Source organism: Gopherus flavomarginatus, chromosome 3 (assembly GCF_025201925.1).
Source record: "Gopherus flavomarginatus isolate rGopFla2 chromosome 3, rGopFla2.mat.asm, whole genome shotgun sequence".
NCBI lineage: Eukaryota > Metazoa > Chordata > Testudines > Testudinidae > Gopherus > Gopherus flavomarginatus.
In genome coordinates, this window is record NC_066619.1 from 181665903 (window position 1) to 181726850 (window position 60948).

The 60948-nt window shown below is 42.1% G+C and overlaps 1 protein-coding gene across 2 annotated transcripts; it reads left to right on the forward strand.

The window, feature by feature from the left end:
* Positions 1-30067: 30067 nt before the first annotated feature.
* MYOZ2 (myozenin 2) lies at positions 30068-58758 on the forward strand. Of its 2 annotated transcripts, XM_050946658.1 has the most exons (6): positions 30068-30221; positions 30780-30882; positions 42600-42769; positions 46915-47044; positions 49241-49424; positions 58315-58758. In XM_050946658.1, exons 2-6 carry the CDS (start codon positions 30807-30809, stop codon positions 58544-58546), a joined length of 792 nt encoding a protein of 263 aa, XP_050802615.1. In that variant the 5' UTR covers positions 30068-30221; positions 30780-30806; the 3' UTR covers positions 58547-58758. The 2 variants fall into 2 exon arrangements, with proteins under 2 accessions (XP_050802615.1, XP_050802616.1); XM_050946659.1 differs by lacking the exon at positions 30068-30221 and having other exon boundaries at positions 30809-30904.
* Positions 58759-60948: the final 2190 nt, after the last annotated feature.

Below are 60948 nucleotides of genomic sequence, written 5' to 3' on the forward strand. Positions count from 1 at the left end.
TCAATAGGGCTACTCAAGATTTACTCCAATGTACCAAAAAGGGAGATTTTAGCTCACTGAGGCTAAAGATTAAAAATCTGAATCTAGAAAGCTGTCCAAGAAACACCAATGACAGAATTGAAGCCATATTCAAGTCTGACCTGACTCAGGTTCAGAGGATAGCAGCTCCCTCTTGTAAAGAGCACATTGTGTGGAGGGATGAGACAATAAATTTTCTTAAGAAAAAATACTTTATGACCAACCTGAAGATGAAGAACTTCTTCCTTAATGAAAAGTCCAAATGAAAAGCTAGTTCAACCAAAACCTTACTCAGACAATACACCCTACATATCATTTTTGAATATTTAGAATAAGATACTTGCTTCTGCTCTAGATGCTTCACCAGTTCTAATTACAAAAAGATCTAGAGATAGCTTTTCTAAATATCATAGGTAGAATGTTGTGGAGTAAGCATGTGACTTTGATGATGTCACCACCTGCAATAGAGGTCCTTTCTGTTACTGTGTTACAGAAATAATCTCTCGACAGTTTTTTAAATACATCCAGATGTGCCTACTTCAGGAGTCTCAATGTTACTTGACACTAAATATCATCATCAATGTCACTAGGTATAAAATGGTTTTTAAATGGGATATCAAGTGTTGTTGCTTTGGTCATGTGAGCATCAGCTGATGGTGACCAGAGTTTACTTAGATGAGCTTTTAACTTCTGCCATGTCCATCAGGCAAGTCCCCCCACTACAAACAGCAGGAGGCCAGCAGAGAGTTTTAATCTGCAACTGCAGTATCCTTACTGTCTGAATGAAGTGTATGTTCTGCACCACTTTCCCTATGACTTTGCAGAGTATGTATTTATTTTTAAGACATATAAAATGCCCCATATAAACTTAGAAATATACAAATCTACTTCTTTTCAGATGCAGAATAAAAGGCTTGTCTCCTCTAAACAAGTCACCTTCCCTGTGCACCTGAATGTATGTCTACACTACAACCATGAACTGCGATTGCAGTTTATGTTAACAAACTCACCCTAGCTTTAATCTACCTAGCTCGGGTGCCAAAGCAATGAAGCTACAGCAGTACAGGCTTCAGTGCAGACTAGCCACATGAGCTACAACCCAGGGTTCTGGGCAGGTTTATGCAGTTTGTTCTGCCCTGGCTGTATAAACCTGCTCTGGTACCAAAGCTAGCCAGGTAAAAGCTAGCCCACATAGACATACCTAAGGTAGTTCTCAATGGATGGGTCCCCCCTCTTGAGTTCACATCCCCAGCCCAGCCAACATCTCCTGGGGAAAGCTGCACTATGCCCTGAAAGCTAACAAACATGGGATCTGCTGGAAGGACTGGGGAAGTGAATTCCAGGGACCTACCTCCTGAAAGCCACCTGTCTCTAGCCCTTTCATCCTTAAATCTAGAGGCTTTTATCTCAGTCTCTGTGTTACAGAGACAACTCACTGCCAAAGCATCCCCTCATGCCAGCACATGGCATTGCCGGGGTTCTTCTGCTCTGTGTTGCCTGTCAGCTATGCTGTGGCAGTCTGCAGCTTCCATGGCCTGCCCTTCAGTCAAGTCAGCTTTCAGTTCAGTCCCCTACTGGACTAACAGAAAAGTCCAAACAGGAAAAAAAAAAGTCTAATGGCTTTCATGCCAGGACTTTAGCCCCCATCTGGGGCTCAGTCTTTGCTTCTAAGGCTTGTATTTCCCCTCTTACTGGGAGAGGGGAACCCAGGTCCACCCTCTCCTCTGGGTTCCAGCTCAGGGCCCCTGTGTTAGGTAGTCAAGTATGACTCCTTACAATCCCTCCCTGCTTGCCTGGGCTGCTCCTACCTTTTCCCTGTTTGTTCACATCTTGTGCAGGACTCCACTCCTCCTGCCTTGGAATTCTGTCTCTTCATATGGCTTCTTTCCAGTCAGCTACTGTGGTGTTTCCTCAAGGCTGCTCTCTGCAGCATTCTATGACAGCTGTTGCTAATTGGCTCCTTAGTCACAACTGGAGGGGTACTGGGTCCATATATTAACCCTTTCCTGGATGTCCCATTGGGGAGTCAATGCACCCTATCACATTCCCCCAAGTGGTCTCACTTGCTGTGATGTATCCCAGGGAGACAGGCAGTCACTCAGATAATTCAGGCCTAATCCTATGGTTTCATAATTAGAAACTGCTGCTCCAAAAGTCCATTTGCCCAGCATCAAATTATAAAGTACAGGAGCCACATTACCCCAAATTTTCAAACTAGAGTTAGGTAAATCCATATTTAGGCATCTAAATAAAAATGACCTACTCTTCAGAAGTGCTGAATCCCTGAAATTAAAAGATACTGCAGGTGCACATCTTAAAATCAGGCCACTTCTATTTAGGTGCCTACAAATGGCATTAGATGCCTAATAGTAAAACTTGCAAGTTTGAAAATTTTGGCCCCAGTGCTTTCTAAAAACAGTCCAAAATAAAACAAGTGGCACGAGTAACAAGCATAGGGATCGAGTCTCTTTGCTAGTCATGTCCTTGCCTTCTAGAAACTACCACTTATCCAGTCAAACTTTTTTCAGAAGTAAAAATAAAAGGATAAGCCTGCAGGACTTCACATTACCTTTTCTCAGTTGTGGATCTCAGTGTACACATGCAGTTCCCATTGACATTAAGGGGAGTTGAGCACATGTGTCAAAGGGGGAATGGGTCACCTAAAATGTTCTTTGGCAGTTGACAGTACCACACAGCATTGCAAGCTAGTGAGTGCAGAGATACATCACGACTTCATTCTTCTGCAGCAGCACAGACCCCATTCCCCTTTGCTGACTGTCCTCTCCCTGACCCAGTCATAGCATTTATTTGTTTTCTTTAAAATGTTTTCACACCTGGGAAGGGCTGCACAGGGCAAGCTAATTACATAGAAAATGGGGAGCAGCTATTATGATTAATGGGAACGTAATTTAGAAAAACATAATTCTAAAAGGAGAAAGAAATGTGCTGCATGCTGGTATGAAGTGTGTTTAATAGAACATCCTGTATGTTTCTGAAAGTGGACCTGATCTCACTCCCATTGAAGTGAACAGGAACTCTGCCAATAAGTTTCAAAGGAGCAGAACTCTGCTGTATAGGTGCTTCCAATGACAGATCTATCTCCATTTTTGTTACAATGTACTTCAGAATATATATATATGTTCCAATTTATGGTAAAGTAGGTCTATCAATATATACCCAGGAAAAACAATTAAAAGACCACACAGGACCGCATTTAACTTGATGTAATGTCCAGAGCACTAGAAGAACTCCCTCCCACAACCCTAACCATATAGGGAATAGCACAGTCAGCATGCTGTACCTCGGCTTAAAACTAGATTGAAAGGGATCAAGGAAATCTAAGGACCTTTGAGCCTCTCCAGAGCTGCTTTGCCCAAACCTTCTCAGTAACCTTGCTCTGGAAAGGTTAGGTGAAGAGCAATTATTACTGAGATTGCTTGCAGAGACAGTGTTCTGACTATGGGCCTAATAATCACTTTGTGCACATTTACAACCTGTGTTACATGCCCTTGCATGGACTCAGGTTATGTCTGCATTGCAATCTGAGGTGTGATTGCAGCGCATGTACATATACCCATATTATCGTTAATCTACTCAGCATGGCTACAGATAGCAGTGTAGATATACAAGCCTGCCTGGGACTCTGTAAGTACTTGTGTTGTTAGCCTGTGCTGCCAGTCTTCACTGCTTTTTTTACCTGTAATAGCTAGATTAAAGCTAGCATGGCTCCACCTACCTGTGCTGCAGCCACACCTTCTATTACAATGTAGACCTACCCCTACTACCCTGCTACATGGGCTACTTATATTGGAATTGTAACATAGGAGGGACAGCAGTCTCTACTGGACTGCTACTCCCTCTCCTTTGCTGAGTGAGTGAGTGGTCAGGAAGTAGGTGAAACAATGACTCCACACCCCAGTGCATGTGAGCTGGCCAGTGCAGATGAGCTGGTGCAGAGAGGAAAGTGATCTGTGCCATCCAGTAGCAGGTTACTTCCCTACTGGAACAAGGGGGGTGAGGGGAGGACAGAGTTTTGATCTCTTCCTGGAGTAGAGTAACTACACTCTGCCCCTTACTCAGGGCTTTTGGAAAAATGACAAACTCATCCTGATTTAGGAGATGCTTGCACTTTGCCCTCCTGGAGAGATGTATTGAAAAGCTCCATCAATAGATCACCAATAGATCAGTTACCCAGGCAGAATTTACCAACCAAGGAAAAGTGGGTCCAAGTTGTAAGTCACAGACTTAAATAGCTCTAGAAACTCTTAATAAATAATTTTCCTTAAGTTATATACTCTCATCAAAACAAATGATAAGCTCATAGTGATTAGAGATGGAAGAGATCTTTTAGATCACAGAGTATAACAACCAGAAAAGGCAGGATATGATCTCTGACAGTAGATGTAACTGATGTTAAACTGATACACTTTGATCCTAAACTTGAAACACTAAAGAAGGTATGAAATATGAAATTGATACAGTACTTCACTTACTCACGTGGTCCTACTGCAGCTGATCATAGCCTTACAGTGAATACTAACCAAAATTTGATGAAAAAATAGATAAACATATGAATAATTTTAAATTAGCTGCTACATAAAACATTTTATGTTCTCCTAAAAAAAAATTCACGACATAAGTCACACTGGGGACATGATTATATTTAAACAAATTATTAGCAATGTGGAGTATCTCGAGCCATGAAGTTGGGAGACTGTACTCTTTGTTCATGTCTCAGTATTCCTACCACTGGAAGGAACTCTGTTGGAGGTTCATCATAAAGCAGAGAAAAAAGATGTTTTTCTTTGTTGCAGAAAAGAATTCGTTGCTTCCCTTAAGGGAAAACCAGCCAAATGTCTTTCAGTTAATGGTAACAATGAAGTGGGTGTTGGCACATTGTGGGACGCTGTAAAAGCAGTAATTAGAAGTCATGTTAGATCATATTTCTCATACAGATAAAGGAATCCATCTAGAAAATGAAAAAACTAGAAAAGGAAAATCTAGGTAGAAAATGGATCTCTGGAGAAGAGACTATAACTACGAAATCAGAATTAAATGTTCTGCTTCCACGAAGGATTAAACTGACCTTAAAATTCTGTGAGAAAATGAGATACATCCAATAAGCTTACTAGTTAGGGGAAAGAATCAAAGGGCAAATGTTAACTGAAAGTGAGATCCTAGTGGTAAGTTTACTATAAAAAACAAACAAACTGGAATTAAAATGATTTACGAATTATATTGAGGTCCCAGTCAACAACAGGGCCTTATTAGACTAGGCACTGAACAAGTACAAATGGAAGATATTGTAACAAGACCCAACACATTTGGTTGCTGTAAAACAGTAAATAATAATTAATAAAGGAGTATAGGATTAAAGATGTTTGGCAACTGCTCTCTGCTATTAATTCAATTCTGCTCAAATAATAAAATAATATTTGAGCTTCCTCTTCAAGTGCTTGCTCATATCCATTCCAGTAGGTGTGCGCATGCCGCGTGCACGTTCGTCAGAGATTTTTACCATAGCAACACTCGGAGGGCCGGCAGGAGCCCCCTGGAGTGGCGCCGCCATGGCGCTCAATATATACCCCTGCCGGCCCATCCGCTCCTCAGTTCCTTCTTACCACCCGTGTCAGTTGTTGGAACAGTGGAGCGCGGCTTAGCTGATCTCCACCTCCCTAGCTTTTCGCTCGTTTATATAGTTAGTGTGTACATAGTTAGTTTCTCCTTAGTTCTAGTTAACTTTTGTAGTATTAGTAGTTTTATAGTAGTTGTATAAATAGTTAGAGGATTGGGGGCTAGCCCCTTCTCCTCCCCCGGTACCAGGGCCCATGCCCGGTTCACCGGGCTTCAAACCTTGCGCGGCCTGTCATCGGCCGATGCCCACAGGAGATCCGCACGACTCCTGTTTAAAGTGCCTGGGAGAGTCCCACCTTGCGGACAAGTGCCGAATCTGCAAGGAGTTCAAGCCCCGAACGAAGGAAGAGCGGGACATTCGCCTCAAGCAACTCTTGATGGAGGCAGCTCTAACTCCTCCATCATCGGCACCGACTCTGGCACCGGGGAAGAGTACTTCCGCCGCACTGGAACGTGTGGTTCCAGTGAAGACTCCTCGGCACCAGCCTTCACCGGCTCAACCCTCCGGCAGACACTGATCCCTCTCCCCGAGGAGCAAGAGGTATAAGGCTCCTGCGGCACCTGTATCTATGCCGCAGTCGGAGCGTACATCTAAAGCGGACAACCCGGCACCATCAACTGCTGCGGCACCGCTTGCCTCCGCACCGTTGATTCCGGTCTCTCAGGAACCATTGAGTCCGGTGCCTACCAGCTCCCCAGCGCACGCTGTGGTCGAGCTCGTCATGCCTTCGACACCGGAGACTTTCTCCACGGCTCGGGAGCTAATTGCTCTGACGGAGCCTGACCTGCCCCAACCCCTGGCACCGCCGGTGCGGGTTGTTCAGTCTCTGGGCAAGTCCGCCATGATAAGGCCATCTTCGTCGGACATCGTGCAATGCCGCCGGTCCCGATCCAGGTGCTGCGGATGCTCTCGGTCCTGCCATCGCTCTAGCTCTCGGTGCCGCTGGCAGTCCCAGTACCGCTCTCCATCCCAGTACCGGTCGTACTCGCGGCACGGCTCGAGATCCCGGTCTCCATCACGGTACTCTCGGCACCGGTCCAGATCCCGGCACCGCCATACCTCTCACAGCCGATCTCGGCATGGCGATGCGAGGCACCGGTTGACCTCCCGGCACCACGCTGGTCACAGGTCCTGGTCCCGCTCCCGGCACCGCTACGACTCTCAGTACCGTTTGCCGGTACCAAGCAGACAGGAGTCCAATGGACGCAGAGACCTGGTCCAAGGGTCTTCGGCTCCTCCGTGGCCCTCGCGTCACCCATCCGTCTCCTCTCATGTGGACAGTGCCTTCTATGGGGACTCGGATGCGCATGCCCATGGCCAGGACCATGGACTATCAGTGGTCCTTTTGGACACTTTGGGCGTATCATCAAGCCCAAGGTGAACCGACTGGCCCATCACGCTCAGGTCACTCAGAGCACCATGTGCCCGAGGCCACCGTCAGCCAGCCTCTCCCCGCTGACACAGAGGAAACCAGTGCACATGCACCAGAACCGCATGACCTTCCGGAGACGGAGGTCCCCCCAGACCAGGCGTCTGTGCAGGACCCACTTGTCCCGGGGCTGTCATCCTCCTCTTCCCCGGATGAGGCAGTAGCGGGGACATCATCATCGTGACCACCTCCGATCGACCTCCGGTCACACCAGGACCTTCTGCGGCGTGTCGCCCAGAATATCAACCTGCCGGTAGAGGAGGTTCCAGAGGTGGAGGACCTGGTGATTAGCATCTTGTCCGCAGAGGCACATACCAGAGTGGCTCTCCCATTCATTCATTCGATCCAGGCTAGAGCAGACACCATCTGGCAGTCCCCGCTTCCATCGCACCCACAGCCAAGGGGGTCGAACGGAAGTACATGGTGCCTTCCAAGGGGTATGAGTACCTCTACGTGCATCCCGCTCCTTGTTCCTTGGTGGTACAGTCCGTCAACGAACGGGAGCGTCACGGCCAACAAGCCCCCGCGCCTAAATCTAGGGAGGCCCGGCGCATGGATTTGTTGGGGCGAAAGATCTATTCTGCGGGAGGTCTCCAGCTCCGCATAGCAAACCAACAGGCCCTCCTCGGCAGATACAGTTACAATACCTGGGAGGCTCTCAGGAAGTTTGCCGAGTTGGTTCCTCAGGATTCCCGCCAGGAATTTGTAGCACTCCTGGAAGAGGGAAAGAGGGTTGCGAGGACCTCCTTACAAGCCTCGTTAGATACTGCCGATTCGGCAGCCAGAACGGTCGCTTCTGGCATAGCCATGCGCCATATATCATGGTTGCAAGTGTCTGGCCTGCCACCTGAATTGCAACATACGGTGCGAGACTTGCCTTTTGATGGTCAAGGGTTGTTTTCACAAAAGACAGACCCTAGACTGCAGAGCCTCAAGGACAATAGAGTGATTATGCGTTCGTTGGGAATGCATACCCCCCAGACTCAAAGACGGTCCTTCCGCTCCCAACCGCAGCGCCCTTACCCGCCGCCTCGGCCACGGCAAGACTTTGCCAGAAGACAAGGTTGCACTAATCGCAGATGTCAGTCTGGACCACAAGGGGGCAACAATTCTGGTCCCACCAAACCAACGCCAGGACCCAAACCAAACTTTTGAGGGTGCGCTCGAGAGCAGTGTACTAATTGCCTCCCCGGATCCCTTTCAGTTCTACAACCACCTTTCCCCGTTCCTTCTGGCGTGGTCCCAGTTGACGTCAGATCGTTGGGTCCTACGCACGGTGGAGCTTGGATACTGTCTTCAGTTTGTTTCACCCCCTCCCTTCCACCCCCCCTCCTCGTCCCTCTTCAGGGACCCCTCTCACGAGCAACTCCTCATCCAGGAGGTCCACAAGCTCCTCTCAATCGGTGCTATAGAGGAGGTTCCAGCGGAGTTAAGGGGCAAGGGGGTTTATTCCCGTTATTTCCTCATTCCCAAGGTGAAAGGGGGCCTCCGGCCTATCCTAGACCTGCAAGGACTGAACAGATTCATCAAAAAGTTCAAGCTCCGCATGGTATCCCTGGGAACCATTATTCCTTCCCTGGATCCCGGAGATTGGTACGCCACTCTCGATATGCAGGATGCATATTTCCACATAGCAATTTATCCCCCTCACAGGAGGTATCTGCGCTTTGTGGTAAACCACCGACACTACCAGTTTACTGTCCTCCCCTTTGGCCTCTCCTCAGCCCCTTGAGTCTTTACGAAGTGTATAGCGGTTGTTGCTGCTTCTCTACGCCGCCGTTGGACACATGTCTTCCCCTACCTCGACAACTGGCTTATCCGAGGGGTCTCCGAGGCACAAGTCATCAGCCATGTGGCCATTATCAAGGACCTCTTTCTGTGTCTAGGCCTGATCATCAATTTAGACAAGTCCACTCTGGTGCCTACGCAGAGGATAGAGTTTATCGGGGCAATGCTGGACTCCAACCTTGCAACAGCCAGTTTACCCCTCCATCGGTTTCATGCCATAGTCTCATTTGTCCAAAGTCTTCAGCGTTTTCCAACAACCTCTGCCCGCACTTGCCTTGGTTTCCTCGGTCACATGGCTGCGTGCACATTCGTCACAAAGCAGCCAGACTGCGAATGCGCCCTCTCCAAATCTGGCTTGCCTCCGTCTATCGGCCGCAGAGAGACGCCATTGTCATAAACAGATAGCTAAGGGTTAATGTCCTTTCACCTGAAGCACCTGACCAGAGGACCAATCAGGAAACAGGATTTTTTCAACTCTGGGTGGAGGGCTTTTGTGTGTGTGAGTCTTTTGTTCTGGGTCTTCTGCCTGAATCTCTCTCAGCTAGAGAAGGATTTTTCTATTTCCTGCTTTCTAATCTTCTGTTTACAAGTTGTGAGTACAAATATAGTAAGACAGTAAGGTTTCTATTGTTTTCTTTGTATTTACATGGATATAGTTGCCGGAGTGCTTTGAATTGTATTCTTTTTGAATAAGGCTGTTTATTCATATTTCTTTTAAGCAATTGACCCTGTATTTGTCACCTTAATACAGAGAGACCATTTGTATGTATTTTTCTTTCTTTTTTATATAAAGCTTTCTTATAAGACCTGTTGGAGTTTTTTTTTTTAGTGAGGAACTCCAGGGAATTGAGTCTGCAGCTCACCAGGGAATTGGTGGGAGAAAGAAGTCAGAGGGAAATCTGTGTGTGTTAGATTTACTAGCCTGACTTTGCATTCCCTCTGGGTGAAGAGGGAAGTGCTTTTGTTTCCAGGACTAGAATTAGAGAGGGTGGACTCCCTCTGTTTAGATTCACGGAGGTTGCTTCTGTGTATCTCTCCAGGAGCACCTGGAGGGGGGAAGGGAAAAGAGTTGTGAGACTCAAGGGATTTGGGTCTTGGGGTCCCCAGGGACGGTTTTTGGGGGGACCAGAGTGCCCCAAAACACTCTAATTTTTTGGGTGGTGGCAGCAGTACCAGGTCCAAGCTGGTAACTAAGCTTGGAGGTTTTCATGCTAACCCCCATATTTTGGACGCTAAGGCTCAAATCTGGGACTAGGTTATTGACACACACACAAAAAACCCTCCACCCAGAGTTGAAAAAATCCTGTTTCCTGATTGGTCCTCTGGTCAGGTGCTTCAGGTGAAAGAGACATTAACCCTTAGCTATCTGTTTCCAAAATATGGGGGTTAGCATGAAAACCTCCAAGCTTAGTTACCAGCTTGGACCTGGTACTGCTGCCACCACCCAAAAAATTAGAATGTTTTGGGGCACTCTGGTCCCCCCAAAAACCGTCCCTGGGGACCCCAAGACCCAAATCCCTTGAGTCTCACAGCAAAGGGAAATAAACCTTTTCCCTTCCCCCCCCCCTCCAGGTGCTCCTGGAGAGAGACACAGAAGCAACCTCCGTGAATCTAAGCAGAGGGAGTCCACCCTCTCTAATTCCAGTCCTGGAAACAAAAGCACTTCCCTCTTCACCCAGAGGGAATGCAAAGTCAGGCTAGTAAATCTAACACACATAGATTTCCCTCTGACTTCTTTCTCCCACCAATTCCCTGGTGAGCTGCAGACTCAATTCCCTGGAGTTCCTCACTAAAGAAAAACTCCAACAGGTCTTAAAAGAAAGCTTTATATAAAAAAGAAAGAAAAATACATACAAATGGTCTCTCTGTATTAAGGTGCCAAATACAGGGTCAATTGCTTAAAAGAAATATGAATAAACAGCCTTATTCAAAAAGAATACAATTCAAAGCACTCCAGCAACTATATCCATGTAAATACAAAGAAAACAATAGAAACCTTACTGTCTTACTATATTTGTACTCACAACTTGTAAACAGAAGATTAGAAAGCAGGAAATAGAAAAATCCTTCTCTAGCTGAGAGAGATTCAGGCAGAAAACCCAGAACAAAAGACTCACACACAAAAAACCCTCCACCCAGAGTTGAAAAAATCCTGTTTCCTGATTGGTCCTCTGGTCAAGTGCTTCAGGTGAAAGAGACATTAACCCTTAGCTATCTGTTTATGACAGCCATAGACCTCATTCTGACAATTCCGCTGAGCGTTCTCGGCTCCCTCGACTGGTGGCGAACGTCCTCCCGGGTGTGTGCAGGACGACTGTTCCATCCTCCCCAGCCCTCCATGTCCCTAACAATGGATGCGTCCTCCCTGGGCCGTGGCGCTCACCTAGGGAGCCTGCGCACCCAAGGCCTTTGGTCGTCCCAGGAGATGACACTTCACAAAGGCTACGTCTACACTATAGGATAAATTCAAATTAGCTTAAACCGATTGTATAAAACAGATATTATAAAGTCAATTGTGCGCGTCCACACTAGGCACATTAATTCGGTGGTGTGCGTCCATGGTCCGAGGCTAGCGTCGATTTCTGGAGCGGTGCACTGTGGGTAGCTACTGTAAAATAATGAGGCCAATAACGTCGATTTGCGTCCACACTAACCCTAATCCAATATAGTAATATCGATTTTAGCGTTACTCCTCTCGTTTTGTAGGAGTACAGAAATCAATTTAAAGAGCCCTTTAAATCGATATAAAGAGCAGTGTAGTGTGGATGGGTGCAGCGTTAAATCGATTTAACGCTGTTAAAATCGGTTTAACAGTGTAGTGTAGACCAGGCCAATGTCCGGGAGCTGAGAGCGGTTCGGCTGGCGTGCCAAGTGTTTCAGCGCCATCTACAGGGCCGTTGTGTTGCGGTCTTCACGGACAACACAACGGCCATGTATTATATAAACAAACAGGGAGGGATGCGGTCTTCCCCCTGGTGTCAGGAAGCGATCCAACTGTGGGACTTCTGCATAGCCCACTCCATAGACCTTGTGGCCTCCTTCCTCCCAGGAGTCCAGAACACACTCACAGATCATCTGAGCAGGTCCTTCCTGACACAGGAGTGGTCTATCCATCCGGACATTCTCCATTCAGTTTTCTGGAGTTGGGGCTTTTCCCAAATAGACCTCTTTACCTCCAGGGAGAACAGGAAATGCTAGGTGTTCTGCTCCCTGCAAGGTCGCTCCCCGGGCTCCCTGTCAGACTCGTTCCTCCTTCCATGGACAGGCTACTTCTGTTATGCCTTCCCACCATTTCCTCTCGTTCACCGAGTTCTGCTCAAGATGCGCAGGGACAAAGCCCGCCTTATCCTGATGGCTCCGGCTTGGCTGAGGCAGCATTGGTACACCATGCTGCTCGACCTGTCTCTGTCAGACCCGATTCCCCTGCCTCTCTGCCTGGACCTGATCATGCAGGACTTCGGCAGGCTACACCACCCGGACCTGCAGTCCCTTCATCTGACTGCATGGCTGCTCGCTAGTTAAGCCAATCGGAGCTGCGTTGTTCCGCCGCAGTGCAACAAGTGCTGCTGAGAAGCAGAAAGCCCTCCACGTGATCAACATACCTTGCAAAATGGAAGCGCTTCTGTCACTGCTGCGCCCAGCAGGACCTTTTTCCACAGTCTATCAGTCCCCACCATCTTGGACTATTTATGGTCTCTCAAAGAGCAAGGTCTAGCGATCTCTTCACTAAGGCTATGTCTACACTACAGGATAAATTCGAATTAGCTTAAACCGATTGTATAAAACAGATATTATAAAGTCGATTGTGCACGTCCACACTAGGCACATTAATTCGGTGGTGTGCATCCATGGTCTGAGGCTAGCTGCGATTTCTGGAGCGGTGCACTGTGGGTAGCTACTGTAAAATAATGAGGCCAATAACGTCGATTTGCGTCCACACTAACCCTAATCCAATATAGTAATATCGATTTTAGCGTTAATCCTTTCGTTTTGTAGGAGTATAGAAATCGATTTAAAGAGCCCTTTAAATCGATATAAAGAGCAGTGTAGTGTGGACGGGTGCAGCGTTAAATCGATTTAACGCTGTTAAAATTGGTTTAACAGCGTAGTGTAGACCAGGCCTAAGAGTGCACTTTGCAGCTATTTCCACCTTCCATCCTGGGGAGGCTGGCAGTTCCGTCTTTTCCCATCCTATAGTTTCCAGATTCCTCAAGGGCTTGGAGCAACTCTATCCCCAGGTCAGACAACCAGCCCCTACCTGGGACCTGAACCTTGTCTTGACCAGGCTCTTGGGGCCCACCTTTGAGCCTTTAGCCACATGCTCGCTGCTGTACCTGTCCTGGAAGACAGCATTCCTAGTCGCTGTCACCTCGGCTAGATGAGTCTCGGAACTCAGAGCTTTGACTGTGGATCCTCCGTATACGGTGTTCCATAAGGACAAGGTACAGCTGCAACCACACCCGGCGTTCCTCCCTAAGGTCGTCTCCTCCTTTCACGTCAATCAGGACATCTTCCTGCCAGTCTTTTTTCCAAAACTGCACTCATCACGATGGGAACAGCAGCTGCATACTTTAGACGTCCGCAGGGCTCTCGTGTTTTACATCGAGAGGACCAAACCCTTCCGATGTTCACCTCAGCTATTTGTAGCAGTGGCAGAACATATGAAGGGCATGGCAATCTCTTCCCAGGGGATTGCTTCTTGGGTGACATCCTGTGTTCGGACATGCTACGACTTGGCTCATGTTCCGACTGGCCATCTTACCGCCCATTTTACTCGGGCTCAAGCCTCATCTGCCGTGTTTTTGGCCCATGTTCCCATACAGGAAATCTGCCACGCAGCCACCTGGTCTTCTGTCCACACCTTTGCATCGCACTATGCATTGGTCCAACAGTCTAGAGATGATGCTGCCTTCGGCTCAGCGGTTTTACATTCTGCAACGTCTCGCTCCGACTCCCTAGGTAAGGCTTGGGAATCACCTACTGGAATGGATATGAGCAAGCACTCGAAGAAGAAAAGACGGTTACTCACCTTTGTAACTGTTGTTCTTCGAGATGTGTTACTCATATCCATTCCACACCCTCCCTCCTTCCCCTCTGTCGGAGTAGCTGGCAAGAAGGAACTGAGGAGCAGATGGGCCGGCAGGGGTATATGTTGAGCACCATGGTGGCGCCTCTCCAGGGGGCACCTGCCGGCCCTCCGAGTGTTGCTAGGGTAAAAATCTCTGACGAACGTGCACGCAGCGCATGCGCGCACCTACTGGAATGGATATGAGCAACACATCTCGAAGAACAACAGTTACAAAGGTGAGTAATCGTCTTTTCCTTCAGCAGTAGATTGGATGAGATGGTTTTAGAATATTGCTTGCTTTTGTTTGTGTCATTTTACAGGAAATGAAAAAGTTATTGCTTTACATGTTAGTTAGAGGAAAAAATGGTTGGAATCACTGATTCAGTTCATCACTACAACAGTCACTGTGTTAACTTTCTGTACTGTGTTTCTTGCCTGTTTGACTGTGGTCACCATAAAATATTAGTATCAACACACACAAAAATGTTTTCACAGCAGGGCTGCCTCTGGCTGCCAGCCAGGCTGCCAATTTTTTGAAGCAAGTGAAAATGCTGATGACTGTTTTCTTTCTTAAGGAAAGAAAAGTAAGCAAAGAAAAGTAAGCTGGTCAGTTTATTTGTACAGAACTCTTACATAAGGCTATTTTCCTTCCAAACATTTTCTTTGGGAAAATAGATAACCACCTGATTCCCACCTATTTCTGATCACCCTAATCCTTGTAAGCATATGCCCTGACACTTCCCAGTCAACCAGCATTCCAATTTAATTTCTATGCATGCTGAATTCAGGTGGGATTTTCAGAGGGACAGGTTTTATGTTTAGTTTTAAATTCTTTTAGATCGAACAACTATTTCAACCATACTTGACAAGCACATACTTGAGGTTCTCTCATGCCTGGTCTAGGTAGTATTGGTCAAGGGTGACAGAAAACTCAAATGCCCATATTTTCTGTTCAAATTCATTTCCAATTCTAGCCAACTAATTATGTCAGCTAAAAGAACTCTGTTGAGATATCTGAAAATTCATTCTTCAATTACTAAAGTCCTGATCTGGCAAACACCTATGTGCTTAATTTTACTCACAGATGTTATCTCATTGATGTCATGAGTAAAATTGAGCAGGTGTATGTTTGTAAGATCAGGCTTTATCTTTTTTTTTTAATCATAAACCTATTTTCACTACCAATTTTTCTCTCTCCATTTTACATTCACAGTGCCTTATTATTATAGAGTTGCTTTTGAGATGTGGGCTTTCTTATTCTGAAATGAAAACATAACAATATGAATTATAAAACAGCTATAAGAACAAATCCCGCTTACCTTATTCACATGAACAGTTCCATTGACTTCATTGGACTACCCTAAAAAAAGACAAAAAGGATTGGTCCCAAAATTTAAGGAAAAGGGACAGTCGCATTAGGTCAATGTGTTTCATACAGACTATTTACATCTGTAAATACAGCGTCAAGTGTTAGTTGCTGAGAACAGTTTTTAAAGTTCTTTGCATCTCAGATTTCTCAAGTCCAGACTGAAGCTCAGTAGCTGCAGAGCTGTTGAAATAAATGGAGTTACTCTGCAATCAGACTGGTATAACTGAAGGCAAAATTAGGCCCAGAATCTCCTCTACAGGAGTCTGAGCCAGTGACACTCACTGAGGTTCTGGTGTTGCAGGTCGACATTTGGCTCCAGTGAGCAGAGAGCAAAAAGCCCAATTCTCCTCACATGGACACGAGCTGACTTTATGGATGATACTCTCCATTTACACCTATATAAATGAGGGGAGAATCAGATCCAAAGTTTTCATCCCAGTCACTGTTGAACAGGTATCCACATAAAAAAAATATTGCCATCACCATTAACATTAATTATCAACCTTCTTAGCAGTCTCACTAGAGAGAGCAAGAGTTAAATGGATATGGGAAACAAACACAAAACACTCTTGCAAGAGTAAAAATAATGTGGGCAGAAGTCCAGGAGAATAGTGGGGGCTATCCAGTTTATTGCACTCTATGCAGCATGTATGATTACTTGTTTTGTGGCCAGGTGGCATGTGTGTTTGGTGCAAGCAGCTCATGGCCTTCAGAGACAGAATACAGGTTCTTGTGACCAGAATGACTGAACTATAGGAACTAAGGGAGACAGAGAGGCAAGTAGATGAGACTTTCTGAACTGCTTGGTAATAGAGACAATAATGTAATTAAATTGAACGTTCTTGTGGGGCCGGAGAAATACCAAAGAAACCCACCACAATAGCATTTAATCTTCAAAAATGGAAACTACACAAAAATGAGGAAGCTAGTTAAATAGAAATTAAAAGTCACAAGAGTGAAATGCTTGCAAGCTGCATGGAAACTTTTTAAAAGCAGCATAACAGAGGCTCAAATTATTTGTATACCCCAAATAAAAAATCCAAAATAGCATTCAGAAGATGAAAAAAAATCTCACCATGGCTGAACAACAGAATAAAAGAGGTGATTAGAGACAAAAAGACATCTTTTAAAAATTGGAAGGCAAATCCTACTGAGGAAAACAGAAAGGAACATAAACTCTGGAAGTCAAGTATAAAAGTATAGTTAGGCAGAACAAAGAAGAATTTCAAGAGCCACTACCAAAAGAGACAAAATCTAATAGAAAAAAAAATTTAAGTACATCCAATGCAGGAAGCCTGGCAAACAGTAGTTGCACAGGATGATCAAGGTGCTAAAGGAGCAATCAAGGAAGCCAAGGCTGTTGTGGAGAAGCTAAATGAAATCTTTGCATTGGTCTTTACTGCAATGAATGTGACATGTCTTTTTAGGTGACAAATCTGAGGAATTGTCCCAGATTGAGGTGTCAGTAGATGAGGTTTTGGAACAAATTGATAAAGTAGACAGTAATAAGTCACCAGGAACTCAAGGGTATTCACTCAAAAGTTCTGAAGGAATTCAAATACAAAATTGCAGAACTACTGACTATGGTATATAACCTATCACTTAAATCAGCCTCTGTACCACATGACTGGAGGACAGCTAATGTAATGCTGATTTTTTAAAAGGGCTCCAGAGGTGATCCTGGTAATTACAGGCTCATAAGCTTAACTTCTGAAGCAGGAAAATAGGTTGAAACTGTACTAAAGAACAGAATTATCAGACACATAGAAGAAACACAATATGTTGGGGAAGAGTCAACATAGCTTTTGTACAGGGAAATCATGTCTCACCATTCTATTAAAATTCTTTGAGGAGGTCAACAAAGATGGACTACGGTGATCCAGTTGGTATAGTGTACTTGGACTTTTAGAAAGTCTTTGACAAGGTCCCTCATGAAAGGCTCTTAAGCAAAGAAGTCAGTCATGGGAAGGTCCTTTCATGGATCAATAACTGTATAAAAGATAGGAAACAAAAGTTAGGAATAAATGGTTCATTTTCAGAATGGAAAGAAGGAAATAGAGGGGTCCACCAAGGTCCATCTGTAGAGGAATTATGTTGTTCAACATATTCATAAATTATCTGAAAAAAACAGTAAGGTAGCAAAGTTTGCAGATGATTCCAAGTTACTCAAGATAGTTAAGTCCAAAGCTGATTGCAAAGAGTTACAAAGGGATCTCACAAAACAGGTGACTGGGCAACTAAATGGCAAATGAAATTCAATGTTGATAACTACAAAGTAATGCACATTGGAAAACATAATACCAACTATACATACAAAATAATGGGGTCTAAATTAGCTGTTACCACTTGGTAAAGAGATTGTGGTGTTGTTGGGATAGTTCTCTGAAAACATCTGCTCAAGGGAGAGTGGCAGTCAAAAAAGCTAACAGAATGTTAGGAACTATTAGGAAAGGGATAGATAATGAGACAGAAAATATCATAATGCTACTATATAAATCCACGGTATGCCCAAATCTTAAATACTGCATGCAGTTCTGATCACCCTCTCAAAAAAGATATATTGAAATTGGAAAAAATGCCAAGAAGAGCAACAAAAATGATTAGGGACATGGAACAGCTTCCATATGAGGAAACATTAAAAAGACTGCTTAGAAACGACATCACTAAGGGGAGATATAATAGAAGTCTATAAAATCATGAATGGTGGGAAGAAAGTGAATAAGGAAGTGTCATTTACCCCTTCATATGACACAAGAAATTAACAGGCAGCAGATTCAAAACATAAGGAAATATTTCTTCCCTCAACACAGTCAACCTGTGGAACTTGTTGCCAGGGGATGCTGTGAAGGCCAAAATTATAACTGGGTTCAAAAAAAGAATGAGCTAAGTTCATGGAAGATAAATCCAACAATGACTATTAGCCAAGATTGTCAGGAACACAACTGCATGCTCTGGGGGTCTCTAAACTTCTGACTGCCAGAAGCAGGGACTAGAGAACAATGGATGGATCACTCAATAAACGTTTCTGTTCTGTTCATTCCCTCTGGAGTATTTGGCAGCAGTCACTGTCAGAAGACAGGATACTGGGCTAGATCGAACACCTGTCTGACCCAGTATGGCTATTCTTAAAGCAGCTACACTATCCTCTTAACTACAGATTAGGCTTGAGCAGGGGTGCAACCCGAATTTTACTATGGAGGGAACTCAGGTTGAGAGTTCCTATGGGTTCACAGATGCCACAGAAGTCACTTCAGTCCCTCTGGGTCCCACTTTTGCTTCCGCCCCCCATGCATGCCTGTAGTTTACAGGGAATGATGCATGGGGGGACAAATATAGCTCATCCCCCCACAATATTTCCACTGTGGAGCAACAGCACTCACACTCAACCCAGTTCCATTGCCCCTGGAAGCAGTGTTCCCTTGGCAGGTCTGAACCTGGCTTAGAGCAGGGAGAAGACCTACACACTGGGATATGAGGCAGGGGGTCTTCCCCAAGGCCTCAAACCCAGCTATAGTCACTGCGGGACCTGCCAGTCCCCATCTGTGCAGCCAGGACCTAAGCCACCTAGCTTCAGGAATCACGGCTCTGGGGCTTCCTCTTCCCTGAAGCCATGATTCCTGGAGCTGGGTGGCTCGGGCTCTGGCTGCCCAGGTAAGACAGTGGATGGTGGGCCTTACAGCAGTTACAGCTGGACTCAGGGCCCTGGGTTAGCCCACCTGTCCCATACCCCAGTGGTGAGGCCCACTCCCTGTGCACTGCTGGGCTTGGATATGCTAAGGGCTACCAATTCCAGCTGATGCCTCTGCCATCTATGGCCAAGGTGCGTGTCTATTTGGGGGAGGCCTGGGATTGAGCCACACTGGCAAGGCAGCAGTGTTGCTAATTTTCATGATTTATCTTGAGTCTCATTACATCTATTTTTTTCTTCAAGTCCCAGTTCCTGGATTCAAGAGAATCTCAGCTTTCAATAAAGAAATAATATGTTTCTAGCCCTCATGGTTGCCGAGAAAAGCTTGAGAACATGACCCAAGCACACCTGAACAATAAAAAACCAGAAAAAAGCACCCAAATGAATACTTTTTTTAATTGACTTTAATTCAATCATGATTTGTAAGCCAGTCTCATGATTTTTGGGGATGTGACTCATCATGGCTCTTCAGTGCTTGGGTTTGACAATGCAGGGGCTATGTGCAATCAGTGGAACTAATCAGATGTGGAAAGTGGCATGTGCTTAAATGTTTTACTTATCAGGGTCTAGTGAGGAGGCAGTGCTTTCATTAAATATTTCAGAATTACAAACATCAGAAAGAGATTAGAAATTAAATAAAATCAGCATTAAGTACTGTATTACTTTGTATGTGCTGACGAAATAAACTGACAACTCTCTATTCCAGCTTATTTAGTCAAACTTTTTGCATGCCATAAATGTGCTATTTTCCCTTAATCTCCTGAATGCCAGAAAACAGTTTAAGAATGCACCACATTCTGCCTTTGAAGTATGTCTCTCACAATCACATCCTGTGACCTTTTACCTTGGCGATATTTCAGACTAACATTCCCTCCCATCCCGGCCAGTTTTGCCAAGTTTAGTAATCTGGCTGTTCTCACCAAAGAGAAGAAGTTTAAAGCCTTAGCAGAACTCTAAGAACTTTAGAAACTTTTCTCTGAACTTATTTTTCCTTGGGGAGAGGAAGGGGATAATAGAATACCAGTAACATGCGGCTGAAATTGTTGTTGTTTTTTAAAAAAGCCACAGCACACTTACATCAAAAACTAACAAAAATTAAACAGTGTCAGGCATCTGACTCCTTGAAAGCTGATCTTTTCTTGCAGGCATCTAGCTGACCTGTTCACTGGGTAAAGGGAAAGGAAATGAGAGTTCAATATGATACTGAAGGACCCATTTCCAAGCGGATGCAGCACTGCCAGAAAAACACACAAAATACTTTACTTTTCATGACAAGTTTGAGACCTGGGGCTTCACTCTTTGGGTGCTTATCCTTCAGGCACATGCAAGCTGTTTATGACACTGCGACACGTAACAGTGTCATAGACGTGGCTTGCCATATTTTTGACTAATGTTCAAAAGCAAATTAAGTAAAAAAAAACCTCTTACCACCCTTATGACTTTTCAACTAATGATCATGTCGAACAGCAGCTACATGTACAAAACTCAAGCTTCCTAGCAAGCAGAAAAATAAGGGCCAGATTAAGTCATAGGCACTGCAGACCTGTGCCTAGAGCCTCGGCTCCTGAAGTCATGGAATTATATCAGAATCTCAACTTTCATTTTTTTAAAGTGGTAAATTTATAACCCTCCTGGATATGAAGAAAATCTTACAAGTATGATATGAGATTAAGTGATGCTGTGATGTCTATCTGAATCTGCAGAGAACCTGAAACAATAGCTCTGAAAAGGGTTGCAAGCAATTGCACTCATCACCGTAGCACCCTCTTGCATCTGGGTTTGGCGCTGCAGGAGTCTTTGTCTCTATTGTCCCTGCTGACTTTTATTTTGACTCTACAGTGGTCAGACTGTATACACAACTCATCCCTTTGGCCCCTCTTGGGCTACTCCTTGGCTCATCCTTTAGGCTTAATCTTCAGTCCCTGGGCTCAATAGTCCTTAGACGGGACTTGTACACTCTTCCCTCAGGGCTGGTTGGGGAATTCAGGTCCACCCTCTGTTCTGGGTTCCAGCCCACAGACCCTGGTTTACACAGCTAAGTCTTCTCCTTCAGACTCACAGCTACTTCCCTAGGCAACTTACTACCTGTAAGCCCCTTGTGCTTAACACAGCCTCTCAGGCCTCTGGCTTCTCCATCTTTCTCCTTCTCCTTCGTTCTCTGCTGGAACACCAACTCCTTACAACTGCTTTTCTGGGCCTTACACCCTTTCCAGTATCCACCCCCTGCCATCAGTACTCTGCATAGGGAAAAGTCCCATGGCTTGGGGGTGAGGCTGCAGGAGCAGAGCTATGGGCTTGCCTAGTGCCCAGGATTGCTTTAATCTAGCCACATGCTAACACAGACTGTAAGGCATAATGGTCACTTTCCATTTCTGCAAGATTTTATAGATAGGACACCTAGGGCCGGCTCCAGGGGTTTTGCCGCCCCTGTCATAAACAGATAGCTAAGGGTTAATGTCTCTTTCACCTGAAGCACCTGACCAGAGGACCAATCAGGAAACCGGATTTTTTCAACTTTGGGTGGAGGGAATTGAGTGTCTTTTGTCTTTTGTCAGTTTTCCTGATTTCTCTGAGCTTTGGAGAAGTAGTTCTACTTTCTAGTCTTCTGTTTCTAAGTGTAAGGACAAAGAGATCAGATAGTAAGTTCTATGGTTTCTTTTCTTTGGTATTTGCATGAATATAAGTGCTGGAGTGCTTTAATTTGTATTCTTTTTGAATAAGGCTGTTTATTCAATATTCTTTTAAGCAATCGACCCTGTATTGTATCATCTAATACAGAGAGAACATTTGTATTTTTTCTTTCTTTTTTATATAAAGCTTTCTTTTAAGACCTGTTGGAGTTTTTCTTTACTTCAGGGAAATTAAGTCTGTACTCACCAGGAAATTGGTGGGAGGAAGAAATCAAGGGGAGATCTGTGTGTTGGATTGCTGGCCTAATTTTGCATTCCCTCTGGGGGAATAGGAAAGTACTTTTTGTTTCCAGGATTGGGAACAGAGAGGGGGAGTCTCTCTGTGTAGTTTCACAGAGCTTGTGTCTGTGTATCTCTCCAGGAGCACCTGGAGGGGGGAAGGGAAAAAGGATTATTTCCCTTTGTTGTGAGACTCAAGGGATTTGGGTCTTGGGGTCCCCAGGGAAGGTTTTTCAGGGGGACCAGAGTGCCCCAAAACACTCTAATTTTTTGGGTGGTGGCAGCAAGTACCAGGTCCAAGCTGGTAGCTAAGCTTGGAGGTTTTCATGCTAACCCCCATATTTTGGACGCTAAGGTCCAGATCTGGGACTAAGGTTATAACAGCCCCAAGCAGCCCAAAAAAAAAAAAGTGCGATCTGCAGCAATTCAGCGGGAGGTCCTTCGCTCCGAGCGGGAGTGAGGGACCCTCTGCCAAATTGCCGAACACCTTAAAGTGCCACCCGGCTCAGGAGTTGCCGCCCCAAGCACCTGCTTGATAAGCTGGTGCCTGGAGCTGGCCCTGAGGACACCTTAAGAGATGAGATGTTGTTTTCTTAGTTCTCTCTAAAATGTTAGTGGAATTGGCAGGACAGAGGTATAAAGCCTGCAAAATAATCCTTCTCCTCACACAAAGGTATCACATGAGGATACTAACTCACAGAAGGCGTTGGTACCAATCCCAGAAAAGAATCGGAACAGTATGTGTGTTGAAAAGAAAGTTCTGAAGAAAGTGCTAGTGGCACTTAGGCTCTGTCTACCAGCTTATGCTGGTGTGTAGAGTACAAGAACTACACGAGTATGTACATGATGTATTGAAAAGCTCCAGCAGCACGAAGGCAGCAAAAATAGCAATGTAGACATGGGAGGCACGGTGTAGAGTATATACCCCAGGAATGCAGATGTGTAGGGCGCTCTCCTCGACTCACCTAAGCTGTGCCTGACCATCTACACGGCTATTTATACCCATGCTAACTGGGCGTGCAGTGTCTGTACTCTAAATGCCTCCACAAGCGTAGCTGTACCTTTAAAACAAGAGAAGCATACATACAAAGACAGAAAGTTAAAGGAGATACAAATTTCTTTCTCTGTCTATCTACATGTCCAACTCATCATAGTTACAGAGCATTCATGATACAGTACAGTACCACATCACATCATCTAAGTGCTAATTTCCACCCTTATGCGTTAATAACACCTTAGTTATTAAAACTGACAGAAATTTTTTTAAATAACTAATTTTTCAACTTTTAAGTGGAGCTGTTTGAAAAAAATCATTGAAACTTTTTTTGAATAAAACTGGCTTTTGGACTAAACAGAACTTTTCATTAAAATCTATTTCTATTAAAAAACAAAATCAGATTTTCATCCAAAATGTTGGCATTTTTGTGAACACCCATAACCAAAATATTTTTAGTTTTCAGAAACCAAAAAAGTGAAATTATTCAGCGTTAAAACTGAAATCTTTTTGGTTTTCAGTAAGCAAAACTGGAAATTGTTTGGGGTTTAACCTAAAAAACCTGAAACATTTTGAGGAGAAATATTGATGAAAATGGAAAATTATTGTTTTTGTTGACATTTTTTGTGAAGAAAAACATGTCTTCCCAACCAGCTCTACATTTTAAGTTTTCTTTTATTCCACTCAACTTGGACACTGAAATAGACAGGTCAGTCTTGATTTCTCTTTATTGTACCAATCCTGTCTTTAGATCAACAAAGGTGGAACCCTGCACTCAAGCAGAATCCTTTTGACTTCACTGGGACTCTGCATGGAATCAGGAATCCTCCCATATGGATGTGATGGGAGGATCAGAGCCTTTGGTTCACTAGGGGTTCTAGTGCTGTTGTATTTGGGTTGCATTCATTGTTGGAGCAGGTTTCAATTGAAAGGAAAAACAAACTCTTTCCCCTTTTTAAAATTAGGTCATGCTAAATTTGTGTGAGACAAGCATGCAGATTTTCTTCCAGGTGAGGTAACTGTCACAGAAAATGCTTCAATGTATTAGAGGAAAAATAAACATTGGCAAGAGCTGTGAAGGAAAATGTGATAAAGTCTCTGGATAAGACACTGGAATTATAATCAAATGTGGCGGGGGGGGGGGGGAGAAGTAGGCTTGCTTTGGCAATTTGTTTCTTGACATATGGAACAGCAGCTCTTTCCAAGTATCCACCTCTATTTACTTTAGTTTCATTCCTTATTATAGACACATCAGGTGACTTTGGCACAACAATAGCCTATGTGTTAGGGGGTGGATTGTTAGTGTAACAGTGAGGCTGGGCACCAAACATTTGAATTTTCCACAATTTAACAGTTTCATTGCTGGCACAGGTGAGAGAAAGCACTGAAAAAAGAAGACGGAGTTTTGGAGTCAAGTCCACACATCCCTTATGCTTATGAAGCCTTTCTTTTTTAACATATCTTATTTTTATTTTTTGGACAATACTATACTTACCTTAGACTATAAGACTGAAGAGAGCTTTAAAAAATTAACTCAAAACTGACAGGTAAACTGCAAAATCAGTCAAACAATAAAACAAGTTTGAGTATGTCTGTCTATCTATGATTTGCAGTTCACCTTTCAAGTTGCATGAGAGTGTAATTTACTTAATTTACCCTCTGGGTTCTGCCAGGAGTCCACAGTCCCCACCATAATCTTCAATAAATATCTGAATTTAAGGAGTTTATACAAAAACAAACCTGAAGTTGAGTATTGAATTTACCATTAACTATATTCTTGGCATTCTTTTTCTCCTTCTTTAAGAACTGTTCTGTTTATTGGAAAGTCAATACTATAAAAAAGAAAGAAAGAGATAGAGGGAGACATTCCTCACAGAAAAAAAGAAAACAAAAAAGCCAGAAAGTATACCTGGGACTTAACCCTGCAAATCTCATTCAGGCACTGAACAGAATCTTGATCCTGGAGACAATTACACACATGCTTAATTTTATGCCATTCTAGGAGTTCAATTTAATGAGACTACTCGTGGTAGTGAAGTTAAGCCTGTGCATAAACGTTTGAAGAATCAGGGCCTAGAGTTGAATGTAAGCACATGTGTTAAGTTAAGCACACACTTAAGTGCTTTGCTGAAGTGAATAGAAGCCTCAGGCAAAACTCCCACTGACCTCAGTTTGAGTTTTGCCTGAACAGATTCCCTGGTGCGTATAAGAATGAAAAACTGAAATACAGAAGAGAAATGGATATAGGTAGTTTGTTTTTCCCCCCCACTTTTAAGTCTGCACTTCCTTTCTCATAAATTATGCTCTCTGGAGAAAGAAGCATGGTAAGAAAAATCCCACAAGGAGCTACAAAGGACAATACTAAAAGGAAAGGTCTGACTGAGTTAAATAAAAATGCCCTAGAGGAAAAAGACAGGTAATTGTTGTCCTTTTACATAGAGTGGCTAAAGCATTCCAGTTCACCACTAACTTAATATTTCCTCTCATTGAAATGCACGATTTGCTTTGGTTTTGATATACTGTATCACGATGCTGTATGCTATAAGTCTTTAACCTTTATTCATTATTATGAACATTATGAGAGTCACGTATACACACAGTGCGTTTAGTAACTCATGGCCTGATATTTTCAGATACTGAACACCCTGAACTCTTCTGACTACTATGGGAATTGGGGGTACTCAGGGTATATCTACACTGTGATAAAAAAAACTGGTACCAAGTCTCAGAGCTCAGGTCAGCTGACTTGGGGCTTGGACTGTGGGGCTAAAAATAGCAGTGCATATGCTTGGGCTTGGGCTTGGGCTGAAGTCCGGCCTCTGAGACACTTCCCCTTCACAGGTTCTCAGAGCCTGGGCTCCAGCCTAAGCACAAATGTCTACACTGTATTTTTATAGCCTCATGAAGCTAAGTGAGATGACCTGTCCAGACAAGGCCATGCCGTAGGTCTTTTATTGCAGCGTAGAGATATCCATAGTAAACTGCAGGATCAGATTCTCTGTTTGCAAATGTTACAGTTAAAGTTCACTGGTTCCATCAATACCCCAGATGAAACTCATTATGTGACCAATCCTGTTCCTATTTAAATTAATGGGAAAACTCTCACTGGCTTCAATGGGAGTTGGATTGGGCCCTTGAATAATCTTCACAAAAAGGCTGTTTAATGTTCAACTTTCAAATAATAAATTTCACAGTTAAATGTTCCGCACATAAAGTTTCAAGTACTGATTTGGTGCCATCCTTTTCTTCTCGGAGTAAGATATGACACTGAAGCCAGAGAGATAAACAAACGGGAAAGGAGCAAACAGAATATAGCCCCGGTTCAACAAAGTACTGAAGTATGTGATTAAAATTAGCAATGTTCTTAAGTGCTTTAAAAACATAAGACCTGCCATATTGGGTCAAACTGGGGTCCATCTTGCCCACTATCCTGTCTCCAACATTGGCCATTACCAGAGCTTCAAGGGAAGCATACAGAACAGGACAATTATGGAGTGATCCACCCCTGCCTTCCGGTAGTCAGAGGTTTAAGGTAGCCTCAAACTTCTAGTTGCATCACTGACAATCTTGGCTAACAGCCATGATGGACATATTCTGCATGAACTTATCCAGCTCTTTTTATAACCCAGTTATACTTTTGGCCATCATAACATCCCATGGCAATGAGTTCCAGAGGTTACTTGTCCATCGTGTGAATTGAACAGCTCTAATCTTTTCAGTCTCTCCTCATATGGAAGCTGTTCTATACCCTTGATCATCTTTGTTGCCCTTCTCTGAACCTTTTTGAAATGGAAAAACCAGAACTGGACACAGTAAACAAGGTGTGGGTACATCATGGATTTGTATAGTGGCACTATAATATTTTCCATCTTATTTTCTATCCCTTTCCTAATAGTTCCTAATATACTGTTAGTCTTTTTTGACCACTGCTGTGCATTAAGCAGAAGTTTTCAAAGGACTATCCACATTGACTCCAAGATCTCTTCCTTAGGTGGTAATAGCTAATTTAGACCCATCATTATGTAAGTATAGTTGAGATTATTTTTTCCAATAGGCATTACTTTACATTTATCAATGTTGAATTTCATCCATCATTTTGTTACCCAGTCACCGAGTATTGTGAGATCTCCCTGTAACTCCTCACAGTCTGATTTGGACACAACAGCCTTGAATAATTTTGTATCATCTACACACTAGTCACTTCACCCCCTTTTCCAGATCATTGATGAATATGTTGAACAGCACTGCTTCCAGTAAGATCCTTGGGAGACCCTGCTTTTACCTTCTCTTCACTGTAAGACTTGACCATCTTTCAATCTGTTTTGACTCATGATGGAAACTTTTGTCTTACTCCATGGCTATTTAGTTTCTTTAAGAGCCTTTGGTGATGGATGTTGTCAAAGGCTTTCTGAAAATTCAAGTATACTGTATCAACTGGATCAGCCTTATCCACATGCTTGTTGACTCTCAGAATACTAATAGATTGGTGAGGATGATTTCCCTTTACAAAAGTTCTGTTGATTCTTCACCAACAAATTGTGTTTATCTATGTGTCTGATAATTCTTTTCTTTACTATAATTTCTACAAATTTGCCTAGTTCTAAAGTTAGGCTTACTGGCCTGTAATTGCCATGACCTCCTCTGACACCCTTTTTAATAATTGGCTTTACATTAGCAACTTTCCAGTCATCTGCTTACCTGAACTGGGCCCATAAAAATTTGGACTTGTGTACAAAATCCATAGCTACCTGTTTTAAGACAAAAATAGCTGGGAGTAAATTTAAATAAAATGAAATCTCTCCATATTTGTTTTACTTACTTTTGCTTTAGAGGCAATTCATAGTGCTGAAAGAATGTGAGACCTGATCTTCTCATGGCATTTCCACTAATCGGGTGCTGAAATGTCATGAGTATCGGCCCCAGAAATGACTCCTGGATGCATTTTCAAAGCAAAAGCCTCAGATGAACATAAATACAAACAAAACACACAGCTCCAGTTGAAATCAGTGGGATTTCTACTTGTACAAGGGCTGAATGAAAACTGAGCAAGACTTCAGGATTTGCACTAAATACTGAAAAGACAAATACCAAAATAAATACCCAACCCAGTACTTAACCTCATAAGAACAAAAACACTGATTAAAGTGATCAAAATAACTTTTGGATTGTTAGAAACAATTACTCTTTTGAATTTTTGTTTGTTTTTGTTATTGTTTTTTTGTATCTTCTTTCCTAACAACTGCTTCTACTTTTGAAGCAGGAAGACAAAACAATTTTAAGGGGGAAATTCTTATGTTTCTTTTGTCTATACACAGAGCAAAATCTGTAAATTACCCTCTGTGGAGGCATAGCTCTGGATTTTTATCACTGAGACATCTGTCCAAATTCTGGCTGTCACAGAAGACATTGACCGTCAGCTCCATATGCACTATGGGTAGCCAGGGAATGAGAAAAAACAAGTGCTGTAGTCAGAGTTTAAGGAGGTATAATATAATCCAAGGTATGTTACACACACACTGTCACACCTCATTCACAGTCTCTCCACTTCACCCTCGTTCCACCTGCTTTCCTAGCTCCCCAGCTTCCCCGCCTTCTTCTTTCACGGGGTATAAAGATGGTTTTAAAGGGTTTTTTAAGTGTATGTGCTTTTTGTTTGTTTTGTTTTGTGGAGAGGTGGCTGTTGGTTTTGTGGTTTGTTTTTCACCCTGGACATCTCAGGTTTATCAAGTCTGGTCTTCCTGGCTTTTGCTGGAGGACTTGCTAAAGGTCTCAGAGAAATAGGGAGCTCTCTGGGTCTTTTACTGACTGGGTAAAAAGTATTGAATCTTTAACAAACAGTTTCTCAAGTGTTTATTAAGGCATCCTTTTTATCAGATGCTTGAACCATGCTTGAAAGAGCAGAGGAATTACTGTCAAGTATACTAGTAAGTGGTTTCTGTTGACTCTTAACAAGGATTAAACGTGAGCCTCACCCATGGGCAGGGGAAACTATGGTCCGCAACAGAGAGGTTTACAGGGGTGGTTTAGGAAAAGCCAAACTTGAGAAGAAAGCTTAGCTTGAGGTTTATGTTTATAAGTATGTTTGTTTGAATTTTATACAGTGTGTGTGTATATATATATATATATATATATATATATATATATATATATATAAATATATATATATATATATATATATAAATATATATTTATATTTTTAGGAGGAGGGCACCTCTTGCTTACAAGGTATTAACAATTATATATCTGTTTTAAAGAATCTGAATAAAACTCACATCCAAACTCAATTATCCAGGTTTCACTTCTTTTGTACTGTGATGTCACAGTCCTACCAGTCCTCTACTGAGTCTTCCAGGGAGGCAAGAACTCAATTTCTGATGTGGAAAATAAAGCAGAAAACAGAACTTCTTTAGAACAAAAACCCAACAAAACCAAAACCAGAAAAACAGCCTTCTCATCTCCTTCTGCCCTACCATTCGGGCACCTTTATACATAAAAGGAAGGGGGGCACTGCCTCAGTGTTTTCTTTGCCAGGTGGACAAGATAGCTACTGTCCTGGGATACCTGTGATAGTACATATAGCAAGTTTCCAGCATAAAGTGATACAGTATATTGGGTATTAATGGACTAAATTATTGCAGTTTTCTGAAATCAATTTTAAAAAATCATTATGAGACAAATTCTTGTACTATTTCTTGAGACAAACTGTAGTCTATTGTAAAAGCATTGTCTTAACACAAACACCACTGCAGGTTTCTGATTTCTTTTTAAGAGTCAGCTTTGTACCCCATCAGCCGTCTGCCACTAACTTTAGTCATCAGCTACTATAAAGGCACGGTGTTATCTTTCACTGAAGGATTAGCCCATTCCATTCCCATCATATAGTCTTCCTCATCATATATTTATCACCTTATTTTTAAACGTCTTTCCCCTGGTTTTAACATAGAGATTATTCTTCTTCAAGGTGACGATGGGATGATCTGAACAAGTATGACGAGAGCATTCCATGAAATCTCCCAATAAGCTCTGGAAGAGATACACTCTTTGTGGTGGGTACAGCTGAATCCTTTCTGTTCTCTTCTTTCGCCAGGAAGATATGACTAGCTGAAGTGTCTGGTTCTATATATAGCTGGCTGATGTCAGCTGGATGCCAATCTCTTTGGAAAGGGTCAGCCCCCTGTTTGTCTTTGTACTAGGTACCATGCAGACCAAACCAGAAGGATAGAAACCATCCAGGACCAGGCAGGTCATCCCCATTCATAAACTCCAGAAACTTCACCAAAAGGCGTTGGGATTGTTTTTTTCTGCACAAAGCCTAACAATAGGGTAAGTGTATTGTTTCCTGAAATATTTTGACATTGTTTCTTCCTACAATCTGTTGCATAGAAGACATTTAAGTAACATCCTATCTCAGGAATAAAATAAGATGTATATTTTTATTTAGTGGGGAATCCACTTTCTTTGCTTATTTAAAGATGCTTTAGCAAGCTCATCAACCTTTTTGCTGTCACTTTAAGCAGATTGCCAGAATTTTTCCTATTTTTGAGACTGTAGAACAAGGGTTAATAAAAGACAGCATATGAAATAAATCACAGATTTGCAATTTTTTTTAAACAGTGTGTGGAAATGAGAAGGCCCAGACCACTGCCACAGATCTTGTATAGCCAAAGGACAGTATGTCACTCAGGACTTCTTATCCTTGAGTGGGAGAACATGTCTCTGATCAGAATGATTGCCAGTGTCTTTGGCATTGTTAAAAAGACAGCTTAGCCAAATGAGAAACAAGTATACTCACTAATTGTTCAGAAGACAATGTTAGAAACAAAAGTCAACGAGATTCTGCACACTGACTTAACAATGTAAAAATGTGAATTTTTTTTTCAGTGAGGAAAACCCCACCAGACAATCACAATGTTATCACATTCTGCCATGGTCAAAGAGAGGAAACAACAAGCATCCGCCATTATGAAGGAAATCCACGGCAATGGTATAAGCTAAAACCGGTTACTGTATGTCCTATGTTCCTTTAGCCCCTTCCTAACATTTCTTTTTAATCTCACAGTTTAACTCTCTTAAAGCTCTGGGTATTCTGTCATAGATAATCCGGTGGGGGTATCATGCTGCCTATGGTAACTAATCCTTTTGTAGTTGTCTCTTTTCATTTGAAAGCTATTTTCAGATGAACAACTGTTGTGAAGGAATGAAGTAATCTAACAGCTGATGTACATTCTGCTTGGATAGCCTTTCAGAATATTATTTGGGGCTAATATCATGACTGGATTCCATTTTACAAGACTATTCATATACAAAACATGATTATCTATATCTTTTTTCCTGTTTTCCATTTCTTTTAATATCCATGATCAAAAATATTTGTATCATTATTCTCTTTCTTCCCCTCAAAGCTAGCTATTGGGATTAATAAACCTTATTAGCTCTTGTCATTTCTCTCCAATACATAGTTACTGGCTGTTCTTTTAAGCAAAAATTCAACTTTTCTGTTGCCACTTTGAGGGAAATAGAAACACCTATGAAAATCTTGGCTTGATTTTCAAAAGTAGATGCTTAAGATTATCCTCCTAACATGAGACTTTCAAAAGTGCTTTGTGATTTAGGAGCACATGTCCCATTGACTTTCACTGGGACTGTGCTCCTAAGTCAGATGCTTTTAAAAATGCCATCCATAGAACCTTATTTTTTTGCTTAAATACGTGGCCTAATTTTCAAAAGTGGTGAGCATTTAATAGTCCCCCTTGAAGTCTGTGGAAATTGTTTAATACTCCGCAATTTTGAAAATCAGGCCATTGGTTTAGGTGCCTAACTATGAATTAAGGACCTAACTTTCAATCTACTTACGAAACTCTGGGCTTTATTCTCCTGATCACATGTATTGTGATAACTTAGATAACTTACTGACAAATAACCCACTTAGATAACTAACTGACAAATTTGATTCCAAGGAAAGTAGGAATAAGTCCTTTGTACATGTACAAAAAAGAATCTGCCCGTGTAAGTGCCTGCCCATTCCTTTCACATTTTGTTGTAAATATACCTGTTAGATTTTTTTAAATGCAGTTTTATTAAATAGTTTATTATCTGAGTGATATTTGCAATATTTTTGTAGATGCCATTTCTGGATCCCATGTCTTTGTATTTAAAGACTATACAAACCAAGCTGTACTGAAGCCAGTTTAGGATTATTTAGATGATCCACATATTACATCATTGTCTCTAAAGTATCCTATCTTATTTAACTCATTTGTTAAAGCTGACTGCAGTGATCAGTTAAATCATCCAATGGATCATTTAGGCATTTGTAGTGGGCCACATCCAGTTTTAATGCAAAAATAGGTAATGGATCAAATTTTTAAATGTAGAGGTTTAACATCCATGCTTAAAAATGTGTGTGCCTACATTTGCATGTACAGTGCTTGCAGTTATGAGTACAGATCATAACTTTATGCATGCAAAGGCATGTGTAAATACCCACTTTGCAATTATAGTCAAGGTAACTTCAACACTCAATTTACAATTGCTCTTATTTTCACACACACAATTGGACCTCTCTTTTAAAAATTTGACTCTAGATTAGGCATAGGGAACTGGTATGAGAAACAACTCAGCCTTCACTGGAAACTGGAAATGAATTGATTCCATATCTGGATTAAGACAATGTTGTTGGAACTGGGAAATAGGACCCATGACAGGAGAAGGCCTGAATGGGGCAGAGGCAGAGTAGCAGGCAGCAGTGCAGCTCAGAACATTGATTATTACCTGATTGCAAGTGAAAGTAGGAGATCAAGGATTTAGGAGTGGGAGAAAAACTGGAGTCTGTCTGTGGGAAGGATCTCAGATTGACAGTCCATCCTTCTCACTGAAGGTGCAAAGGAAGAATGGGCTAGGAGAAAGATCCTCTTTAGAAGGCCCTGAAGATTTTGGGGGAGTGGGCACAAAATGCTGTTGCATCTGAACTTAGTCAGCATTCGTATGATTGAACCGAATCCAGGCTTTTTTTGAGGTTCAAAGAAGTTCAGTTAACTCATTTTACTCACTTCTGCATTTCCTGTTTTCAGCTGGGAATGTAAACTGAAAGACCAAAACACTATGAAAAGCTGCCCTCTTGGTGTCTTTGGCTCAGCCCAAACCTGGTCATACTAGAAATCTTGTGAAGTATTCTGTCATGAGATTTCCAACCTGATATCCAAACCACTGATGTTCAGACAAGCCTTGGAGAAGCAGTCAAGCTATTGGATGTGTTTAACTTCTTGAGACTCACTGATCAATACTTGAAATAAAAGAAAAACTTCCCAATCCTGGACATTTTCTAGCCATCTGAAGAAATTTGGGTTGGAATGTGGATTTTAAATCCTCAAGTTCAGAACCAGTTTTGTTCTGATCCTTTAAAAAAGATAAAAAAGCTTGGATCTGGGATTTTGATTTGGCCTATCCTTTTCCCCCTAATTGCTGGCCTGCAAACTTAACCTGAGATCTTAAAGTTGAGCTGTTTTCTTTTTGGTTTTTGCATCATTACCTGTAATAATAATTCTGCAATTGGAATTTAGCTAACAATTCAATTATATTGCTTGAGCCATACAAAAGAATCCCGCTCATTCTCCCAAAATGACATTGGCTCTGTATTGTTAACAAGAGTAAAAAAACCAGTAAAAATGTATTTTACTGAGTAAAGTAAATACTTATGGCTTGAAGCAGGTCTATTGCATAAAGAGGACTCATTTTTATTCAATCAGTTTTAAATAACATTTTAAGATGAGTAGAGAGAGTCAAACTCTGTAAACTGATTCATACCAGGAGACTTAATTGCTGATTCAATACAAAGCCTGTTAGCTCTACATCGCTGCTTCAGATCTGGGCCTGGTTGGCAGAGACTGAAAGTTGTTAGTCTCCACCAGTTCTTTAGTGGTTTGTGTGAAATCAGTATCGGTTGTTATTCCCATCTCTAGTGGGCAAAGTCCATATTAGAAAAACACTACAAAAGTAGGAACTAATAGGCATGTTTTTGTTTTCTCAAGAGAGAGTCCAGGTATTCAATGGGCGAACGTAATACTCTCTCGCCTTTTCTGGACTCCACAGTTGAGTGGAGGTGGATTGGCAGAATGATGGAGGAAGACTTGGACTATTCCTGCTTGGGATAAACCGGTTTTGTAGAGGGCTTTATTTTTTGGGCCTGGCAATCTTCACCTTTCACAAATGCTGATTTCACTGTTATAGGTTTAAATGAAAGTGGAAAATAAGTTCAAAATGTTTAAGATAGGCTGAAGTCTAATTTACTTTTAAAAATATGAGAATATACTTGGCTCATTCATTTTTTTAAAACTAGATGTATTTTTTTGTGAAGGAAGCCCTTGATATCTGTTAATTACTCCTTGCTCACCTTTAAATCTAATTTCTATATAACATCATTAATGCATGCTTCGACAGCTACATATTTAAGTACCTTTTGTGGCAGTTTATAGATTCTTATTTCTGATTATGTGATAAACATATCTTATCTAATATTCATGATTAAAATGTATAATCTACAAGAAGATATTTAGAAGATTTTAAACTGGAGGATTAAAAGAGATGAGGGAGGAAATATACAAATCATATTTAAAATGAAAGCTGTTAACATTTTAAGGGGCAGAGAGGACTTGGCAGGAACAGAGAAAGCACTGAGGCTAAAAGGTTAAGATCAGGATTAAAGCATGGAGCTTCAGATTTAAGTGTCAATTTATTAATTGTTAACTTTTGCATTTGGAGATGATCTTTTTGTCTTCCTCTAAACACCACCTTCTCTTACTTCTCATCACCCTCATTGCACTGACACCATAGCAATCCCTTTGCACATCATTGAAACAGGCAGCAGATTAGATTTTAATTTTCAGAAGACTGGAGTAAAATCTCACATTTACATTTCTGGGAAGCTGCCTAGATACACAACAAAACACACAATTTGTTACAGAGTGTTTGGATCCTAGCTGAATTAACATAAATGAGAGCTCTGCATACAGATTGAGGACAGTATGTGTCTGAGAGAACAGCGGGGCCCAAAATATTTAATATTCAGTATGGAGCAGAGGTGTGGCTGAACTGATTTCTCTCCACCCTATTCCCACAAACTTTCATTGTGGGCCAAGTTCTAGGCAATGGAGAAAAACATGAGTGAAAGAAGCCTTTGCTTTACATGAAAATATTGGTGGACTAAGAGGTGAAATTGTCAACTCCAACCAGCCAAGATGTCTGCTGCGATATGCACCAGATTCAAACACCCCTGACTTTTGGAGGTGGGGGAGTTCAAAATGAAGTTCTGAATCAAAATTTTGCGGCTTTAGCCCATACCTAGTGCATACTATATCATCATGCCTATAAATCACCACTATCTGGCATTGTTTAGGCAGTGGGCAAACTGAGACATCTTTCATGCTGAACTCTTAGTTTTATTGTTCTCTCTTAAACAACAGGAGGCTATCAGGGTTCTTGCTCATATTATTTTTAATGCAGAAATGCATTCTCGTGTTCCTGGCATTATGCATAGCTGGCTTGATCCTGCTCCAGTTGACATCAACTGCAAAAATTTGGATGACATCAGTAGGAGCAGAACTGAGCCAATCCAGATGCAAGTCCAGTGCCTGCAAACAGGGCTGGCTCTAGCCATTTCGCTGCCACAAGCACAATGGCACACCGCAGGGGGCGCTCTGCCGCTCGCTGGTCCCACGGCTCCGGTGGACCTCCCGCAGGTGTGCCTGCGGATGCTCCACAGGAGCCACGGGACCAGCGGACCGTCCGCAGGCACACCTGCGGGAGGTCCACCAGAGCCGCCTGCCGCCCTCCTGGCAACCGGCAGAGCGCCCCCCACGGCATGCCGCCCCAAGCACGCGCTTGGCGTGCTGGGGCCTGGAGCTGGCCCTGCCTGCAAACTTCTCTCTCTGTGAGTTAAAGGGAAATTCAAAATCTCAGCAGCCTGGGATAAGTATTTAATGTGTCTGTGTCATTAAAAAGAGATTTATATTTGCCAGAAATCAAGAATTCATGTTGTTTAGGTTCACTAAGCTTCCAGCAGATATTACACAATGTATTAAAAATGAGAAACTATAGAAACTCTGAAAATAAATATTAATATCTCCATTATTTTTTCAGTTCTTATTAAATACCAGATGTTACTGTAGCTACCAACTGCTCCCCATTGTAATCTGTAATGCAAAGTTAAGTTTTGCTCTTCTGTGTGAATGCCCTGGAAGAAATTAAATAGTTTCCAACATGTAATTTGATTTCAGTTCATTTTACTATATTGCATACATTTACACACTAACTGAAGCCTGAATATTCTGTAGTGCATAAACATATTTAAAGAATTAAGGATTATATCAACCCCAAAGTGTCACCTTGAATAAGCAGAGTAAAGATTCATACTGGAGCCTCAATGCAGTTTTGCATAGCATGATGTTACTTCATATCTGGTCCTGAAGCTTATAAACACCCACAGAGACGAAGGCCTTGTCAACAATGGGAAGTTTCTGCGCAGTAAAGCAGCTCTCTGCAGTGTAACTCCCAAGGTGTACATGCTGCCAAGCCACGTACTGCACAGAAACTGCACAGTGGCAGCATTGTAAAAAAACCACACTGGCGATAGGCATAGAGCTTTCTGCTCCAGGGCTACAGTGTTGCAGTGCTAGTGTAGACACCCTGGTCAATTACAGCACTGCGATTGGCCTCCGGGAGGTGTCCCACAATGCGTGTTCTCGCCTCTCTGGTCATCGGTTTGAACTCTACTGCCTTACCCTCAGGCAGAGCTGGCTCCAGCTTTTTTGCCGCCGCAAGTGGTGAAGAGAAAAAACAAACAAACAAAAAAAAACATTGAGCTGTCGCCGAAGTGTCACTGAAGAGGAAGGAGGGAGTGAAGGACCCACCACTGAATTGCCGCCAAAGACTGAAGCGCAGCGATTGAGCTGCCAAAGTGCTGCCGAAGACTGAAGTGGAGCGATAGAGTTGCCGCCGAAGAGGAAGCGAGGGACTGAAGGACCCACAACTGAATTGCCACTGGAGACCTGAACGTGCTGCCCCAATGACAGAGTGCCACCCCTTTCTATTGCCCTCCCCAGACACCTGCTTCCTTTGCTGGTGCCTGGAGCTGGCCCTGCCTTCAGGTGACCAACCATGAGCCCCACCCCTTAAATTCCAGAGGGTGGAGTTCCCTTCCTGTTTGCTTGGTGACGTTTGCAGTGGTCTCATCACATCTTTCTAGGTGACCATGCCTGCTACACACACCAGGCGATCCCCTGCTTGGAGCAATGCTGAGCTGCTAGACTTCACCAGCATTTGGGGAGAGGAAGCTGTCCAGTCCCAGCTGCGCTCCAGTCGTAGGAATTATACTTATGGACAGATTTCACAATGAATGACAGAAAGGGGCCATGAGTGGGACACACTGCAGTGCAAGGTCAAAGTGAAGGAGCTGCGGAATGCCTACCACAAGGAGCAAGAGACAAACCGCCGCTCCAGTGCTGTGCCCATGAGCTGCCAGTTCTACAATGAGCTGGATGCGATACTCGGTAGTGACTGCACCCCCACTGCGAAGGCCACTGTGGATACTTTGGTGGCTCGCATGCCAGTCAAGAGTGGACCAAGCCAGGAGGGAATCTTGGATGAGGATGTAGAGGGCGAGAGAGACCCAGAGGCAGAGGATGACTTGGAGGTCAGAGATGCATGCAGCCAGCTCTTCTCTATCCCGGAGGAGGCTAGCCAATCACAGGAGTTGGAGCTTGGCAAAGCGCAAACAGGAGAGGAGGCCCGTGGTAAGTGGAATTGATTTGGGGAAGTGCTGAAGCAAGCTGTTGGGGGCAGGAGGGTTGAAGAAAGCAGGCTTGTGTCTGTATGATGTGAGTACCACCACATGCCTAGCCTGAGCGGTGGAACAGGCTGCTGATGGACTCCCTCACTTTATGGAAATCTGCCACAGATCTCCAGGAAACTCTCATGGAGACACTGGGCAATCCACTGCTGCAGGCTCTTTGGCAGAGCTGCTTTGTTTCTTGCCCCATTAACGGTAACTTTCTCGCACCACTCCACCATCACGGGGTAGGGAGGGGGGACCATTGCTGCACATAAGCAAGCCTTATAAGGGCCAGGGCGGAAATCACAGTCTTGAGAAGACTCTCCCTTGATTCCCTGCTCATCCTCAGCAATGAGATATCTTCCATTATGATCACATCCTATGGAAAATGTGGGACAGGTATGATTATAAGGCCCTCTTACAGTGCTGGCTCTCCCCAAGAGCCACGTGCTCAGTGTAGGCAGGGACCCATGCAGGGTCCTGTAACACTGATTTCCCTTGCCCCTGCAGTTACTCACCATTTTGGGGGTCCTGTGGCTCATGTGTGCTTGCCTGGGGTCTGCCAGTTATTGACAGGTATGTGAATGGTGGCTGTGTTTTAAATAACTGAATCAGTGGTCTGTGTGTTGCAAACAATACTGCTTCTGTAAAATGTTGCATTTTGGTTTCACAGATCTGACCTTGGGAGCCCAGCCTCCCACTTTGTTATCACTGGCTGAACGGCTGTGCAGAATTAGAAAGTGGTCTTGAAGAACTAAAGAGGACTTTGTCATGAAGCACTCCGTGGCTGAAAAACAAGAACTGAAGCAGTGGCGGGAGAGCGAGAAGAGGGACCAAAAGGAGAACGTGCACCAGAACGAAGCCATGGAATGGCTCTTAAACATTATGGAGCACCAAGCAGACACACTTCAGGTGCTACTAGGACTGCAAACCAAGCAGCTCCGCACCTGTCCTCCCCTGCAGCTGCTGTCGCAAAACTCTTTCACATGCACCTCCCCAGATACCGCCAACAAACTCTTATCAATCTCTCCTGGCTCCAGTCTGTACCCGCTGCATTCCACTCCTGCCCCATTACACAGTTCAGCCCTGTGAACTCCAACTATCCACTGCACTCAAACCTGTCCCTCTGCATTGTACTCCAAAGGATAAGGTTGCATATGATACCTGGACATACACAAATCTTTAACTGTCCCAGGACCCCACCTCCTCCTGGGACCCTCCCTTCCCCCATCCCCCACAGCGCTGATGTGTTCATTTGTTTGTCTCTCTCCTCCGGCTGTTTTTTTAATAAAATAATTGTTTTGGTTTGAAAGCAATCTTTATTCCATTAATTGAAAGCAAACAAAACCCTGCAAAACAGGCAATTTTCTTGAACCTTGACAGTGCGTTGTCTGCACCAATCACAATCACCTCCTAGCATTACAAGCACTGCACTCCCGAGCATAGCAACAAATATTAGTGGCTTTCCCTGATCCTTTTGGCCCCACACTGCACCCCTCTAATAGCCCTGGTCTCTGGTTGTTCAAATTCGCCTCGAGGCACTAAGCCTCAGCAGTCCAGCCCTGAGTGAAGCTTTCACCCTTCTCTTCACAAATACTATGGTGTATACAGCAGATGGCTGTAAGCATAAGAATATTGTCATCAGCCAGGTCCAGCCTCCCATATGGGCAGTGCCAGCGGGCCTTTAAACAGCCAAAAGCACACTCAGTCATTCTGCACTTGCTCAGCCTGTTGTTGAACCGCCCTTTGCTGCCGTCAAGGTTCTGTGTATGGCTTCATAAGCCACAGCATTAAGGGGGTAGGCAGGGTCTCCCAGGATCAGAATGGGCATTTCGACTTTCCCTACAGTGATCTTGTGGTCTGGAAAGAAAGTCAATGTTTGCAGCTTCCCGAACAGGCTAGTAACACCCAAGGTGATCCACAAGCACCTGGAGGACCATAGAGAAATACCCCTTCCAATTAACGTACTCCGTGGCTTGGTGGTCTGGTGCCAGAATTGGAATATGTGTGCCATCTATCACCCCTCTGCATTTAGGGAAGCCCATTTGTGCAAAGCCATCCACAATGTCATGCACGTTGCCCAGTGTCATGTCTTTCGGAGCAGGATACAATTAATGGCCCTGCACACTTCCATCAACACAAGTCCAATGGTTGACTTTCCCACTTCAAACTGGTTAGCAACCTATCAGTAGCAGTTTGGAGTAGCCATCTTCCACAGTGCACTCGCCACACTCTTCTCCATGGGCAGGGCAGCTCTCATTCTTGTGTCCTTGCACCGCAAGGCTGGGGCAAGCTCATCACAGTCCCATGGATGTGGCTTTCCTCATCCAAAAGTTCTGCAGCCACTGCTCATCATCCCAGACACGCATGATGATGTGATCCCACCACTCACTGCTTGTTTCTCGAGCCCAGAAACAGCGTTCCACTGTGGTCAGCACCTCCATGAATGCCACAAGCAATCTCATGTTGCAGCTACTATGCGTGGTGAGATCAATGTCAAACTGCTCTTGCCTTTGTACTTTAAGGAATAACTCCACTGCCACTCATGGTGTGTTAGTGAGAGCGAGTAGCATATTGGTCAATAGTGCAGGATCCATTCCTGCAGACTGAAGAGGCAGAGCGTGCAGTACACAAACCATTGAAAAATGGGTGCCAAATGTAAACGGAAGCACAGAGACTGCTGGGATGTGAAGCAATGCATCACAGGGCATTAGGACAGGACCCAGGATGCCCCATGACCCCCTCCACCTTCCCGCAACTCTTAGCGGAAGAAGAGAAAGAGATGCTCTGTGGGATAGCTGCCCAGAGTGCACCACTCCAAATACCAATGCAAGTGCCACAAGTGTGAACACACTATTGCGCAGGCAGCAGAGAGTATGAACACACAACAACAGTTTCCCTTCAGAGCTCTCTGAGCAGCGATGTAACTGCCAGCAATGTAACTCTGCCAGTGTAGTGTGACAAAGTTCCTCATCTACCTTGGTGGGTCCTGCGCTTATTGGCAGATTTGCTCACCTCAGTGATCTTCCCCTCTGGTGGAACCCACAGTCTGGGTTAACTCCTCCTCTGTCTGATCAGGAGTTGGGAGGTTTGAGGGGAACCCGGTCCCACCCTCTACTCAGGGTTCCAGCCCAGGGCCCTGTGGATTGCAGCTGTCTATAGTGCCTCCTGTAACCACTGCATGACAGCTACAACTGCCTGGGCTACTTCCCCATGGCCTCCTCTAAATACCTTCTTTAGCCTCCCCACAGGACCTTCTTCCTGGTGTCTGATAATGCTTGTACTCCTCAGTCCTCCAGCAACTCTCACTCTCAGCCCCTCACACACACCTCACTGACTAACTGGAAGGCTTTTAACTAGTTCCAGCCAGCCCTTGACTGGCTTCAGGTGTCCCAATCAATGTAGCTATCTCCACTGCTTTCTAGAAGGATCTTAATTGGCCCCAGGTGTCTTGATTAACCTGGAGCAACTGCCATTTGGTTACCATGGTACCAGGGATTTGTTTAGCCTGGGGCTAACATACCTATTCCTCACTACTTTACTGTAGCCATCTGGCCCTGCCCCACCACAGTAGACATACCCTAGTTCAATTATTAAAATGATGAGCATGGGTAATTGTAAATGACAAAGTAGGAAAAGATTCTCAACAATGTTATTTTTACTGGATGATATAATTACAGCCACATGTGACAAAGGCTACTTTCCAAACTCTGGCAGAAAGAAATTAATAACAAAATAGTTTGCTAAGTATTGAAGTTATCATGGTGTAAAGAGTAAAAAAGGGCTTTAAAATAGAGGACACCAGATGACAGAGTTCTTCAAAGCAGTGTCAGCATACTCAGTGCCACTAGTAGCCCAACTTCCAGAACTTCTCCATAAGACTGACAATGAAGTTTATGCCATACAGGGCTCTCTGCCTGTAATCTTACTCTTCCCTCTCCACCCCCACCCATGCATGCATATTAATTATCAAAGTGCCGTAGGGTTACAATGTAAAGCCACGGAAATGATCTTTTTTCCCAAGCAGGGACCCAAGTAACACTGACAGCAGTAATTAGATTTCCAGCATTTGTTAATCTTTTGAAAAGGGTTGCTTGTAACTTTCCAATTAATGAGAATTGTTAAACAATTGCAACATGGAAAAAAAATAGATAATTATTCTACAGAAATCATGTAAAAGTTGTTAAAAGCATATTTTAATTCATTGTTACATCTTTCATTTTCATAAACTGGATTTTTATTCTGAAATTCTCTAAATAAAACTATTAAGTAGTGGCTCCAAGCTAATACAAACCTCTGTTACAGTAGGTAGCTAGCCTTAAATTTCTAAAAAATCTGAATGTGAGTGAATCATTGAGACAAAAATTATTGCAAGCAATCAGAAATAGGAAGATAAGTGTAAAATAGGCTGAGGAGTTCTTTCTCTTTCCAGTCCAGGATATATATTGATTTATGAAGGGTCCAGGACTGAGGTCAAAGGGAGTTTTGGCACTGACTTCAGTGAAAGTAGGATTTTACTGATCACTAAGAAATTATATTGTAAGATTCCAAGGGCCTGATCTTCAGAAGAGCTGAGCACCTACAATTCTAACTGAAATCAAAGGGAGCTGTGCGCGCTCAGCACCTTTGTAATTCAGACTCTCAGTGCAGTGGTTTAGGAGCTCATTCCAGGCTACGGTGCACTTCATAACTCCCCAAAACATGAGTTATTTCACTAATACAGCATGAAGCATGAGGATATTACTGGGGAATGGGGGTGCATTTCTTGTTGGACTACAGATATAGGGATATAATAAGTATAATTTAGCAAAAAGCAGCATTTAAGGAAAGCAGAGAAGAATATTTTATAAGGCATATGCTTGTCTGTCGTATTACAGAGTCAGATGGCCTAGACCTTGGAAAGAAAATCAGCATCCCCAGAGACATCATGGTAGAGGAACTATCAATACTCAGCAACAGAGGTGCAAGACTCTTTAAGATGCGTCAAAGGAGATCTGACAAATACACCTATGAAAACTATCATTATGTAGCAAATAAGCAAAGGAATGTAAGTATTTTGTATTACAAGTTTCTAAATACAGTACAATGAGACCAGTGTGGGGTTAACTATGATTTGCATGGTACTGATTGCAAGAATTATACATAGCTTTAGGAAAAGATGTGAACTGAAACATGACCTGGAACAAGGTCAGTGTGAAACACAAAGTGAGCTGTATCATTTTGAGGTCTTCTAGACAAATCAAAATAAGCTCAGATCTGGGTGCTACTTTTAGGTCCCACAGAATGGGACAACAAGGTTCCAGGGCCTCAGGCTGAAAGTATTCACATCCAAATATGACTCAGGTCAGTAGTGACCAAAAATCATTACCATGTGACAGCTAATTGGTGATTTAGGAATGGTGTAAGGATTACTTTGTTTATAACAGCTGAGGGCTTTGAAGATGCAAAGTTCTATATAAACAGCAAGTATTAATATTATTATTGTTATTATTACTACTAAAAATAGGTTGGTGGTCTTATTCCAGTTCCTAGTCAGTAACATCACCTGTGCAATTGGTACTAATAGTCTTCCTTGCTGGCACTCTTAGGAAAGGAGTAAGGAATTAAATGGGCCATGGGGACAAAACTGCCCCTTGAGCTGGCCCTTAAGGAATAGGGTTGAGGCACATTTGCGGGATAGTAGAAATTGCTGACTGGGAATCAGATGCTTCTATATTCTAATACTAGTTTTGACACTCATTCCTTCTGAGGACTGGGGTAATACACCTAACCTCTCCGACTCGTTTTCTACATTTGTAGAAATAGTGATAATTAGGGCTGATCTACACTACGGGGGGAAATTGATCTTAGATACGCAACTTCAACTACATGAATAACGTAGCTGAAGTCGAATATCTAAGATCGGATTACTCACCCGTCCTCACCGCACGGGATCGATGTCCGCGGCTCCCCCTGTCGATTCCGCAACTCCGTTGGGGTTGATGGAGTTCTGGAATCGATATAAGCGCGCTTGGGGATCGATATATCGCGTCTAGATGAGACGCGATATATCGATCCCCGAGCAATCGATTTTAACCTGCCAATACGGCGGGTAGTCTAGACGTAGCCTTACATTTACAGATTCACCTACCTCTCAGGTGTGTTGTGAAGTTTAATTAGTTAGGGCTCTCTCCTGCAAGGTTGTGAGCATTTCAGTCCCAGTCTAGCAAAACAATTAAACACAGGCTTAACTGTAAGTGAGTGAGTAGCCCCATTGACTTCAATGCTGGTTCAGGTTCTTAATGCACTAAAGTCTACATTTCAATTCCCTGGATACTTCCCCGCTGATTTCAGTTATGAAAGCATGTGACTGAGGAGCACAATTTGTCCCAGCATCTTTAAACTGCTTTGAAGATGAAGAGAGCTGTATTGGTATATATAAGTATAACTATTATTAATTAATCTAGAAAACATTTATTGCTAAATAGCAATTCCCATCCCCCAACAGTTTTTAAAACTTACAAAGATGTTTTAGATGGTGGTGCTAATGCTTTTGGGTCCAGTCCAACTGCTAGTGAATCAAGACTTCCATTGACTTCAATGAGAGTTGGATCAGATTCTTCATTTGAGGCAAGAAAAATTATATATAGACAGATAGATAGATATAGATAAGGTATTGATGTGACATAGTATAACATTTTTATTGGCATGAGTATGGGATGAGCAGCACATTACTCAGGACTGGCAAAGCACCGGGTGTCTAGGAAAACTATATGTTGCATCACAGCATTGGGTATTTTGCTCTGAAAAAGCTATTTTAGCAACTCTTTTACAATAGTAAACATGTGGGGAGGGTTGGGTACTATACTGAAGCCGGGTTGGCTAAGTTACTATGAACTGGTCTCAGAGTAACAGAATTATTAGTACTAATAATTCATCAGAAAAAATGCAATAAAATAACAGTATCATCTGCTGGATTCCTGGTCTAGTTTGTGATGGGGAGCTTTGGGCCTTCCCTACTCCCCACTGCCCATACTAAGCAGAATGCTGAGGGAGTCCATAGCAATCAGATAATATAAGATTATATTCATAAACAGGGATCGAAATCCTCAGTATCACACCTGAACTCTCCAATATCTTGCCTTGTTACCTATTCAAGAAAGAAATCTAAGCTCTGCGATCTGTTATTGTTCAGAAGCCCCTGCCTTTTCAGCTCAATAAATGAACTGTGCCCAGAGATGAGAATCTGTCCCAATAATCCTGTCATAGATAAAAAGATAGATTTTATATCCATTTTTTTTTGTGATGAGTAGAAGGAAAACAGCTGGTGACTGGAGCTTCCAGATTTTCATTCACTCAGTCAAAATTAAAATGAGGACTAGGGCGAAGTTTTGATGTTCAGAAGTGCTGATTCTCAAAGATACTGAGTGCTCAGCACCCCTCAAAATCAGGCATTTATTTAAGTCCTAAATGTAGATATAGGATGGGATTTTCAAGGGCACTCAGCACTGGCCTAGCTGTTCACACTAACATCAAAGAGCAAAGTTATCTGAAGGGTTAGCTGAGCACTTTTAGAAATCCCACCCTAAAGTGTCCACTTTTAGGCACCCAAGTTTGAACATTTTGACTTTATGGTTTAATATTTATTTAAGCTGAAAAATCTGAGGGATGGAGTAAGTTAGCATGGCTCCATTAAAATGAATGATTTACACTACTGAGGATGTGGGCCTGAGATTTTGAAAGCCTGTGGGCCAGATTCACCAATAGACTCTGGCTGATTTGCACTGCTCTGGTAACGCAAAGCAGCTACAAAACCGATTTAATTGGCTAGTTCCTGAGGAAATATGCTGCTGACAGCTCCCTCCCCCGCAGCTGCATGTTAACTCCTTATGCAATAAGTAATAGAAGCTGTGCAGCCAAAGTTAAGTCTGATACTAGCACTATAACTCACATGGGATTTCTGCAGTCAGTTCCTTGTTCTGTTCCCTCTTTGGTATTCTCCGCAAAGCAAGCTGAGCCATTCATATTCACACACACCCTGGGGAAAGAGAGAATGATTCCTTTTTAGTTTCTACTGACCTCCCTTAAGTACCTGTTTGGCAAGCACTTGTGTGGCCTTGATCTACTTTGTGCCTTATGCTGGAGTGGATGATTTTGCCTGCTATGATTAAAATGAACTTTCCAATATGCTTTAAGAGCATTCTAAAATGTACTGACCTGATCAAAAATATTTCCTTTGTTTCAAGTTAAAAAAAAGTATTTGTTTGTTTTTTTCTATCTTAAGGAAATCCTACTCCAACACACTCTATATTTAAGCTCCTTTTAGACTGTCTCTCATTGCTAAAATAAGTTACTGCCTATTTTTTTACAAGCCTCTGATTCTGTTTTTAAAGAAACAATGATTAAGGCTTTGGATGTTTCCTTAGAACTAATGACTTGAGGAGAGGTGGGGATAACTCCAGCCTATCAAAAATCTCCAAGAAATGGCCTGCACTAAGATTGTTGTGACTACTGTAAAGAAAAAACAATCCCACAAAGGTGTATAGACTTTTTGTGTGGCTGATGCATTTTCAATTGGTATACAAAAAGCATTTATAGAGAATCAATGGCTTCTACATTAACTCACCAGATTGCTTGAATCCTAGAATAGGAAGGATCTAGGTTCAGTCTAGGGCAGTATTTCTCATCCAGTGGGGTGGTGAACTGTGGGGAAGGGGAGGTGTCATGAAAGACAGTAGGGGGGTGGGGGTCCTAAAGCATTGAAATTTTTATTGCAAAAAACCAAAGAAAATCTTGCTCCCCTACTCCCCATACACACTTACCCTTCAAGATCTAGTATTCTCTTGAATTTCTCTTGAGACACAGACACACCTAAATTATATAGGCTTATCATTATCATTAATACATTTTTTGCCCTTACTTTTACAGTACATGTGAGAGGTTTCACAAACATTTTTGTCTTTGAATAAGGGGTCACCAACATGAAAATGCTGAGATAAACTGATCTAGTAGACGGGGTCTTTGACTTGGTGATGGGTTCAGTTCTCAGCTCAACACAGACTTCCTGTGTGACCTTGGGCAAGTCACTAACTGTATCTCCTGCGCAGTTTTCCATCTCTAATATGAGGATAATAATTCCCTACTTCAGAGAATCACATAACATCTCTTGATATGCACATGCTATCAATGGTATTTGTTTCTATTCTAATGCAGCTTAGTGAACCTCTGCAGAGTGTTAAAATGGAAATTAGCAATGCCGAAGCTGGCCAACAGCATGCACCAATGACACCTCCTAATACACCTGACCCACGGAGCCCTCCAAATCCTGAAAACATTGCACCAGGTAAACTATTGTAATTTGTGCATGTACTGAGTACTCAGCTATTTCACAGCACAGAAAACAGCAGAGCATTTTTTTACATGATCATTAATGGGATATTTATTAGGGATCAGCAAATTGATTCAAATGAGGTCAGAAGTACTGTAAGGTATTTATATGAATCTTCATTTGAAATGCAAATCAGAGTAGTTACTTGCTTCAAGTATCAGAGGGGTAGCCGTGTTAGTCTGGATCTCTAAAAGCAGCAAAGAATCCTGTGGCACCTTATAGACTAACAGACGTTTTGGAGCATGAGCTTTCGTGGGTGAATACCCACTTCCTCAGATGCATGCATCTGAGGAAGTGGGTATTCACCCACGAAAGCTCATGCTCCAAAACGTCTGTTAGTCTATAAGGTGCCACAGGATTCTTTGCTGCTTTAACTTGCTTCAGTGTGGTTTATAAAAATCTTCACATACCTGTATTGTCTAGTTTCACACACAAGTGGCAATACATAGATACATTGAGAGAGGCTATTCTCATGATATCTATGAGCTAATTAATGCCATGAAACACTAGAAATCCCAGGACATATTTAGGCCAAAGTATATTTGATAAGTTTGAATAAATATCTAGGGCCAGATCATCAGACCCTAAATCTGCATAACCCCATTGATCTGATCCTACCAATCTTAATTGTCTATCTGCACCAAAATTTTCAGCCATCTGAGCTTCAGCATCACTAATTTTATTACAGCTTCTAAATGTGACTCTGAAGTCACTGCAGGTTCTGACTGAGCCCTTTATGTGGGAATAGCTGAGAGGAGAATTTGTCTCTCTGGCTGCAGAGATATTTTTCTATTTTAAAGACCTTGGTTGCAAGGATCCTATCTTCTTTATTTAAAGCCCTGAGCTACATAGAAGCCTAAAGATTAGAGCTGGCCAAATAATTGGTGACAAATAATTTGTGCAGTGAATATAGCTCTTTTTCCTGGTTCTGAATTATCCATAAGCAGACAGAGGTTTTTACAAAGTCATTCTTTGTTCAACATTATTCAGGGCATGCATGTTTTGTGTAGACTTTTTCTAGCCAGTGTGAACTGGATCAATGCCACTCTATCAGTGATTGCTAAAAGTACGAAGAGCTTTAGTACACTGTGTATCCATAAGCCCAATACAATGTGAACGGTGCAATCTCTGTTTCCAAAGTTGAGGTGTGATCTTTGAGCTCATTGTCTGCAGAAAATATTTGTCTGAACTCTGATTTTTTCTGATTTGGAAACAAAACAGTGTTTTTTATGCTGAAATGGAGAAATAGAGTTAATTTAGAGAATTAGAAACCTAGTGAGGTAAAAAGTTAGGAATAATTTTCCCTCTTCTTCCAACAAATAATTTTGGCTCAGATCTTAGGACAACCCCTTCCCGTTTTTAATTCTCTCAACTACGGTATATACTTAGGCTAGATTCTGCCACCCTTCCACCTGTTGTGTAGCACCTAGTTATGGAAGTAATCCCACTAAAGTCAATGGAACTACTTGTGTAGTAAAGTACTGATCAACAGGAGTAAGGATGTAAGAATGTCTCTCTCACTGGTGAGGTTAAGAATGGGTCTGATTCTTCACTTGTTTGCGTGGTACAAGACAATGGAGAACCAGGGATACAGGATGGTTTTTCAAAAGTGCTTAAGGGATTAGGAGCACAAGTCCCACTGAAAGGCAATTGGACTTGTGCTCCTAACTCCTTTTAGTGCTTTTAAAAAGCCCACCCAAAGACTAGTCTACAGGCAGAATTGAATTATTTTAACTAAAGTTTTGATTTTAAACTCCTTTAGGTAAGCCAGTGCAAGAGGCTATGTGGATACTGGTACTTTGGTTTAAACCAGCTTAAATCAATAAGAAACAGGTTTAAGATAAACCAAAATAAACCACCCTTAAACCTAAATAAGAGCATCTACAAAGCTCTTTGCACTGGTTTAACTGAAGTGGTACAAATCCCCTATGTGTGCTTCCTACTTCTATGTAGTCTTGGACACTTAAATTAACCCTCTCTGTTATTCAGCTTACCCTTCTATAAAATGGGTATATAATAATTATCTACTACATAGGACTGGAGTGAGTATTAATTAATATGTGTAATTGCCCCTTTAGATACTTGGGTGAAAAGTGCTATAAAATGCAATGCCTGATTATAATTATTTATCCTTCATTTATTTCCATGAAGGATATTCTGGACCACTAAAGGAAATTCCTCCTGAGAGGTTCAACACTACTTCTGTGCCAAAATATTATCAGTCTCCCTGGATAGAAGCCATCAGCAATGACCCAGAGCTGTTGGAGGCTTTATACCCTAGACTGTTTAAGCCTGAAGCAAAGCCAGAGCTGCCTGACTACAGGAGCTTTAACAGGTAATTTAGGAAGGAAGACAAATTTTACAGGATGGTAGAAATACATATGCGAAGTGGAATTTTTTTTACCAAACTCTTTGGAAAGAAACTGGTTCATGTGTGCACGCACACACAGCAAAGACTTCAAAGGGGAAAGCACAAGAAGTCTAAATCTAAAGAATAGATTCCAAAATAAGCTCTAGCATAAACATCACAAGAGGAAGGTCATAGTAAAAGACTAAGAAATAATTAAATAAATAAGGAAAAGTAAGAGAAGAACACAATATCCAATGAAATGAGGAATTTGATGCATAGGTGCTAGAACTAGGGATGCTGGGGGTGTTACTGCACCCCCTGGCTTGAAGTGATTTCCATCATATACAGAGTTTACAGTTTGGTTCAGTGGCTTTCAATACCCCTACTATACAAATTGTTCCAGTGCACCTGACTTGATGGAATAAATAGGACACAGCAAGGGCATGATCCAAAGCTTATTAGATCTTTCCAATGACTTCAATGGGCACTGGATCAGGCCCCAAGTGAGCACTGTGCAAAGAAGAGATCTAGTTAGAGTTTGGTTCATAAGCACTATAATAGGAACCATCAATTTTTGTTTCTTTATGTTACAATCGACAATCAACAGATTTGTGTTTTAGGGTCTGATCCAGCAAAGAGCTGAGTGCCCTCAACTCTCACCTGCTGCCCTTAAAAGCCTGGAGAAGCTGAGAACATTCAGCCCTCACAGCAGCTGGTCAATCACCTGAAACATCAGACCTTCCATTATGTTTAACAGGCTATCGCAATCTCTGGTAATATCTTAAACTAAGAGATTCCAGTTTTAAATCTGCAAAATAGGGTCACAAAAATAAAAACTAGGCACCAAAAACAATCTACTGAGTGTGGAGCCAGCAGGGAGCTGAATGAGAAGTTATTTACACAGTAGCTGGCATACTGTGGTTTTCATTGGAACCTCTTGTTATGTTGACATTGGTTGGAACTTGGAACTATTTTTGGGAGCTTTAAAAAACATCTAGACTGTGCCTCCCACTTTTATTCATATTGTGCACAATATCTTCTTTTATTAAAGTCACAAACTGTTTTTTTTAAATGGCTCCTGTTTAGCTCCCACTGACTAAGCCAAACCAAGAAACTGGCCCAAAAAATAAAAACAAACAAACAAACCCAGCTGTGTGGCAATCTACTTCCACAGAAAATGAGAGCTAATGGGAATGTAAATCTGTAGGAAATTGTCAAGACCATTCACGAGCATGGAGATACGCAGCTGCACCTAAATTATGAGGGTGAGGAGGGGAAATACAGCTATCACATCCTGGCACTGCATAGCCTCCCCTAAATCTGCTTCACAACAATTATGTGCATCACCAGATGAACAAGTAGTTGTAGCTATTGACCTGAAGGAAGAGCTGGGAAACAATGTGCCATGTTCCCCTGAGAAAATGACACAACAGATACTGACTGCAGAGCTCATGTGACCACAACTGCCACCATGGGAACAATAGCAGCACAGTTTAGCTACTATGGTTACTAGCACTACAGAAAACCTGACAGACACTTACAGACAGCAACTGAGTCAGACACATGCTGCCATTGCTGGGAAAGGGAAGAACCAGGGGCTGCACTGAAGCAGAATTGCTATACACATGTGATCTGAGGTCTGGCTGATACCTAGTGGTGTCTTCTGTAGATTTTCAGCCTCCTCAGGGAGATTAGGTTTTGTCCACTGCCCATTTCTCATTGCTACCAGTCTTGTTTTTCCATGAGGATGACATGGTGTAACTGCATCTTTTAGGGGTACATATTTCTCTTTTGTGCATGGGAAGGGTCAATATCATCCCTATTAACTGTTATAACAAATTGAAACCTGCTACTGAAATTCAGGTTTTGGTCTTATTTTGATCCAGAAAGTTTTAAAAATGGAACTGGTAAATTTAAAATACAAGGCAGAATGATGTAATCCTTCATATTTTAAATAAAAACATACCCTGCCCCATCTGGAAGAAAGAACCAAATTATGCCAGGCCTAGATTTGCTGTTTGATGTGTACAGTACCTTTATATTTATGATCTCTACTCACTATTAATGCAGAAAGTGTCTAGCTAATTGGTTTCTTTAATTACAATCCTGGAAACATGCAATTGATAAAATATTGAACAGATGAGTTGTGATATCATAATGACATCACTGTGTTAGCTAGTATCAGTCAGGGTTTCCAGTTCCACTGTGTCACTCCAGGAAGAATCACTTTCAGGACTTGGTAATTCCAAGTACAGTGCAACGCACAGGTACATTCACCATTAATCAGCAGAAGGAGAGAAGAAGTGGGATTGATGGCATGCCTGGCATGGAACTCCAAACGTAGTGTTCAGATTGTTCTTAGTACATTCAGCTATATTTGTTAAAATGACATTCTTTCATTTTAGAGACCAAATTTAGGATCCTTTCAGATGTGCTTGCTCAAGCATCACTACTAATGAAATCAATGGGACTTCATTAGGAGTTTTTCCTGAAGAAATGAGTTAGATTTGTTGAATAAGACTCAGACAAAGATTACTTTAAATCAGGATTGTTTTAGAAGTGTATGGAAGCTAGAAAAGGATTCAGAACTTTTTGTGTGGAAATGTATCATTTGCTCCTTCCTGCAATACAGGGCCGAATCTTGACCACATGTCAATGAGAGTTTAACAACTGACTCCCAGCAGGATCAGATCTCAGGAATTAATACAGCTAATGGTCTGATCTGGGGTTGGGTTTACACAACAGGAGCCTGGCAGCAATGGTAAGTCCACCAACGAGGAGGCTGTGGTAGCAAAAAGCAGCTGAAGTCGCCTCCCTGCTAAGGACTTATAGATAACCAATGCAGTCTAAAATATATGTGGTATGGAGTAGAGCGCATGGTCAGGGTGACCAGAACACACAGGCTCAGAGGATACCTTGAGCAGACTCTGCTGGCAAGGAACCTGTGGAGCTCCTGGTGAAAATTAGAGGTGCCCTACTCTAATGGACATTCTGTAGGAAATGGCAAAACCACTTGCTTTCCTTTAGAGATAAGTCTCCCAGAGGACACAAGGAGAATTAACTGGCACAAAGGTAAGAATGTCAGCCTGGAAGAATCTATCTGAGAATAGGTATGGAAAAGCCAGTGTGAATTATTTTTGCTAATTAGTTTATAATAGGAAATTAACTTAACCCCTTCTTTCCACTCTCTTTCCAGTGGGGAAAAATGTCAAAAATAGAATTATAAGTGACAAATAAAGCACTGCAGCATGCCTGCATCTGACAATAAGCAGGTTTGGCTGGTTCTTCCTCTCCAACTAGATCAGTCCTTGCTCAGGCCTCTCCCTTCCCAAACTATTGCTTCCAAAACACTAAGGAATCCAGTCCATCTGGCTAGTGCTTTGCTTTACTGATTTACAAACCCTGGATCTGATCCTGCAAAATGTGAAGTGTCTCCTGCCAAGTGTTGAGTGCCCTCAACTTGCAGGAGGCAGGCACTGTCTTAGCCCAGTCTAGCAGGCAGTCTGTCTCCTAAAGAGCATGTCTAAATAGACAAGAAAGACATAGGACAGGGGGAGAGTGTATAACACACAAGCAGACAGCAGCAAACGTACCGTTAATGCCATGATTTATTCATTTTTTATGACTGGGTTTAGTTAGGAGGGAAACAGTTAAACTAAAAGTAAAGTAAAGGGAGGGGGGACATTGAAGAGAATGAGGTGAGGGGAAGGGGCACAGGGACTGGAAGCAGAAGTGAAGAGGGAATGAAGCTGAGGTGAAGAGACTGTGAGGGAAGGGAAGGAGAGGGTTGGAACAAACAGCCAATCAGCACATGCAATAAAAAGTCCAGTGGAAACTGTAGAAAAGTCTTTAGAATGTCCAAAGGTTCCTGCTTTGGCTGCTTCTTCAGATGGTCCTACCCAATGGTGTCTCTGTATGGTTCCAGTCCTTTCTGCAGTTTTTCCCCAAGGCATCCTGGTGGGTGAGGGGACATCACCTAGTCCTACTTGCTCCAGAGTGTGTGGGTGTGTCAGGGGCAGGTCTCCACTGCACAGCTCTAAGCAGAATGTTTAGGAAATGTTATTCACATTTTTAGAGAACTCTGGGCAAATGAAAAATCTTCTTTATTATTTTATTATATAACTATAGCAGCTAAACCAGCATAGTTAACAACTTTCTCTCTCAATCTGTTAACCTTCAAAAATTTCAGATAAACATTCTCTCCTTTATAGGGACAATTTAATAATGATTTTAAAAATGAGGAAAAAAATAATGTGCACATACAGAGCAGGGGCTAAAAAAACACATCTGTGTGCCATGATATTTTTAAATCACGCATCAACATTTTAGGAATATGCAAAGTGAATATTAAACCACTCCCTAGACTTCCTGCTGCCACTGCCTGAGACCATCATTTTTTCTCCTATATTGTGCAATGGCTATTTGGAATTTTTTAGACACTAGTTTTGGGCTACAGACAATGAATCAGAACTCAGATTATTTGCTTAATTTCCAAACAGTGCAGGGTATTACAGCACCTTGTCATCATACAAGTTATTGCTCACAGGAAAATGTACTGATGCCATGAAGGACAAATTAACTTTTATTAGCTGATTACTGCACTCTCTTTCATGCAGATCATCATGTATGTCTGCATAGCACACAGGTATGTGTAAATGAATAATCCAGTGAGGCCAGCTTTAGTATAGCAGTTATTCATTTTTTGTAAGTTCAAAAGATATTTAGTGAATTTTCATAAAACACACAAATTTGAATGTGTTATCTATAACTATGTGCTCTACATATAGACAGAATTATAAAGGGAAGCAATTATTTCATAATATAAAATACTATAATAATAATATCAAAGCACAAACACAAAATTAACATTGATTATAATTTTGTTAACTTATAAATCCATAAACATTAAAGATTACATGAACACTACCAGGAGAATATACATTTTAATTAGAGCAGCAATTAAAATGATCGTTATTTTCCAATAACATGTAGGTCACTACACTCACTCTGTGCTGATTATAAAGTAATTATTTTTAATCAGTAAGGTACAGTATAGAATTTGTCATGTGTAACCTGGAACAAAATTTCCAGGCTTGCTTAGACAGTCACTGTGTGTGAAGAGTGGCTGCTGCTACAAAATTTGGCCCTTTATGTATCAAAAGATGTCATTTTGGAGCCTTATCCAAAACCATCCTCCATTCCCATGGAGTGTGTGTGATCAGAACCTTTCACAAGGCATTTATCACCTTGCCAGGATCAATTTTTGAAACCATAGTTGGCTCTTCTTGGGATGATGTGGAAATGAGACAGAATCAGAAAAGGCTAAAATAGGGAAAGAACAAGTTAAAAATTACTTGGACAAATCAGATGTGTTCAGTTCACCAGGGCCTGATGAAATGCATCCTAGAATATCAGAACTTCTGATAATTTCTGAGAATAGTTTAGCCAGTTGAAACTGCAAGTGGAAACATAAGTATTTGCATTCTGCCAACCTGAGTTGGAATGTGGACAGAACACCAGGGATGCTTATCGAAAAAAATGCTATGGAATCTTTAGTGATCTCTAGCAGTACGTGGCTTTGTAGGACAAACTTGCAATGCAAGAGTATTGAGGATTTTATTTCCCTTGGAAGAAGGAGGGTGAATGAAGGAATTATACTATTAGAGTCCTACAAGTTTCTTATATTCCAGAAGACTGGAAAAGGGCAAATATAGTGCCAATCTATAAAAAGGGAAATAAGGACAACCCAGGGAATTACAGACCAGTCAGCTTAACTTCTGTACCCGGAAAGATAATGGAGCAAATAATTAAGCAATCAATTTGCAAATATCTAGAAGATAATAAGGTGATAAGTAACAGTCAGCATGGATTTCTCAGAAACAACTCACGTCAAACCAACTTGATAACTTTCTTTGACAGGGTAACAAGCCTTGTGGTGGATAGGGGGAAAGCAGTAGATGTGATATATCTTGACTTTAGTAAAGCTTTTGATACTGTCTCACTTGACCCTATCATAAACAAACTAGGGAAATGTAACCTCAATGGAGCTACTATAAGGTGGGTGCAAAACCGGTTGGAAAACTGTTCCCAGAGACTAATTATCAGTGGTTCACAGTCATGCTGGAAGGGTATAACGAGTGGGGTCCCGCAGGGATCAGTTCTGGGTTCGGTTCTGTTCAATATCTTCATCAATTATTTAGATAATGGCAAACAAAGTACATTTATGAATTTTGCGGATGATACCAAGCTGGGAGGGGTTGTAAGTGCTTTGGAAGATAGGATTAAAATTCAAAATGAACAGGCCAAACTGGAGAAATGATCTGAAGTAAAGAGGATGAAATTCAATACGGACAAATGCAAATTACCGCTTTAAGGAACGAACAATCAGTTGCACACATATAAAATGGGAAATGACTGCCTAGGAAGGAATACTGCGGAAAGGGATCAGGGGGTCATAGTGGACCACAAGCTAATTATGAGTCAACAGTGTAATGTTGTTGCAAAAAAAGTGAACATCCTTCTGGGATGTATTAGCAGTAGTGTTGTAAGCAAGACCCGAGAAGTAATTCTTCCACTCTACTCCATGCTGATTAGGCCTCAACTGGAGTATTGTGTCCAGTTCTGGGCACTACATTTCAGTAAGGATGTGGACAAATTGGAAGAAGTCCAGAGAAGAGCAACAAAAATGATTAAAGGTCTAGAAAACATGACTTGTGAGGCAAGATTGAAAAAATTGGGTTTGTTAGTCTTGAAAAGAGAAGACTGAGAGAGGACATGATAACAGTTTTCAAGTATGTAAAAGGTTACTATAAGGAGGAAGAAGAAAAATTGTTCTTCTTAACCTCTGAGGATAGGACAAGAAGAAATGGGCTTAAATTGCAGCAAGGGAGGTTTAGGCTGGACATTAGAAAAAACTTCCTGTCAGAGTGGTTAAGCACTGGAATAAATTGTCTAGAGAGGTTGTGGAATCTCCATCATTGGAGATTTTTAAAAGCATGTTAGACAAGCGTGTCAGGAATGGTCTAGATAATATTTAGTCCTTCCTTGAGTGCAGGACTAGATGCCCTCTCGAGGTCCCTTCCAGTTCTATGATTCCATAATTCTATGTACCTAATCACAAAATTTCAGTGAGCAATCTCTATGCACCACATAGAGTAGTCTAGTCTATAGTAGATACTTGCCTTTGATTTTTTTGTGGAATCTTAGGGTTTGCTTATCTGGCAGTGGGTATTGTTTTACCATGTATAACCTGCTAACATTCCAGTAAAATCTTCAATTGTTCTCATTTGTTTTCTGCTAGTGTTCAGTTATTTGTTTTGGTCTGCACTGGAGGACCAGTAGCCCCAGGAACTCTAGACCAATGGATCCATTACTCTGTATCAAACCCAGAAAAACAAGTGGGTCAACTGAGAGCTCTCAGTTTTCAGCTGGAATTCACTTGGGTGTGCCACTACTTATGTGGTTTTGTGGCAACCAAGAATCAAGGTCCAGTTAACAAATCATAATTACTTCTTTACTGGCTATAATCTAGATATATTCCAGGAAAACTATTTGATTGACTAACAGGTATGGCCACATTTGGTGCAATTTATTTCCATTTGGTTAGGTTTGTTTACACATGCGGTTCTGGACAGGGCTGGCTCCAGGTACCAGTCCAGCAAGTAGGTGCCTGAGGCGGCCAATGGAAAGGGGCTGCACGTCTGGCTCTTTGGCTGCAATTTGGTGGCGGGTCCCTCAGTCCCTCTCGGAGGGGAGGACCTGATATCGAATTGCTACCAAAGAATGAAGCAGCGGCGGTAGAGCTGCTGCCAATTATGGCTTTTTTTTGTTTGGTTGGGTTTTTTTGCCGCTGGGACGGCAAAAACACCAGAGCCAGCCCTGGTTCTGGAACAGCTAAGGGAAAACTCTCAGCCCAGGAGTCTGCAAGTACAAAAGAATCACAAATTGTATGAGGAAATGTTGTTTTAAAATATTTGCAAATTTATTTAACCATCTATGCTTGCTAAGTGTTTCTTATCTTTTGATTTATCAAGCTAATCATCTCAGGAACATTTACCTTTAAATAACATTAAAAATACTGGCAGCAGATAATGAGCTAGATTAAGCCTGGGTTTCTGCAAGCCTCTACCGAAAGAAACCCAGGAAGGGCTCTTGAGGCACAAAGTCTTCTTCAGAGAGAAGGTTTCAATTGCAACATTGTTTTTCACCAATTTAACTAGCCAGTTTCTAAACCAATTTAGTTAAACCAACACAACACTTGTGAGTAGATAGGGTCATACACTGTTAATCCACTGACTTCAACTTCATTACTTCTGATTTATAGCAGTGTAAGATCAGAATCAGGCTCTTACTGCTTTAATTCACCTTCTTGAGGTCTGTAATGTACATAAGACAGTAGAACCTGGTCCTTAATATGTCTAGAAGACAATATGTTCTGACTCTCAAAATAGGAGGGGAAGAGGCTGGAGCGTATGTATAGCAGACGTATCATTTGCAAAATACCTTCAGTGACTAAATCATCAATCATCAGGCACTCACTTTGTTACAACTTATTGTTCAATCATTTTTCCATCCAAATATTGGGTAACTATGACTAAGAGAAAGGCTGAGAATAAACATGTATGTAAAGAAAAATTGTATAGGAACAAAAGAGGGGCATTGAAGAGAATCTGCCAGAAAAATAATCAACATATTGCTTTTCCAAAAGTTTTCCAAGAGATCTCAGAAAGCTAGGAATCATATTACTGTATTGAAAAAATGTCATACCAAATCAAATAAAAAAAACAGATTATTCTTTTTCGGCTCTTGGGGCAAAAGAAAAATGGGTATTGTTAAAATCACATTTCACTTTTGTTTTTCCCCACCACCTTTACAGAGTTGCCACTCCATTTGGTGGTTTTGAGAGAGCATCAAAGCTGGTTAAATTCAAGGTACCAGATTTTAATCTACTGCTGCTAAATGATCCCAGGTTCATGATCCTCGCTAATCCTCTTTCTACCAGGAGGTCCTTCAACAGGACTCCTAAGGGATGGACATCAGAGAATATTCCCATAGTGTTCATCCAGCCTTCGGATTCCAACACTGTTCCAGAAACGGATGACCTGTGAAAAGGAAGCTGTCGTTTTATATTTGATACAAAATGCTAAAAGCTGACTATAAAAATCAGCGTGTAACTATTTTGACTTTTAATAGATGCTCCTTGCAACAACTTCTCTTGGTAGCTGGAGTCTAATAACTTCCAATATAGTATCCCTTTTCATGAGTTTAATTTCATCTAGAGACCTAATATAAATAAAATAATTTGGCAACCATTCATTGACACATTTTTTACTTTTGTCTGTCTATATATTTTATTTTTTTCACTTTTATTCTTTAATGAAAACTTAATGTTGTTTCAGACCTTTGCATTGCCACATTAAGAGCAGTTGTGATACGGAAAAAATGACTCTGACATCATGGCATTCCATGTCTATTCTGGTCCTAGCAGATCCTCTCAATACCATATCAGATTTGATCAATATACTGTCAGTGCTGCCTGCTTATTCTGGGATTTGGAAATGAAGCTTGGGCTCCAATCTTGCTCCCTATGAGGTTAAAGCTCTTCAGTGAGAACAGGTTTATCACTTACATTTTTGCTGACTCTTGTATCACCACCAACAGTAAGTTCAGCTAGACATGAGTAGAAAGTATATAGTAGATATAGTTATAAGAAAGAGAGACTACAGAATGATATGGTGAGGTACAAAGGTTGTACGTACATGAGTTTGAGGTGGTTCTGTTATGCACAACTGCAAAGTCATGAATGAGTGAAGTACTGATGCCAAACGAGTACTAATAAAATGAGCTAGGTCTTTATATCAAATGAATATCCTGCTTGAGAAATCCTTCACTAGCCCTTCCATAGCCATAATATATATTTGCATGAGTGTTTTTTGTTTTCTGTCCAGGTTACAGAGTAAGATTCGGGTTTACTACAGTGTGTAAGAATTTTCTTGCATGTTGTACAGTAGTAAGCCCTGGTGTATTAGGAAAACGAAGTATTGGGCTGAACAGAAGCTGATATGATTCAGATAAACACACAAAGCAGATAAACTAAATAAAAAGCTGCCATTTTTAATGTCTTTTTTCAGATTAGAACTTTATTTTTAATAAGAGGCAAAACATCAATTTAATAACTCAGTTTTCATTAATCTTTTTTGTTTGGGAAGGATAAACATTTCATGTTATATTTTTAAATACACAATATGGTAACATTACATTTTGAATGAAGAATGTCAGTTTTGGGGAATAGGTTGTGAATTTTGTCTGTAAAAACTCTCTTTTAATGTGTACTGAATCTTAAGGGGCTCATGATGCATGTGACTCACGTTAACTTTCTGATCACAAATATACACGTTCATATGCCTGTTTTTCTTGTGAAATGAGCGGATGTGTATAAAGTTTACAAGATTCACAAGTACATGCAACCCCAAACTTCAGATCACAATTAAACCCCATCCTATAGCGATGGCTACAATAGAGAGTTTACAGCAGCACAGCTGCTCTGATGCTGCCACTCTAAGCCAACAGGAAAGAGCTCTCCCATCAGCTTAATTATCCTAGTCCCTGCAAGCAGAGATGCTCTCCCACCAACATAGCACTGTCCACACCAGCACTTAAGTCAGTTATGTCGCTCCAGGGTGACTAATACACACCCCTGAGCAACATACCTTATGTTGACTTAAGCTATAGTGTAGCCATAGCCTATATGATGTAGCAATGGCTAGATAAATGAAATGCATCAAGACACAACTTTTTCAAAGGCATTTCTCTAACTGATGGTGTTGTTCCACAATGGGTTTATCTACAAAAGTGAGTGATTCAGTGAGGATCAGATGTGACTGAGGTAAAGAGTCATAGGGTATGTCTACACTACGGGATTATTCCGATTTTACATAAACCGGTTTTGTAAAACAGACTGCATAAAGTCGAGTGCATGCGGCCACACTAAGCACATTAATTCCGTGGTGTGCATCCTTGTACCGAGGCTAGCGTCGATTTTCAGAGCGTTGCACTGTGAGTAGCTATCCTGTAGCTATCCCATAGTTCCCGCAGTCTCCCCCGCCCGTTGGAATTCTGGGTTGAGATCCCAATGCAAGAACAGTGTCGCGGGTGATTCTGGGTAAATGTCATCACTCAATCCTTCCTCCATGAAAGCAACAGCAGACAATCATTTCACACCTTTTTTCCCTAAATTACCCTGGCAGACGCCATAGCATGGCAACCATGGAGCCCGTTTTGCCTTGTCACTGTCACCGTATGTGTACTGGATACTGCTGAGAGACGCGGTACTGCAGTGCTACACAGCAACATTCATTCGCCTTTGCAAGGTAGCAGAGATGGTTACCATCCCTATTGCACAGTCTGCCATTGTAAATTGGTGATGAGATGACGGTTATCAGTCGTTTTGTACCATCTGCTGCTGTCATGGGTGCTTCTGGTTGGCCTCGCTGAGGTCGGCCGGGGGCGC

Bases quoted from the DNA above. Each gene is read 5' to 3' on its own strand.
- MYOZ2 (XM_050946658.1), top strand. From the start codon at position 30,807: ATGTTATCACATTCTGCCATGGTCAAAGAGAGGAAACAACAAGCATCC. The intron at 42,770-46,914 runs GTAAGTATTTTG...ATTCTAATGCAG, and splicing joins TAGCAAATAAGCAAAGGAAT to CTTAGTGAACCTCTGCAGAG. The intron at 47,045-49,240 runs GTAAACTATTGT...ATTTCCATGAAG, and splicing joins TCCTGAAAACATTGCACCAG to GATATTCTGGACCACTAAAG.